Here is a 72,089-nt window from a genome sequence, read left to right on the forward strand (position 1 = left end):
CTAATGACAAGCATTAAGCATAGCAAAGTCATAGCAACATCAATCTCAAAACATAATGGGTACTAGGGATCAAGCCCTAACAAATTCACACGATTACATAAGAAATCTCATCCAATCCCGTCTACCACCAGAACCGAAAAAGCCACAGAACGGAGACATAGGAGGGAAGGGTGGCCTGACCTTGGGTTGCATCAACCCACCACATCGACCCCACAACCCGTCCCTTTGGTGGCTTATGGCCCTATGCTGGCTCTCGTGTCTTGAAACTTCACGACATGTTTTTATTTTATTTTGTAGCCCCCCAAAAAATACTATGTTTGCAGATTCCAAAAATATGTAGAAAGCAACAACTGACACTTCATAATGGATTAATAAGTTAATCCTTGGCAGTGGATTAGTAGGTTAATCCAAAAAATGTTAAAGACGTAGGAAAACAATGTAATAGCGGTATCAAAGTAGTATGAACATAGCAAAAATAGATATGTTTTAGAGGTATCAGCCCGCCTTCGTGGTGAATGCCGAGGGAGAAGAAGACGAGCCTTGGTGACATCAAGAAACTTTCGTGTTCTCTCACACCTCTCCACCGGGGACTAACTTCCCTCGAAGGAAGTGACCATTGAGATATGTCTTCGTCTTTACGTGCTTCAGTTACTTCTTATCCACACTCATTTAACTGTGTGTTCACTTTAGTAACTCAACCTTGCATTGTTCATATATGTTGTGCTCACCGTAGTTATTTTTAGGCAAACCTTTATACCCCAAAGCCTAAAATATTGAAGAAAACATGTAAAATTTGTAGAAGAGATACATCCCCTTGAGTTTCATCTCGATCCTTTCAGTTGGTGAGTTGTTGAGCCGCACGAGATGCTAGATCTGCACACTTATGACATATGAAGCCATACGCGACTGCGTGAAGCCGCGCACAACCATTGGACAGAGATGCGTCTCACATCTGGCTGCAAGTACGACAAGGCAACAAGAAGTCTGACGGCTAGAGTTAACACATTTTGTTGGGTACTTTTGTGAATGCGAGAGTTACGAAAAATTGACAACTTCGACAAAAGATGCATCTATCACGCTACAGAAGTTCAACTCGAATCGTACGTCTCTGGTACTATGCACAGGCTGATTTGAATTTACTTTTCTGAACTGTGGATCAAAATTTGAAATGGCCAGATACAGCGATTTTTAAAATAAATTGTGAGTGTCTTCCAAACAAAGCAAAGCTCCAATTCCAGGCACGACGATTCCACGGAAGCCTCTCCCTCCAGTGCCCGCCGAACACGTGACCACAGCCAATGAGACCCCTCCACGTCACCTCGCGGCCACAACTATAAACCTTCCCGTGCTCCCGACCCCATCGCCGGCGAGCAGACACCACGCCGCCGCCGCCGGCGCACGCACCCCGACCTCCCCGACAGCCGCCCGTCCGCTACCCACTTCACCTAACCCCAGGCCCTCCTCCCATGGACGTCCGCCGCAGGCCCGGGGCGGCGGCAGCCGATAGGCCGACGAAGTCGCGGCCGGCTGCTGCTGCCGCTGCTGCGCCGGCCGCGGCGCCGGGCGACCTGGTGCTCCGGCCGCCGAACCTTCGCTTGGTCCTCGCGGCGATGGCTCTCTTCCTCGCGCCCTTCTCGTACCTCGCGTTCGTGCACTACCCCCTGGCCGCCGATCTGCGGCGATCCATCCTAATCTGCGGGGCCATTAGCCTCGGCGGCTTCTTCGTCGTGCTACGACTCATCCCTGTCGCTGCCCGCTACCTCCTCCGCCGCGGGATGTTCGGCAAGGACATCAACAAGAAGGGCTTGCCCATGGGAGAGATCACAGTGTGAGTCAAGAGCACAATTTTGATAAATTGCAGTCTGCTCTGTGCTTTTATAGATAGATAGAGAGAGGGGTGGGGTAGTTGTTGCATTGGTAGCTGCTGTACAATTCATGGTGGAAACTATGGAGTACAAGAAGCGAATTCAGCTCAGTTGGAATCCATGCATTTGGTACTAGTAGACATCAATACTTCATAGTCTCATAGGCTAAACTAACTGTTTTCTTACAGCTTGAAACTAGAGGTTTTTTTGGGATAGCTGATAGCAGCTGAGCGGAATTTCCTCGAGTGACGGATACTTGCATTCATTGGTGGGTGTTGACTCTGTTTGACAGATTGTCCAGATTGGGGGTTAGGCAGTAAATAATTTCTATTTCCACCTAGTTTAATAGTTTATGTTCTTTGACTCTGATATGTTGCCAAAAGGAATGCCGTGCTTAAGTATTTCAGCCTACAGATAGAGTTCATGCACCATTCCATCCCCTTGGGTTAAGTGTGAACCAAAATGATCTTGGAACTTAGAATACAGTCTTTCTTACTGGTCAAAGTTCTTGCATACCTCTGAAGAACATATACATCAAAGAAAGGACACAAAACATGTACTCCCTCCGTAATCATAATATAAGACATTTTTTGACAACATCTTATATTAAGTTACAGAGGTAGTGTTATTTAAGGAGCTTTGTTGAATGTGCATTTTTGAATGCTTTCTTTGGGCTATATGATACTGATACATGCAGTGCATGTATATACATGCCTCAGGATTATATACAAAGTCGGCAAGAGAAACTGAAACATGGCATTATTTTAGAGAAGGGTGCACAAACTCATATCTGTACATTGAAGGAGCAATTCAAAACAAAATAACCAAAAGTACCCATTGTATGCCTTTCTATGAATTTGCTATGCGATCTGGCTTGGTAATATAAAGCTGCGAGTTGACATTCTTTATTGTCTAAACATTTTACTTGTTTTGCAGGCCTGAATCACTAGGCATTGTTGTTGGGATTGTGTACTTGGTCATTGCTATTCTATTTCAACATTTCAACTTCACAGCGGATTCCATTGTATGTTTATGACTAGAAGTTATCGTTTTTGGAATTCACAAAATATATATTATGCCCTGAATTTCATTTCCGCCCTTTTTCTTTTTGCAGTGGCTTGTTGAATATAATGCAGCATTAGCATCAGTCTGCTTTATGATTCTTCTTGGATTTATTGACGATGTTCTTGATATTCCATGGAGAGTGTATGTTCTTTTTCAGAGCGTCCTTCAGATAATTTCAATAGTGCAATTGCTATTACTTTCTTGATTCTGATAAATTGGTTTTGGAACGACCCTACATTGAACAGGAAACTGCTGCTGCCTACGATTGCAGCACTTCCTCTGCTTATGGCATATGCTGGTGGTACTTCCATCATCATTCCAAAGCCTCTAGCATCCTATGTCGGAGTAGAAGTTCTGGAGTTAGGTATATTTACAAACCCGAAATAAGTGAATTTTGACACTGTAAATATTGAGTGGTTCCAAATATTGGTGTGATGGAAGCACTTATGCCTTTTAATTTTATCAATTGTTAGAGTGACCAAGTCCATCTTGTACATATTGCTTGCTTCAAAATGTCTTTTGAAATCTCTCAGCAGATATACCACATGTAACCTCAACTGTTGAAATGAATGAACTGAGAGATCCATGTGCACCAGTACTGCTGAGATGCATCTCTTTCGGTTTACTTATTTGCCTTTTGAATGCAATTTCTGCTGTTGACCAAATTCTCTGTGGACCGAGATGCAAACACTAGATAATAGAATACCAACACCATCCTTGTTTTCTTTGGCATGCAGGTTGGATGTACAAGCTCTTCATGCTGTTGTTAGCAGTTTTCTGTACAAATTCAATCAACATACATGCTGGCCTGAATGGTCTTGAAGTTGGGCAGACAGTTGTCATATCTGCTGCGGTATGAAGTACATGGTTCTTGAATTTTGAGTACCATTCGTCAACTGATGATTATAGCATTTTCCAGGTTTTGATACATAATGTAATGCGCATTGGATCTTCTAAGGACCTTGAAACTCAGCAAGCTCATGCATTCTCTATTTATCTTGTCCTGCCTTTCCTGACCACTTCATTGGCTTTGCTGGGTTTTAACTGGTAAGGACCTTGAGAGGCATGCTACCTTGTTTTAAATAGAAGATGTTGATCTTTTTACATGCATCCCTTTGTAACTTGTCAGGTATCCTTCATCTGTTTTTGTTGGTGATACATACACCTATTTTGCTGGGATGACTTTAGCTGTGGTGGGTATTTTGGGGCATTTCAGGTAAACATCCTCAGTTATCTCCCGCAAGTTTCTCTATTATATTCCAGATTATTCTTTATTTGGCTGTTTGTCGTATGTAGTATGCAATTAGCTGTCTGCTTTCTGTAGTCAAGTATTCCTGATATCCTTGTTCTGGTGCATGCGCAGAAAAGTTCCTCCCTTCGTTTTGCATTTTTATTTACTCGAATGTACCATATTAGTAAAATGAGTAAAAAAAAATCCACAGGGAACTTTTAGGCTTTGTTCGGTTAATCCCACCCCCAGGTGGATTGGAGGGGATTTGCAGGGATTTTGGCTTGTAGGGGATTAATTCCCCCTCAATCCCCTTCAAATCCACGTCAACCGAACAAGCCCTTAGGGTGGGGCAGGAGAGTTATGCAAGGATTTGGCTGCACTCTGAGTGGAATAGTTAGTAGAGTTTTGGTAGGACTCAACATCCAGGCTTTAAACATTTTATATGTTGCTTGGCGACCTCTGGTGTTCATATCTTTGGCAATATATCTTGATATCCTAACCGTTTATCGTGGAAAATCATCTTGGCTGTGAACCCAAACTTTTGTCGTGCCATCTAATACTTTTTGTGTGGACTTGTGATATTTATACTTTAGAGTATATGCTAGCTGTCCATATAATTTGCTCTTCCCATTATTATTGATTAATAACTGCAGCTGATAAAAACTGTTTCCTGTTTGCAGTGAGACATTATTGCTCTTCTTTTTACCCCAGGTTCTTAATTTCTTGTGCTCAGTACCACAGGTTCGGAGAAACTGATTTCCATATTTACCTCCTCACTGGTACATTTAAACTTTTTAGTTGATTATTAGGTATATGGTTTGCTTACGCTTTAGTTTTGTGCATATTGTCTACAGCTCTTCCACTTTGTTCCTTGCCCAAGACATAGGTTGCCAAGGTACTATTTTTTTCTCTTGGTACAAAACTGTCAATTGAACTTATTGTAATATAGTTTTGGACTTGTAATAAATTTCTATATTGCGCTTGCTGTAGGTTTGATACTCAAACAGGACTGCTTACAGGTACCAAAGATGGTAACCTTGTTAACATATTCCTTAGGTTGTTTGGGAAGTGCTCAGAGAAGTCCCTTTGCATAAGGCTTCTTATATTTCAGGTAAACTTGAATTGCATTCTTGCTGTGAACTTCATTTTCTTGTAATTCTTTCCTTGACTTGTGAAGGTATCATGATGGACTAGTCGATTGCAAACACACTCCGATATTTTTCTAGCAGCAGTAAAAACTTAATAAAGAACGAGGCCAAGTAGTGATTCAACCAGAACCCAGCATAACCATTGAACCGTTATTGACGCCTTAAGCAATCCAAATTAGCTCACATGTCTATTAACTACTCCCTCTGTAAAGAAATATAAGAGCGTTTAGATCACTAAAGAAGGAGTACTCACTAGCTATGGTATTTGGTGTCACGCTGCTGACACTTGATAAACTTGACTTAAAATGTACCAAATGTGTATAGTGTCTATGTGGTTGGATAGTGTTGAATGGAAGCTACTCCTAACGCTCAAGTTCTTTCATGGTAGATGTCCTACCTCTTTATTTTAGTGCGTATTTTGATCCGACTTAATAAGTAACTAACTCCTCGTTTCTTCGTATGTGGCAGGCTGTGTCATGCCTATTCTGCTTTTGGCTGAGATACATGCTTACTGGATGGTACAAATGATGATCACCCGAAACACAACATCGCGTCAGTTTCCATGATACACTCGAACTCTGTTTGTATCGGATGGCTGTTGCTCTCTCAGAATATTTGTATACCAGCAGCAACCCTGAAAAAAAGGGGTCTAATTCCAACAGGAGTAACTGATCCAAGATACTGTTCAGAATGTTGCATGCATTGCTGCTCCCCCTTTCATCTAGTTTGTCTGTAGCCTTCGATTTTGTTCCACCTTTTTTCATATGCTAACAACAAATGATTTTGTTTCAAGGTTTTGCCTTTTTCGTGCCAGAGTTCTACAGATTTGTGATCGTAGAGAACTGATATATTTGTAACCATGTACAATGACTTGTATGGAAGTTCGCTTGCAATAGTTGTGTGAAGGCTTATGTGGGAGGATGATAAATGAGTTCTTGTTGTCAGCTAAGAGAAAATGTCCACTGGAAACCAAGTTTAGGATGGAAACAGGTGAACATCAAGTGAAAAATATGTTTCAGAGGTTCTAAAATTCTGGAAATTTTTGTACAATATGCTGGATAGGTCATGTTCTACAAACATGCAAAATTTCAAGTTCAAAACTAGGTTTATCTGGGAGGTATGAAAAAAAAATTCAGCGATAAATAGTGACAAAAAGCACAACATCAGTATTCACACACATTTTTATTTCTTATCTCAAATGAATATGGGTTTGAATATCATATTCCACATGTTTATATAACCGGAACAGGCACTTTGATCAGTTGATTCCCTCGAGAGGGGATAGGTTCCACCAATTTGATCAGTTGATTCGCTCGAGAGGGAATAGGTTGAGAAAGAGGACGTCGTGTACTCGTGTGTGCGAGAAAAAACGGTTGGAGGAAGAAGGCAAGGATCTGACCGCTTGTTCTCGATCCACAAGAGGTGTTCGTCCCAAATCGACTGATTTGCAACAAAAAAAACCCAGAAACTGATGAATAGATGCTCCCTTGTATAATGTCACATTTCTGACACACATTTTTGTGAGAGAAGTGTTTATTGTAACCTGGTTTCCACTTCCTGTCAGCTAAAGTGGTAATTACTAGCCTAGGCCCACAATGTATATATAGTCTACATTTTTTCCATCAACTTCATACATATACTCCACAAAGTTTTGCGGTTCCACGAATTTGGAGTAGTCCACATCTTTAATGTATACATACATAATCTATATATAGTTTACGAAACCCGTCAATGACGGGCCCAGGACGAGTGCAGTGACCCCTTTGTTACTGATTCCCATATGGTATCTCGGTGATCAAATGTAATTGGGATTTTCGACTATGACCCACCTGTGGTAGCGCAGCTTCGGTAGTGCACACCTCGCGGAGGGCGTGCTTCCGCTGTTTTTCCGAGGTTTTTTTAGAAAAGAAGGATGACCCCCGGTCTCTGCATCTGGACGATGCATACGGCCATTTTATTAATTATTCTCATAAGATCTTACAAAGCCATACAACAGCAAGATTAAGCCACCGTCTAAGCAACAACTGTCGCTACACCTATCCACTTGATGAAGGAGCGCAGATAGTCTGGGCCTAATACCAAACAGACATCGCAGCCAAACCTAAACATCTAAGACCTAAGGTCCCAACCAGGACGCCTGCCGGGTATGGGGCACCTACCAGTCCGGCGCACTCCTCAACCAGGACGCCTGCCGGGTATGAAGCCGCCGCAGCCACCTGTCACCAATTCATCTTCAGAGCTGTACTGTTACATGTACCATGCCAGGTCTCTCTGCCATCGACGCCACCACGACGCCCGACAGCGTCGTCCTCCTGCGCGAGTCCATCCTCCCACAGCGAACTCCGAATCTGCACTGCACCACGCCGTCAAGATCCGTCGCCATCAGTGTGTAGGATGAAGCACCGCTCCACCAAAGAATCCGTCCTCCGGTCCCTCGATCACGTGTGTACCTCCAAGAATGACGCCCCAAGGGAGGAACGACACCAGAGCGCCGCCGTCATCCGATCATCCGATCTGGGGTTTTCTCCGGAGGTAGCAGAGAGTGGCCTTGAACTTCTCCACGGTGATGCCTTCAAGAAGGGAAGACGCAGATAGCGCCGCCACCGCCGGCCTTAGCAGGAGCCGAAGGCAAGTTTTCACCCAGATCAGTTCGAAGGGATCCAACTCTCGTGCCCGGGCCGCCGTCACCACCAGCACCACCAGGCAGACCCTGGAGTACCGGCAGATCAGCGAGCCGCCGACACCACCGCATCCAGACCGCCGGCCACGCCGGGCCGCCGCCATCCCCCGCGCCACCCAGGAGCCTCGCGAGGGGGGATGGAGCCCCGCCGCCACCGACGCATGCGTGGGCTTTGCCCGGCGGCGTCCCCTGACGGCGACGAGGGAGAAGGAATGCGAGAAAGGGAAGCGGCGGCGGCGATCTAGGGTTCCGCCCGGGCCGCTCGCGGGAGCGGCACGGGGACGGGAGGGGGATCATTTTCCGAGGTGTGCCTCGTATATCATGTACACATCCTTGACATCGGATGAGTATGGCGGTTTTCCTCACTAGGGCGGTGCCCGCCATCGCCATCATACGGCCGAGTTTCCCGAGGCACATATTTCCTGCTTTTGCGACCTGACGGAAGACCCATCATTCAGTGTATGTGGGTGGCTGGTCATCCCGACGTTGCAAGGTGTATGGCGCATGGTTGGTTGAGGATTTTGTCTAGCCGTGACCTATGATCGCTCCCGGCGTTCCGACACCTTTTCTAGGCGCCGACAAAGGTAATGGCAGCCGTGGAAGATCTTTGTCCATAGTTAGTACGGAGTATTAGGTAGAAGATGCTAATTTTTTATAATCCCATGTCATGTGTTGATGTCGCAGTCGAACACTTTGTGTTGCATCATAGAGACAGTTTACAATGCATGTGGTTGTATGAATTTAAGGTTGCTAACTGAGGTACTTGATTACGGAACCGTAAATTTAGAAGGGCAGTGCTTCGGTACACCCCCAACAAAACGTAGAAGGGCAGAAAGGTCATACGGAAGAAACGTATACCCACCTCGTATTGTAGATGTACAATCCCAGTCATACGAATACACGTGAGTAAGAAGGGAAAAAAAACTTGAACGACCACTCCATCGATCCCGCCTGCCGCCCGACTAGAGGAAACAAAAACCGCAGACATCACGATCGCCACGCCCCGCCTCCTCCACGATCGCCACGCCCCGCCGCCAGCCGCGAGCCGCCACGCCACCCCCAGCCGCCGCCAGCAGCACAGCCAGCCGCCCCCGCCGCCCGCCGCCATCAGCCCCGCCACGCGCCGCCAGCCGCCCCGCCAGCCGCCCCCGCCGCCCGCCGCCATCAGCCCCGCCGCGCGCCGCCAGCCGCCCCCGCCGCCCGCCGCCATCAGCCCCGCCGCGCGCCGCCAGCCGCCCCGCCAGCCACCCCCGCCGCCCGCCGCCATCATCCCCGCCGTACGCCGCCAGCCGACCCGCCGGTCGCCGCCAGCAGCCACGTTGACGATCCGTCAGGTACTCGTCTTCCACGTCGCCGCCGTCTTGAATCACGCCGGAGGCCCATGCCTGAAGTTTAGTGTTACAAATTTCCTCACTGTCCATTTTCGGTTCAGTCCCCACTAGGAATTCTTGTGGTCTTCACCGTACCTGTGTTCAGATGTACAACGGTGGTGCTGTACTTGCCATTCATCACTAGATGGATGTTTGTGTTCAGTTACACTGCACGCTAGCCATTCAGGTGGTGGTTCTAGAGTGGTTTTAATTGTGTTTGGTACCAAGAAAACAAATAAATCTACATAAATCCCAATGCTCTCTCTGCTTCAGTTTTGTTTCTTGCACTGGCCAAAGATTGGATCTCTACTAAGCTTGCAGTTCCTGTTCCTGCCGTATGGTAGAATTTAACGTGGGATAATGTGTTTTTCAATTATGTGCAGTGTTGGTAGTAACGTGTGTTTAAATGGACGAAGAAACCTCATTTACGGCCTATGATAATGGTATAAATGATGTCGGTCGGACCGATAACGATCCTAGTAATGAAGAAGATGACAGCAGCGATAACGATTCATGGTCATTATATGATATCTTACCTTCAGAGGATTTTGCAAATAATGAACATGGTGCAGACAGTGAAAACGTAAGTGAAGTCTATTTGATTCTAGTTTTCAATTGGCAGAGTACCATATGTGTAATAAATTGTCTTTGTTTTTAATTTACAGGAAGATGTGGACGTTGGAAATGAGCAAAATAGTTTTGAGGAATCGTGGGCTGATAACTTGAGCCAGGTTTGTTCAAACATTTTGTACCGCGCGCGGTAGTTTGTAATAGATCATAAAAACTGACATAGTTTCATATGTAATTTTGTAGGAGGGTTCAGATGGTCCTGATGGTGGTGACGACGAAGCAGAGATGGACATTGAGGAGGCTCAATACCAGCAGCGCGTGTTGGAGACACATTGGAAGGTCATGGCTATGACTTTTCGGTCACAAGGGGATGCATATATATTCTACAACAGGCACGCCAAAGAACATGGGTTCAGCATCAGGAGAGAGAAGGTGAAACGAGGGAAGGGTGCTTCAGGAATAATACGGTTCAGATGGCCCGGAACTTTTTCGACAAGTTGGTGTCACCATTTCGATGAACTATTTTGAAATTCGATGAACTTTTTTTCTCAAAAATGATTAATTTTTCATTCAATTCAATTAACTTTTTTTCAAATTTGATGAACTTTTTTCATTTTTTTTCGAAAATCCATGAGCTCTTTTCAATTTTGATGAACTTTTTTCAAATTCGATGAACTATTTATCAATTTTTATGAACTTTTTTCAAGTTTGATGAACTTTTTCAGAATCGATGAACTTTTTTCATATGTGATGAACTTTTCCTCGAATCCCATGAACTGTTTTCAAATCCGATGAATATCTTTTTCAAATTTGTGAACTTTTTTCAAATCCGATGAAATTTTTTTCAATCAAAAATGAAAAAAGTTCATTGATTTGAAAAGAGTTCACGAGTTTGGAAAAATTCATCATATAAGGAAGAAAAAAGAAAAAACAGAAAAGAAAAATGAAAAAACGAAAAAGGAAAGAAGAACCTAAAAAGGGAATTAAGTGATGTAGCCTACTGGATGTGCCGTTGTGGCCGAGTGGTTAGCGCGGTGTAACTCGAGACAGGAGGTCGGCGGATCGAGTCTTCACGCACGCGCCAATTTTATTTAAATTTTCCTGTTGGGCGCCCTCCTTTTTTTGGGCCGGCCCGCTTCCCGTCGCTGGCTAGCGCCAGATCTCCCGGTTAGCGCGCGTGCATGCAGGCCCAGGCGGGCCAGGGGCGTGCATGCAGGCCGCGGTTAGCGCGCGTGCATGCAGGGCGCAGGCGGGGCAGGCGAGCGGGTCGTTGAGGGTGCGCGTCGTCCAGCGGAGAAAAAAACAAGACGTACGCGTATACGTACCAGCCGGGGGAGGCGAGGAAGACTTTTCTAAATATTGTCGATCGTGCCCCCTGATTATGAAAAGGTATCATAGGATCTCAGCCATCCTTATATTAGGGGTGGTGTACCGAAGCAAAAGTGAATTTAGAAATGACCGCTCACCGTACACAACGTGTTCGCAGACGTTTGAGAGGCCGTATTTGATGTATCGGGCTATAGATGCCTTACCTAGATTCTAGAATAGGGTGTCTCACGGTCTTGCAAAATATGATTGATTTGAGCATGACGGGCTGGCTACATTAGACCCTGAGTTTATTATTTAGATTATCGTTCCAAGTAATATGGGTTAAGTCGACTCGAACGTTGATTTGATGTACTGGTTTCGTCACAAGAAACCTAACCATTTACAAACCGTTCGCATGAGATCTTTAGTTTATCAGTGTTATTATGATGACAGTTTCATAAATCTTATTGTTATGAAATACTCACTCGGTTTCATAATATAAGATTGTTATATTATGTGCATATATTGTTCTGTGCAAACATTGGAGAAAACTTAACGAGCAAACATTCACGCATATATTGTTCTGTGCTACCTGACACCGAGACACGGGCGCTTAATCTGAGCTGCTTTATTCCGAGACGCTTAGGAAATGCGCACCGTTTTGGCTGTATTCTATGTTCCACGCAAGCCTGATCCCTGATCCGTCAAGTCTTGGGAACTACTGGCTGAGTGCAGCTGTCATGACGACACGTCTAATCTCCTGGCCAAAGTGCTAATGGCAGTGAGCCTAGCTAGCTCGGCACGGCCATGAACCCGTGCATGACCCGTTCAATCTGAAGCAGCTTTCTTTTCATCCACCGTGTCATGATATGCACCGAGATGGCCAATCTGCCCCCTCCCGCCCGGTTGGAATAACGAAATAGCACCTCTTCTTTTTCGCTCTTGTTTGATTTAATTTCTAGACTAGAAACTCCCTTCTTTGGAATGCAAATGCCGAAATGCCTGAGCGGGTTTCCTAGCGATGCACCAACTCGCTTCCCTTTCTTTCTCTTCTCCTAGTCTTTTTCTTTTTCCCCCCTCATCCTAGTCTTGCTTGTAATGATCTCCAACTTCGTATTTTCGTTAAGCAATTAATGAAAAGGGATGCCCGGTTGAAAAAAGAAAAAAGAAATGCATGAGCGACAAGCTCTGCAAGTACCGCGTGTTATCTTTCGCCCACGTAGGAGAACGAAACAAATCAATTTATCAAAGAGCGGCGAGAGATTCGCAAAAGGCACGGAGCGAGCCCGTACTTTGTGGACCACAGATTTGCGATTTGGGGTCGAATGAATGGTTTAGCCCTTAATTACTTTGGGTTTTGTGATGTATCAGTCCACCTTTATTTCGCACATATAGCCTCACGGAGGGATTAGAGAAGATTGAGAGAAGATTTGACTTGCAAGAGATTTAATTCTCCGTAGCCCCCACCATACCTAACAAATTTTAAAAGGGCCATATCTGGTAAAAAAAGGAATTAAAAGTAGCAGATTGCTTCGTAGAGGATGGCCAAACTGCGGTCTTTGCCAACTCTGTAAAAGGGATCCGGAATTTGCTGCTCATCTCATGTTCAAATGTCCTTACACTATTAAAGTTTGGAACATGGTCTTCGACTGGTTAGGAATACAATCGGCGACTCCGGGCTGCAGTAATCTCCGGACTATCAAGCAATGGTGGGGCTCAAATGATCGAATGCAAAAGAACTTCAGAAAGGCCAACAACTCTCTACAGATGCTCATATGCTGGGAAATTTGGAACGAAGGAACGCTAGGGTCTTCCGCTCCAAAGCATCACCTCCTTCTAGGGTGGTCGCGACGATTAAGGATGAGGCGAAGACTTGGTTTATCGCCGGGGCTAGATTGATGGGAAACTTAATTCGGGAAAAGTGACCCCAGATTTTTCAGACGTGAGTAATCCTGTAACCTTTAAAACTATGTCTTACTCCTTTTTTAATTAATAAGACGATGAGGCAAAGATTTTGCCTCCGTCTAAAGAAAAATAGATTATTTTGGCTGAACTTTAAAAATGGTTCGATTTCATTGCCGAAATGTCACGGGGGCAGATAAGTAAAAACACAAGATTCGCCTCCAAAGAGCGATGCGAACTGTGCACACCGGGGGGGCCAAAGCACTACAAAAACCCAGGCCGGCCACCGTGGCTTCTGCAGTTCTGCTTACCGACGAGGCCAAGCAGCAAGCACCATCTTGAGTAGCCCCATTGCCCCAATGGCAGCAGCAATTCCCAGCGCCACCCGGATCAGCCGAGACGACTGCTACTGCACCGAGCCCGGCTGTGGCTTCCAGGCCCCGCCGCGGGCGCTCCTCGACCACCTCGTCGCCGTGCACTCCCTACGCGCGGCCAGAATCACCTACGGAGACCAGTACGAGCTCGCCGTGCCGGCGTCGGCGCGCCGGGTCCTCCTGCTCGCGGAGAAGGACGAGCGCGTGTTCCTCCTGGCCGTGGGCGACGCCGGCGGCCTGGTAAGGAACTTGTCGGCGGCCGGCGCGGAGCAAGGCTGGGGCCCGTTCGTCAGCTCCGCTGACGGCGACGAGAACCGCGCGTTCAAGGTGATCTCCGTGCTGTGCCTCAGGGCGAACGCGGCCGCGGAGGCGGGGCCGCAGTACGTGACCGAGCTCTCCACCGCAGGTGAGACGATGTCGACGGAGTCAGCCGTGTGGAGCTCGTCGGGGCCGTGCGAGGCCCCCCTGAAGTCCATTCTGCCGGCGACCCTGCACGGGGCGTCCAAGGACGTCTATCTCCGCGTACGCCTCAGCGTCGCAAAAAAGCCTCGGTTCTGGAAAAAGTTTCCCCACTCTTGGAAGTAGGGGTTTTTGGAAGACTTTGTTCACTACTGGAATTAGGTTATTTGCCGTCTGCCAGTTCTTTGCCGTCCGCTTACGAAACTGCAAAGAACTGGCTGATGGCAAAGAAGGATTTTGCCATCAGCCAGTTCTTTACTGTCCGCTAGCTGACGACAAAGAGAGGTGGCCCCACTTACGAGCTGATTAGATAAAACTTAACGGCTTCCCTAGCGGACGTCAAAGAGAGAAAAATAGCGAACGGCAAAGCACGGCGGACGGCAAAGACCTAACTTCACTAACCTAACTAACGGCCGAGCCCCCCACCCCCTTCCTCTCTGTTTCTCTCCACGACCAGATCGACCCCCCGCCGCCCGACGCCGCCCCCTCCCCACCCGCCGCCGCCCTCGCCACCCGCCGCAGCCTGCCCCGTCGCCCCACCACCCCGCCGCTCCCCACCCGCCGACGCCCCGTCGCCCCACCATCCCGCCGCCCCGGCGCCCCACCACGTCGTCGCCCGACCGTCCCACTGCCGCGACGCCCCGCCGCCCCCACCACCCGCCCACCACCCCAGCGCCACCGCGGCCCCATCGGCCCCGCCTCCCTGCCGGCTCCCCCTGAGCTCCACCGCCCCGGAGCCCTGCCACCCCCGTCGCCACCGCCACCCTGCCGCCCGCCGCCCCCGTCGCCACCGCCACCCCCACCCCCCGAGCTCCGGTGAGTTATTTTTTCTTTTTTCTTTTTTTTGCGGTTTAATTGTTTGTGTTAGATTTAGGTCTAGATATGTGTTAGTGTTAGTGTTAGATTTAGTGCTAGATATGTGTTAGTGTTAGATTTAGTGCATGGGTTTTAGATAATTAGTTATATTATTAAAAGAAGTAGAAAAAAGATGAAAAAAGAAGAAGAAGAAAAGAAGAATATGTAGAAGGGGAAGAAGAGAAGGAAAGAAGAAGAAGAAGAAAGGAAAGAAGAAGAAGGATAGAAGGAAACACCCCGACCCCCTGACCTCGACACCCCGACCCCGACACGACACCCCGACACCCTGACCCCCTGACCCCGACATCCTGACCCCGACACCCTGACCCCGACACCACACCCCGACACCCCGACCCCCTGACCCCGACACCACACCCCGACACCCCGACCCCGACACCACACCCCGACCCCGAAACAGCACCCCGACCCCCTGACCCCCTGACCCCGACACCCTGACATCCCGACCCCCTGACCCCCTGACCCCGACACCCCGACCCCGACACGACACCCCGACCCTGAAACAGCACCCCGACCCCGACACGGCACCCCGACACCGACACGACACCCCGACCCCCGACACCTCCCGAAAAGGTGCTCTTTGGCCTTCCAGAGGCCGACGGGGTTATATATTTGTGAATTATGAGTTAGGTCATATATTTTTCGATTTTGTTATGAAAAACATCATATATATAATTGTGTTGATCGGGTAGATTTAAATGTGTAGTTGTTTCATCGCTGCGAGTTTTGGTGTTCGACGACCTCCCTGTGTGTTTGACGAGCTCTGCCCCTTCGTTCGTGGGTGAGCACAAATGACATGTCCTCCTCCCCCCTTAATTATTTGCTCTGTTCCGGTGTTCGTGCCGATGAAACTTGATAGCTAGCTATATATCTGTCTTGCATCATCAGTATGCGTAACCAATATGTGTCTCCCGTTCGAAAGCGTTATAGTTATAAATATGCATGCATTTGCATATTTATAACCGTGATTCTTTTGAATTGTCCAACGCTATCCATGGATAGCCCGAGTATGTGTAGATTGGGTTCGTTTTCCCATATGCTTTGCTCCGGATCCGACGCATAAATTTCGTCAGTGCCTCCCCTGTTGTTCTCCGGGTACACATCCTCTCTGTTTATTGCAGAGACGTGTATCAGGAGAACAGCGGGGAGGTGCTGTCGAAATTTTGCGTCGGATCCGGAGCATAGCATGGGAAAATGAACCCAATCTACACATACTCGGGTGAGATTATGACCTATCATTACCTATTAGAGTGTAGGTTGCATGGACGTAATAAAATTGACAAAGTAGATCAACTGATGAATATATACATGGTGAATTTTATATATATATATATATATATATATTTGTTGTGTGTCCAGTAGCTCTGAAAGTCAAGATGAGTGATCGTGCGTGGATGTACACCGGTCACACTGGTCAGAACAAATGGAGCACTGAATGGTTCACAAAAACCAAGGGGTTTGTGCAAGCCGCATTTGCAAATGGCCAGAGGAAAACCTGGTGCCCCTGTTTACGGTGCGGCAATTGGGAAAAGAGGACAGAGGCTGAAATGGGCAAACATCTGCAGAAGAGTGGTTTTACGCCCGATTATACGGTGTGGACATATCATGGTGAGTCTGCCCAACGTGACCGAGCTGAGGTGGATCGTCGTCGCACCGACGAGCATGGTACCGGGATGGAAAACATGGTGCAAGACTTCGATGATGCTCGGGATTCGGACGAGGAGATGGAGGAATCTGCAAAGACCTTCAATGAAATGTTGGAGTCTTCAAAACGTCCGCTCCACGAGCACACTGAGCTTTGTCAGTTGGATGCCATCTCACAACTAATGGCTCTGAAGGCTCAGTTCAACTTGGGCAGAGAATGCTACGACGCAATGATGACAGTATTTAGACGCTTTCTACCCAAAGGCCATGTAATGCCTGCAAACCTGTACCAGTCGGACAAAATCCTCCGTGCACCGAAGATGCCCTATGAGAAGATACATGCCTGTGAGAAAGGATGTTTCTTATTTAGGCTTGACTATGCGGACTTGAACTATTGTCCCATTTGCAAGTCTTCCAGGTATGTTGTGGTAGACAACGGTATGGGTGAGAAGACACAGACCAAAATCCCCGTTAGTGTTCTTCGGTATATGCCAATCGTACCAAGACTTCAACGTCTTTTCATGGTCGAAGAGACGGTCAGACAGATGACATGGCACAAAACGGGCAAAAGAACCGAACTAGATGCAGATGGGAATCTGATGATCGTACACACATCAGATGGTGTTGCGTGGAAAAAGTTTGATGAATTACATGCTGACAAAGCGGCAGATCCGAGGCATCCTCGAATCGGCATCAGCACGGATGGGTTCAGTGTGTTTGGTCTGACGGCAGCCCAATACAATTGTTGGCCCGTATTTGTCTTTTCACTCAATCTCCCCCCCCCCCGGACAGATTATGCAAAGAAAGAACATTTTCCTGACATTGATAATTCCAGGGCCCAACTATCCGGGGAAAAATATGAATGTGTACACGCAGCCGCTTAAGGATGAATTGCAAGAAGCCTGGGATAATGGGTTCAAGACATACGACGCCTATAGCAAATGGAACTTCATAATGCGTGTCTGGTACATGTACTCGACGCATGACTTGCCGGCGTATGCGCTATTCGTTGGCTGGTGTGTGCATGGAAGGTTCCCGTGCCCCACATGCAAGGGAGCTCTTGAGTTTCGTTGGCTTCAGGCTGGTCGCAAGTTTTCTTGCTTCGACATGCATAGACAGTTCCTGGATCCTCGCCATAAGTTCAGGAAAGACAAGAAGAACTTCATCAGAGGTAGAGTTGTCAAAAACTCTGTACCACCTGCGTTGACAGGCCAACAGACCCTGGATCAGTTAAACGCTCTCGAGCCAGATCCAGAGCGTCCAGGGTACTTCAATGGGTATAATTCTAAGCACGCCTGGACTCACAAGACATGCTTATGGGATCTGCCTTACTTCAAAGACCTCCTTTGCCCACACAACATCGACGTGATGCACACTGAGAAGAATATCGCCGAGGCACTTTTTGGTACATCGTTCGGCATAGATGGGAAGTCAAAGGATAATACTAAGGCTAGAGTCGATCTGGAGGCGCTATGTGATAGGCCGTTACAAAACATGAAAGAACCGAAAAGAAAGTAGAACTGGACGAAGCCAAAGGCATGGTTCAATCTTGGAAGGCCAGCTATGAGGGAAATTATCTTGTGGGTGAAAATGCAGTTGATGTTCCCCGATGGGTATGCAGCGAATCTAAATAGGGGAGCGAGTCTTGATAAATTGAAGATATTTGGTCTCAAGAGTCATGATTGGCACATATGGATTGAGCGGGTAATGCCGGTGATGTTGCGTGGCTTCATCCCTGAGGATGAATGGCTAGTACTGGCAGAACTCAGCTATGTCTTCCGTGTTCTTTGTGCGAAAGAACTATCGCCTGGCGTGCTAGAAGAAATGAAAGAGTTGGCGCCGGAGTTGATCTGCAAGTTAGAGAAGATCTTTCCACCGGGCTTCTTTAATCCAATGCAGCATTTGATTTTGCATCTCCCGACCGAGGCAAGATTGGGGGGGGGGGGCCCGTGCAAAATCGTTGGTGCTACCCAACTGAGAGGATGCAGAAGACGCTTCGACAAAAATGTAAAAATAAACGTAGAATTGAAGCATCGATGGCTGAGGCATTCATCACTGAGGAGGCGGCAAACTTCGTGACAGCACACTACGAAGCCAAAAATCGTCATTTGCATAATCCGAAGCCTAGGTACAATGCTGACGAACCTCAAAAGGGTGGATCCAACCTCAGCCTATTCAAAGGGAATCTCGCACCAGCCAGTGGTTCGAAACCAATATCTTTGGATAACGAAGAATGGCGGATCATTACGTTGTATATCTTCAACAACCTGACCGAAGTGTGGCCGTACATCGAGTAAGTTCTCGGTACATTGTTTCGCAACTTCTATTTTCTTTGAACTGCTCTTATTCCTGGATATTTCGTACAGTCGATACGTCGCCATTTTCTGGTATGGAGCGGTAATCCAAAAGGATTCCATCGAAGAGTATGAGCTTCTCGCAAAGCAAGGAGGCGGCTATCCTGGTTTCATCTCTTGGTTCAAACAAACGGTAATTTCTATTAGACCATTTCATTACATTCGCTAATTTCTGCCTAATGCAACAATCCTTTCGTATTAAACTTGTAGGCTAATTCAGAGTCTATGGACGCCGAATTGAGACAAGTCGCTAATGGTTTTGACTATAAGGTCCGTTCATTTGACAAATACGACATCAACGGGTATCGCTTTCGTACCTATGGCAAAGAGCTATCTATGGCCGACCGAAAGTCTACAAATTGTTGTGTATCTGCTATCGGCGAAGGAGGTACCGAGTATTATGGGAGAGTTGAAGCAATTTATGAACTTCTATTCTATGGTGACAACCCACCGAATGTTGTACTCTTCAAATGTTATTGGTTTCAGCCGAAGGTGACTAGAAGGACTCATGAACATATAGGGCTAGTTGAAATCAAACAAAGCACCCATTTAGATGTTCCTGATATCTATATTACGGCTCAACAGGCGACCCAAGTATTCTATCTACCGTGGGCCTGCCAAACTAATCCAAATCTGAAAGGTTGGGATGTCGTTTATGAAGTGCCGCCACGTGCTAGACTATCTCCCCCAAAGGAAGAGGATTATGAATCTCACATTAACCCAAAGACATATGAAGGAGAATTCTTCCAAGAGACACGTCTTTCCAAAAAGCGTTTCAAGAACCGCTATACTTCACCCCAAAACATTGAAGTAGAAAGTGAAAGTGAATCCGACATCAACCCAGAGGAGGAACAAGAAGAGCCGGAACAAGAAGAGGTTACTGCTGCGGATGACCTGTCAATGCTTGACCGATTACGTCAAGGTGGCCTTCCACATGTTGATGCCACTGAACCCTATGAGCCTGTCATTGATTATAGCGATGATGATGATTATGCATTTATTGATGATAGTGATCGAGATTATTAGTAGTGTCAGGTATTCAATTTTTTTATGTTGTACTTGATGATGATACACTTAAGTGATATACATATTATTATTCATGTCGGTATTTTTATACACTTAAGTGTTGAAAGATGGTGGGCACTGGTCGGGAGCGCTCCGAGGCCCCTTCTTCGTCGGCGCGTGGTGGGAGGTCTTCCATTCCACACGCACCCCTCCGCCGAGTGTTGCTGGACAGTATGGCGACACCGCCGGGCCCTTCTTCGTCGACAGTGGTGCCCAGCAGGGGACGAGGTAAGGGAGGGAAGAAGAGAGGAGTTGGAGCACGTGGTCGCGGGAGAGGAGGTAGGGTGACTGCTAGGGCGCCTTCCTCGCCGCCACCCCCAGCTGTTTCACCCGAGCACGTGACTGCTAGGGTGGACTCGTCCGAGGAGGAGGCTACACGGACTCCGGTCCACGAGCCTCGGGTCGACGGGCCTTCGGCCCACGAGCCTTGGGTCGACGGGCCTTCGGCCCACGAGACCCCGGAGGAGCACACGTCTGGATGGGGTACCTGGCCGGATGAGTCTGAGGGGCCGAGTGGCCATGCTGATGATGGCGGGGAGCCGACTGATATTGAGGAGGAGGGGGCACCGTCTACCAGCGTGGTTGTACACGGCTCCCGTCCATGCCGGCGACCCGCGAGCAGAGGTGGTTGATTTTCCCTGATGGGGAGAGGTAAGTGCATTTAATCTTTTTGTACCTTCTGCATTCACGTTTCTTCAAATATCTAATGCGTTGGCCTTGTCATGCTGTAGGGGTTGGGACCACCATCATAGTGTCTGCCGGCCCAACTCCGTCCTTGGAGTTCTTTGTCGGCAAAACTTTCCGGGGTTTGTCACGTTGCCTGGTGAGGGTCGGCTTCCAGAGCTTGGATTGAGCTGGGAGCACTACTTGGCTGCCCCGGCCCCGTCGGGTGAGATTATCGACGGTGTCTTGTGCGACACGAGGGCAGACGTGGTGATCAGAAAGTTCTGGGTAATTTCTCCTTTACACATTTAAAAATCTTCAACTAGCTAGTTATTAATTGTACTAATCAATATTGTCTCATTTGATTGCAGACATTCTACAGGTGTGAGGAGGGATACGAGGAGGAGGCGGCAAATGTTATCGAGAACGTCTGCAATCGCCTACTACAGAACTTACGGCACGAGGCTCGGGTGCAGGCTGTTCGAGACTACTACGCCTTGCGTGGTATCAAGAAGCCCAAGTTGGCGTGCCGCGATAAGTTCCTGAGTAAGGAGCAGTACATGAAGGTAATTCTTAAGGCCTTGTACTTACTTCCTTCATTTAGTAATTCATAGCCGTAGCGCTCAAGTTTCTATTTGCTAACTTAGGCGCCTCCGAGATGGTGTGCGGATCGGATGGATTGTTGGGAGGTGTTGGTCAATGAGTGGTGCTCAAAAGAATGGCTAGCCGTCCACAACGCGGCCAAGGACAAACGTGCCCAAATGGAAGGTGTGCCACACCATCAAGGCAGCTCCAACTTATATCAGTTCGGGCAGAACTGGGTATGTGGTTTGCTTCATGATTCATGCAATTCATTCATCATGCTAGCTTGAGCCCTTTAGTTACTAATTTACTTTGTTTCTCTCTTTCAGGCACGCTACAATAAGGCGGATAAGGTGCCAGAGGTGTACGACCTGTATGCCATGGCCCACACTGCCTCTTTCAAGAAAGTCAAGGCATTCTCTCCGTCTGACCTCGATGATGCAAACAACTTCACCAACATCTCCTCCCACAACAAGCTCGTGAAATATAGAGATGAGGGGAAGGCGAGGAAAGGGGAGGACTTTAACCCGAGCCAGGGTCCCATTGATCCAGAGCTGGTGATGATATCTGGTGGCGGGAGGTCCCATGGCTCCATAGCCATTGGAGATGGACTTATCCGTTGTCCTAGCACTCTCCCGGAGATCAAGGCGCGCCAGTCGAGCTCCGCTCCTGAGATAAGGCCTCATGAACGGCCAGTCCAACTCGCCATCAAGGTTAGTTATACGTACTCAGCTATCTTTCTCCATTACATTGTCTGTGCTTCCATCAATGATTACAAATGGTAACGAGGAGTGGTGTTGCAGGCTGCTATACAGAGTGAGAGAGATAGAACGGAGAAACTTCTGGCGGAGGCGGCGGAGAGGCAACGGGAGTTGGAGGAGAGGACGACAACGATGTTGGAGGAGGAGAGGGCACAGAATGACATGCAGGCAAGGGCCATGTACGAGCTCCTTGTGGTAAGTTTCTTCTTCAGATTAGCCAAAACATTCATGTAGTGTTTGTCTCATTACTAACTAGTATGAATGAGTCGTCAAAACCAAATGTGCAGTCTGTGTGCGAGAAGACCGGTCAGACCGCTCCGCCGATGCCAGTGATTGCTCCTGGGACCACGGTGAGTTTAATTTGAATGGACATTACTTGCTAGTCTTAACATTTGAGTGTCATCATGCTAACGAGACATTGGAAATGATCTTTGGTGCAGCGTAACTCCAGACAAGCATCACATGATCCTTCTCCAGCTACCGGCACGAGCCAGCCCGCTCCTACACCTCCATGATCATGGTAAGTTTCTCTAGTGTTTTGCTTAACAAATGCATAAAGACCTAGACTTAGCCTTATTTCCTCCAATATGCTTACCACAATGACCTAGAGTTAGCATCTTTTCCTCCAAAATGACTTAATAAGCTTACTGACCTCCAAAACCATCCATTTTACCTAAGTTAGCTCTAAAACGATCTATACTTAGCTTTGTTTCCTCCAAAATGACCTAAGTTAGCTCTAATATGCTTAGTTAACTAGGTTTGCTCAATAATGACATGTACTTAGCTTACTTATGTCAAAAATGACATAATTAGCTTAGTTAGCTCATAAACAATCCATTTTACCTAAGTTAGCTCTAAAATGACCCATTCTACCTTAGTTAGCTCATAAATGATCCATTTTACCCAAGTTAGCTCTAAAATGACCCATTTTACCTAAACTAGCTCCAAAATGATCCATTTTACCTATGTTAGCTCTAAAATGACCCATTTTACCTAGGTTAGCTCCAAAATGACCCATCTTACCTAGGTTAGCTCCAAAATGATGCATTTTACCCAAGTTAGCTCTAAAATGACCCATCTTACCTAGGTTAGCTCACAAACGATCCATTTTACCTAGTTTAGCTCCAAAATGACCCATCACACCCAGGTTAGCTCTAAAATGATGCATTTTACCTAAGTTAGCTCATAAACGATCTATTTCACCTATGTGAGCTCATAAACGATCCATTTCACCTAACTTAGCTCAAAAATGATCCATTTCACCTAGGTTAGCTCCAAAATGACCCATCTTACCTAGGTTAGCTCTAAAATGATGCATTATACCTAAGTTAGCTCATAAACGATCTATTTCACCTAGGTTAGCTCATAAATGATGCATTATACCTAAGTTAGCTCATAAACGATCTATTTCACCTAGGTTAGCTCATAAACGATCCATTTCAACTAAGTTAGCTCATAAATGATCCATTTCACCTAAGTTAGCTCATAAATGGCATATACTTCTTCTTCTAGTCACCTTTTTCTAACTTTCTTATTTGCCATTTTGCAGATTTCATTCACTTCACGGAAGCTAGCTTGCTATGATGGAGTGCTTGTTTTTTCTTTCATTCTCCTCTAGTATTCTTCTAGCTTGCTATGATGGAACTTGCTATCTTGATGAAACTTTGTATGGATGGAACAATGTGTATGTGCAACTTGCTATGTACGAATGGATGGAACTATATATGTATGCACAATGAAAATTACTGGATTTAAAAAAAAAAGAAAAAAAAGAGGCACCTTTGCCGTCAGCCGCTGATGGCAAAGGCTCCTTTGCCGTCTGACGCGGACGGCAAAGAAGCCACGCGGCGGCCACCTGTGCTCCCTGGGAGCTGACCCATTTGGTCAGTTTGCCTACAGCGGCGGACGGCAAAGGCTGCCTACAGTGGCAGACGGCAAAGAATGCCCACATTTGCCTACAGCAGCAGACGGCAAAGGATTGTCCCGCAGTGACGTCCAGCTGACGTCATTCGGCGGACGGCAAAGGCCGGATGCTCTTTGCCGTCAGCGGCGGACGGCAAAGGCTACCGTTAGCCGCCTAACGGACTAACAGCGCATTTATTGCCGTCGGCTTTCTTTGCCGTCAGCCGCTGATAGCAAAGGCCCCTTTGCCGTCCGCTTCAAAAAGCAGACGACAAAGAAGCTCTTTACCGATGCCTACTTTGCCGGAGCCTTTTGCCGTCCGCGGCAAACGGCAAAGGCCTTTGCCGTCGGCCATCCTTGCCTTTGCCGTCTGCCGTGGCAGACGGCAACGTTGTTGTGTCAAGGTATATCGGACGGGTAACTCGGTGACATATGTCAGCTGCATCTGAACCAACACCTCTGGTTAGCAGCCGACTATAGTATGTTGCGTGCGTGGCATTATATGCTTGCATATGTATGGCTGTTAAATCTGTTACTAAATGCCTTAAGTAGTTAAGTCGCCCTGGATGGGCTTATGGGAAATGCTGATTAGGATTATGTGAGCTTCGTCTTGTATGCTGTTGCATTGCGTTGTTTTCTTTTCTAACCGGGCTAAACCACTTTCCATTGCAAATGAACGAAAATATATCAGCTCTAGAAACGAATGAGATTGCGTTGCGTTGTGGATGGGTCATGGGTTTGATGTATCCTAGCAGCTACAATAGTCCAAGTCAGTGTTAATCAAGCTTACCAATCTTTTTGTAGCCGAATTAAACTTACTCTTGGCTTCCAAGGATAAACCCTAGATAAGCTACAGGTGAATCTAAATACACAACTCATATGGATGATCTTAAAAAAGTCAAATGATAAGTGTCACACGTGTGGCACGAAGCACTCCGACCCAACTCATATGGATGATCTTAAAAAAGTCAAATGATAAGTGCCACACGTGTGGCACGAAGCACTCCGACCGGAAAAGCCTAAAGTGCACACATGAGCATATGTAGCTTAGGATTGATAGGGACATCTATTATATCCTCTCTCTCAACAGAAATAAAAACATCAGCAATCTCCATCACCAGTTCACCACAATGTAAAAGATCCGACATTGGTCAGGCCCGACCATAGTAGACATGTCAACCATGTGAATATTACTCATCAATAAAAAGAAAATGGCTGTGCATCACTACGATGTAGAGGCCGGGGATTTAAACTTTTTTTACTCAAATCAGCCTCAGAAGCGCAGCAACATATTACCCTGCGTTGCAAATCTTATCAAATTAGCATTCAGAGTAACAGGATATACAGCCTAGCAACTACCGGATATAACAATGCGTTCTATGAAATGTGTTCAGAGCATCTGTATACCAGATTAGCACTCCACCGATTGTTCGTCTATGCCGCTGTTGTGTATTCAAATGCACGCGATCCATCGAGCCTATTTGGACTCCGTGTGCTTCCGTTAACAAACAACCAAACAGAACAACTGTTCTGGTTCAGGAAAAAGGAAATACTGAACCGCCCTCTCGTCCAAATAACTGAATCACGGTGCGTCACTGTACATATTTCCCTCTACTAAATGAAAAGGCAGCGCTCCTTCCAGTTCTTAAAAAAAAAAATCACGGTGCATCATTTGATCCGGCAGGAGGCACACACCGTACATGAGTTTTTTCTTAACATGGTACATGAGATTTCTATTCTATCCATCTCCTCCTCCTGATCTACTCGGGAAACACATAGTCACATGCCAATACACTGGAGAGCAAGGGTGCCGATGGGGCCTAACTCGTGAGCCTCTCCGCCGCCGCACGCTCAAACACCGCCCTCAGTGACTTCTTCACCTCGTCGTCAGCGAACACAAACTCCACAGCTCCCTGGGCTAGACGAAATAGCTCGGTCTTGCTAAGACCTGACGAAGTACACACCGAATTCAATGTTTAGAGTCGGTGTAAGCAAGTATATGTTGTTGGAATTAATGAGGAATAACCTCTGATTGATTTTCTGGGCACTGTTTCTAAGAGAAATGAGCGCGTACCAAAGGTAGACGCGGCGAGGTAATACTCATTTGAGAGGCTTGTTGAAAAGAGGCCAGAATCGTCGGTGCATATCGACAGGGGGTGTTTCGTGTTGTAGAGGTCAGCTGCACAAGTTCAGAAACTCGGAATGTTAAGATGCTTGCTGGGGTTAGTTTTATTTGTCAAGGATTTTGGGTTCTGCATTGTCAGATACAGACCAAAGTGATGAAGCTCAAGAGAAGGGGTGCCTCCGGTCATGACATTGGAGGTTAAACATATCTCCACCTGCAGACTTTCGTCTTGGAAGTTAGGTAAGCATGCCTAACATAGAATAGCTACAGATAATGAAAGGCGAGGAATAGAAATGAGGTCACCGGGATCACTGATGACTTGAGCTTCTTCCACTCTTCGTCGTCGAGGCAGCAGACATGACCCAGCCTTTGAGGGCAGAAGTCCAGCATTGCTTGGATCTCCTTCCTGTTTGGTACCTGTTGTTCACTAGTAATATTTAATTTCATCGGCCAAATAATGTATGTAAAGATTTGCAAACGGTACTTCGAGAAAATAATGTTAATAAGAAAACAGTGTGTTTTGAATTGTCTAAATGTATTTTCATACCTCGCCACAGTGAATTGTGGTAGGGATTCCCAGCTCTTTAGCATGTTCTAGAGCAGGCAGATATGTCTCCCTTCACAAATTTTGGAAACATCATGCAATATTAGCACATAAATAGTTAACATGTTTTCATTTAGTTGGAGCCAGATATAAAATATTTCTTACCATTCCCCTACAACTGGATTGCCAGAGAGATCAATGCCAATTACACCCTGGTCCTTCATTTCCATGGCTAAATTAACCTGACAAAAGGAAGTAAACTATTAAATATGTTCAGAGATTTGTTCAGAGTATATGCTGAAACGGAAGATCAACATACAGTATCCAATGCAGCAGAAGTTGTCTCATGACGGTCAATACTCAGAAGGAGCCTAACATATATCTTCTTTCTCTTTGTGTCGCCACCCAAAACACTCATTGGCGTACAACTTAATTTTTCATCATTTATAACAACATCAACGTCTTCAACAGACTTGAGACCTTTTACAACAGCATTCATGTAGGATCGCTTGGTTATCCCCTTGGCTTCATTATTCTAGGCGGTGAGAGCAAAAGAGAGACAAAACTAGTCACGTTGCGCACAGACTTGTAGAATTGTGAACTAATATGGAAAAGAATCCAAAAGTAGAACCTTAGGTGTTGTCCTTATTTCTAAATACACAACATTCTCAGCAGCAAAATCTCCCACAACCTGCTAGTTTTGTCTGAACAATTAACTAAAGAAATGTTGGTGTAGAACAATGTGAAATAACGCAAATAACGATTAACATGCCTCCTTGGCGATTCTTGTTACTGTATCATGGTCAGTCGTAAGTGTATGAAACAAATCAAAGAGCCTAACACACTCTGGGAGAGATCTGTCATCTGTTGAAAATTTAAAACCAGAGTTAATAAGCAGACATGCAATTCAAGCCATACAAATAGTACAATTGCAAACAGAGAAATATAAGTACACAATTTCAAAGATGTTCACATTTGGTTCATAGCATGTTTTGATATGACTTATGGGTAGGTAGCATTGGAAAACGGCATGGAAATGGTCCACTTACTCTTCATAATCACACCCTTAACATCTTCAAAGACAATGACTCCTTTGTCACCTAGTTCTTTTGCTAGTTCTCTATTCAAGAAATGGCAACAAAAGGATATCACTTTCTAGAAATAGAAATATCAACTCCAATGGACAATCATGTTTTCCATCTCGATAGAAATACTAGCATTGTTAGAAGACAAGAAAGTAGAATACTGACAACCGAATGGTACCGAACAAAATCAGAGATGTTGTATATATGATACTAATGTACACAGTGAAGAAAATGCTGCGCGTTTTGGTGCGTATTTGAGAACAGAGAGGTACGTGTCGAAGACAATGCAGTTATTGCGCCCTAAAATCACCATGGTAGTAAAATTGGCAGGTGATTTAAGTAGCTAGGGAGCATCCATGAGACTATGAGACTATCACAGAACAGTTTCAGTACGCTCATGGCACCTACTTCCTCTGGCCAAAATTATAAGACGTTTTTGGTAGGCCATATTTTCCAAAATCTTAGGTGGTCAGTACAGTATCAGATGATGAATCGTTCAGCAAAACGATCTGGGAGAGCGGTAGCAGACGCTGTTGGCCCCCAGGATGCAGACGATCAAGCAGGCCTTAGCTACCGGATGGAAAGCACGAAGGGCAGGGGCCGGGGAGGAGGGGAGGGGAGAGGGAGCGGTACTGACAGGAGGGTGGAGTTGCGGATGGAGCCGTTGAGGTGGGCGTGGAGCTCCACCTTGGGGAGCGCGACGCACCACTCCCTCATCTCCTTCTCCGCCTCCGAAGTCTGAGTCTCCATGGCCGCCGGCTTCGTCTTGCTCCGGCGTCTCCCCGGCGCTCGCCTCGCCTTGTATGATTGATTTTGTCTCGCTCCAGTCTTTGTGGGGCCAGAGCACGGAGGCAAAAGTCCGCAGCCGCCTGGCAAAATTGTAAAAACATCCGCCAGTGATAACAGCAGCAATCGCCATACCACAATGTAAAAGATCCAACCTTGGTCGAGTGAATTACAAAAGCCATCGACATTGAAGTCCACGTTTGCAGGAAGCACATTTCTATAGGTTTGTGCTAAAAACGACTAATTTTGTATCTAAGTTTTGCAAGAAACACTAGTCGGCAGCTTAGGTCGTTTTAAACACGATTATGATAGGTGGGTCCCCTGGACAGGGTGACGTGGTAAGAAAAAAAAGGCAATTACATCCCGATACAATTTTGTTTTGCAAAATTACCCCTAAAAAAGTAATCAGGTCCTCTGTGACCTTAATCTCCCACCGGTCCGGTGGTGGACACCAGCGGCCACTCCCTCCCCATGCGCAGCGGGGCACAAGGGAGGTTCGGCGTGGTCGGGGACGGGCAGGACGCCCTGGATCCGGCGGCAGTGTAGGTTAGGATGGCAGGGCAACAAAGCTCCGGCGGCGGCGGTTGAGTATCAACGGTGTTGTTCCTGTAGGAGAACGACGACGACGACATACATCAAAGAGAGGTGGGAGAGATAAGGGAGGGCACCGGCGGCGGAGGAGCTCACTGTCGAGGGTCGCCAGGCTGCACGGCAGCAAGGTGCAAGAGCAAGCAGTGAAGTCATTGAGGAAAAAGAGAGAGGGGGAGGAAGGGGAGGCGCGGTGGAGCTGCTCCTCGTGGCCTGATGGCCTTAGCCCGCACGCCTGCGAGCTCGAGCGCGCCGGCTGCAGAGCTCGCTGCTGCTCCTAAGCTAGCTTTATCCTCTTAGGCTCTTCTGTAATTTAATCTATGTTATTCTGTCTATTTGTGATCCATTATGTCGTGCCACGTCATCCTGTCTAGTGTTCCTGCCTGTCATAAATGCTATTAAAATGGCCTGCCTGTCATGAATGCTATTAAAATGAGCGAAGCGTTCTGCAAAAAAAATAGGCTTCAAATTAGTGGTTTTTGGTACAAACCTATAGAAGTGCGTTTCTTGCAAACCTAGCCTTTAATGTCAATGGTTTTTGGAATTCACTCAACGTTGGTCAGGCCCGACCATAATAGACATGTCAACCATGTGACTATTACGCGATTAATAAAAATGGTTGTACATCAATTAATAATAGACATGTCAACGTTGGCTAGGGGTTTATCACTTTATCCTCCCTTTTGATTATTATTTTTACTCAAATCAGCATCAAGAACCAAGAAAGACACGCAGCAATATATTACCCTGCGCTGCAAATGTTATCAAATTAGCATTCGGAGTAACAGGATATACAGCCTAGCAACTACCAGGCCTATAACAATGGGTTCCATAAAATGTGTTCAGAGCATCTGTATACCAGATTGGCACTCCACCGACTGTTCGTCCCTATGCCGCTGCTGTGTATTGTGCAATTGGAGTGTATTCAAATGCACGCGATTGATCGATCCTACGTGGACCCCGTGTGCCTCCGTTGACAACAACCAGACCGAACAACTGTTCTGGTTCAGGGAAAAAGAAATACTGAATCGCCGTCCTGTCCAGGTAACTGAATCACGGTGCGTCATTTGATCCGGCACGGGCGCACACCGTACATGAGATTTCTATTCTATTCATCTCCTCCTGATCTACTCCGGAAACACATAGTCACATACCACTAAATTACTAATACACTGGAGAGCAAGGCCGATGGAGGAGGCCTAACTCGTGAGCCTCTCCGCCGCCACACGCTCAAACACCGCCCTCAGTGACTTCTTCACCTCGTCGTCAGCGAACACGAACTCCGCAGCGCCCTGCGCTAGCCGAAATAGCTCGGTCTTGCTAAGGCCTGACAAATCACAGACCGAATTCAAAGCTCAGAAGGTATATGTTGGGATTAATGAGGAATAACTCTGATTGATTTTAAAGGTACTGTTTCTAAGAGAAATGGGCGTACCAAAGGTAGACGCGACGAGGTAATACTCATTTGAGAGGCTCGTCGAAAAGAGGCCAGAATCGTCGGTGCATATCGACAGAGGGTGTTTCGCGTTGTAGAGGTCAGCTGCACAAGTTCAGAAACTCGGAGCGTTAAGATGCTTGCTGGGGTTAGATTTCTTTTTGTCAAGGATTTTGGGTTCTGCATTGTCAGGTACAGACCAAAGTGATGAAGCTCTAGAGAAGGGGCGCCTCCGGTCATTACATTTGAGGTTAAACATATCTACACCTGCAGAATTTCGTCTCCGAAGTTAGGTATGCAAGGGTGACATAGAATAGCTACAGACAATGAAAGCCAAGGAGCAGAAATAAGGTCACCGGGATCATTGATGACTTGAGCTTCTTCCACTCTTCGTCATCGAGGCAGCAGACATGACCTAGCCTTTGAGGGCAGAAATCCAGCATTGCTTGGATCTCCTTCCTGTTTGGTACCTGTTGTTCACTAAGCTCTAATTTCATTGGCCAAATAATATATTACATATGTAAAGATTTGCAAATGGTACTTCGAGAAAATAATGATAATAAGGAAACGGCGTGTTTGGGACTTGTCTGAATGTGTTTTCATACCTCACCGCAGTGAATTGTGGTGGGGATTCCCAGCTCTTTAGCATGTTCTAGAGCAGGCAGGTACGTCTCCCTTCACAAATTTTGAAAATATTAGCACATAAATAGTTAACATGTTTTCATTTAGTTCAAGCCAGATATAAAATATTCCGTACCATTCCCCTACAACTGGATTGCCAGAGAGATCAATGCCAATTACACCCTGGTCCTTCATTTCCATGGCTAAATTAACCTGATGAAAGGAAGTAAATTATTCAATATGTTCCAAGATTTGTTCAGAGTATATAGGCTAAAGTGGAAGATCAACATACAGTATCCAATGCAGCAGAAGTTGTCTCACGACAATCAATACTCAGAAGGAGCCTAACATATATCCTTTTTCTCTTTGTGTCGTCACCCAAATCAGTCATAGGTGTACAACTTAATTTTTCATCGTTTCTTAAGTTAGAATCAAATAGAACGACATCAACGTCTTCAACAGACTTAAGACCTTTAACAACAGCATTCATGTAGGATCGCTTGGTCATCCCCTTGGCTTCATTATTCTAGGCGGCGAGAGCAAAAGAGGCAAAAAAAAAAAAAAAACTAGTCACGTTGCGCACGGACTTGTGAAATTGTGAACTAATATGAAAAGAAATTCAAAAGGTAGTACCTTAGGTGTCGTCCTTATTTCCAAATACACAACATTCTCAGCAGCAAAATCTCCCACAACCTGTTAGTTTTGTCTGAACAATTAACTGAAGAAATGTTGTGTAGAACAATGTGAAACAACGCAAATAATGATTAACATGCCTCCTTGGCGATCCTTGTCACTGTATCATGGTCAGTCGTAAGTATATGAAACAAATCAAAGAGCCTAAAACACTCTGGGAGGGATCTGTCATCTGTTGAAAATGAGTCAATAAGCAGACATGGAATTTGAGCCTATCGCAACAGAGAAACATAAGTACAAATTTCAAAGATATGGATGTTTGGTTCATACTATGCTTTCATGACTTATGGGTAGGTAACAGCATTAGAAAATGACACAAAAATGATCCACTTACTCTTCATGATCACATCCTTAACATCTTCAAAGACGATCACTCCTTTGTCACCTAGTTCTTTTGCGAGTTCTCTATTCAAGACAACAAAAATAGAAATATTATATCTGCAATGGAGACAATCCAGTTTTCCATCTGGATAGAAATTCTAGCATGTCAAGGTAGTATTGTTTTTATTTGCGGGGAGTCAAGGCAGTATTGTTACAAGACAACAAAACAGAATACTGACAAATGAATGGCACGAACAAAATTACAGATGTTTTTATATACTACTCCCTTTGGAAAATGATGCGCACTTTGGTGCGCATTCGTAAAAAAAGAAGTACATGTTGAAGACAATGGCGTTATTGCGCCTTGAAATCCTCATGGTAATGAAATTGGTACTACTAGTAGATGCTATAAATCTCAGGTGAGCAAAACAATCTGGGAGAGAGGGAGCAGGCGCTGTTGCCGCCGAGGATGCAGAAGAACTGAAGCAAAAAATGACTACGACTCCAATTGCACCGCTCTAGCCTCGGATAAGCAGACCTTGGCTACCGAACGGAAGATGCGAAGAAGAAGCCGGGGCCTGGGGTTGGGGTTGGGGGAGGGGGAGCGGTACTGACAGGAGTGTGGAGTTGCGGACGGAGCCGTTGAGGTGGGCGTGGAGCTCCACCTTGGGGAGCGCGACGCACCACTCCCTCATCTCCTTCTCCGCCTCCGAGGTGTGAGTCCCCATGGCCGCCGGCTTCGTCTTGCTCCGGCGTCTCCCCGGCGCTCGCCTCGCCTTGTATGATTGGTTTTGTCTCGCTCCAGTCTTTGTGGGGCCAGAGCACGGACGCAAAGTCGCGCAGCCGCCTGGCAAAATTGTAAATGCTGGTCGATTTTTTTTTAACACTGCTGGTCGATTTCTGGACCACCCGATTCTGCGCTGAGATCAGTGATGGGCTTTACACGGCTCGTCCAACACGGAAAAGTTTCATGTGATACCGAAGGTTTAGGTGATACCGTGTGTTCATGAAAGAAAATTTAGGTGATACCCTGATTGGCTCCTAGGCTGTTTGATCTTAGATCCAACGACATCTCAATAGTTGTTCTATTTGCGCATAATTTTGTGACCTTTGGATTTTTTTTTCCAAAATGTTAAAAACTCCTTAGAGCCATTAGGTTTGAGATCCAACGTTACCCAAGAGCCCGTATCACAGTATCACCTAAATCTCATAAGCACCTAAGAGCATCTCCAGCCGCGCCCCCAACAGGCCCTCCCCAGACGTATTTGCCGCGCCGGCGTCCAAAAATCGGCCTAGTCGCGCCCCCAGTAGCCCGGTTTTCGCCGGCTCGGGCCGAAACTGGTGCCGGCGGACCCAGGCCGAACCCGGCGCGTAGGGGGGCGCCGGCACAAGCGAAAAGGGGGCGTGGGGCCGCTCTGTCGGCGAGTCGACAGCCTCTTCCCGCCGTTTCTTCCCGCTTTGCCCCCACTCTCCTCCCATTCTCTCCATTCCTCCCGCCAATCTCCCTCCCGCTCGTCGTTCCTTCCCTCCCGCTCGCCGCCCGGCTTGGCCGCCATGCCGCCGAAGAAGTATGTGATCCCCCGCGCCGCGACAACCGCGACAGCCTCCGTCGCCCAGCCGAAGCAGAGGAAGCAGAGGGCGCCACCGTCCAATCCACCGGGCATGACGAACGCCGAGTGGAGGGTGGAAGTTCAGCGACGGGAGGCTGTCACCGCCGACCGGCGGAACAGGGCAATCGCCAAGAAGGCCCGTGACAACGCAGCGCGTGCGGCGGCGGAACAAGCCGACGCCGAGGCGGATCGCGTGGGGGTGATGAATCCACCCGGCGGCCACGCCCAGTACGCGCCCTGGAGCCAGCAAAGCGTTGATCCATTATGTCGTGCCACATCATCCTATCCAGTGGGTCCCGCCTGTCATAAATGCTATTAAAATGAGCGAAGCGTTCTGAAAAAAATTGGCTTCAAATTAGTGGTTTTTGGCACAAACCTATAGAAGTGTGTTTCTTGCAAACCTAGCCTTCAATGTCAATGGTTATTGCAATTCACTCAACGTTGGTAGTGCCACTCCTTCCCCGTGCGCAGCGGGGCACAAGGGAGGTTCGGCGTGGTCGGGGACGGGCATGACGCCCTGGATCCGGCGGCAATGTCGGTTAGGACGGCAGGGCAACAGAGCTCCGGCGGCGGTGGCTGAGTATCAATGCTGTTGTTTCTGTAGGAGAACGATGACGACGTCACACATCAAAGAGAGATGGGAGAGATAGGGGAGGGCAACGGCGGCGGAGGAGCTCACCGTCGAGGGTCGTCGGGTTGCACGACGGCAAGGTGCAACGGCAAGCAGTGAAGCCGTTGAGGAAAAAGAGAGGGAGGGGACGAAGGGGAGGCGTGGTGGAGCTGTTGCTCGTGGCCTGATGGCCTCAGCCCGCACACCTGCGAGCTCGAGCGCGCCGGCTGAGGAGCTCGCTGCTGCTCCTGACCCTCTATCACAACCTTATCCTCTTTCTTTTTTTACAGAAAAGATAAGCTTATCCTCTTAGGCTCTTTTATAATTTAATGTAGAATGAGACTAGGGAGCGCCGCTGCGCTCGTTTGTTGATTTGAGCGCATTGCCGTATATAGTAAGTGCATGTCGTTATGTCTAGCTGTCCAGTGTAGAAAAGGAAATTGTTTGGTCATATCCCGTAGTGCACGTGGCTACCGATTGAATCAGCCTAGATCATCTCCCATGTGCATTTATTTAGGGTTTAAAAAGTTGTAAAAGCCATAACTTTTGATTCAAGCAACAAAATCAAGTTCCGTTTTCACAGTCAGGTTTCTGACGATGAGTTCTTCAAAACGAGATCTCATATGAGTTGTTTCGTCAAACTTTTTTTTGAGGGCAACTTTGGGTGCAATGGAGGCAACTATAGTGCTATTGAGGAGCAACTTCTTCTTTTTGGCCTAGTTGGACTCACTATTAAGTTGGTTTGCATAAAAACAAGAAAAATCACACAAAACATAAGGCATCTTTAGTGTACATACAAAGCAACTTCACTTCACTATGTATATTTGTCAGTTTTGCTAACATTATTTCAACTTGTGTATCATGGCCGTTCAATTGCTCATTATTGATGGTTAGTTGCAAACGGTTGATGTTCAATTGCCTATAAATGCTATAAATTGCCTATAATTGATGCCGTGTGTTCATGAAAGAAAATTTAGGTGATACCCTGATTGGCTCCTAGGCTATTTGATCTTAGATCCAACGACATCTCAGTAGTTGTTCTATTTGCGCATAATTTTAAGACCTTTGGATCTTTGTAAATGCTGGTTGATTTCTGGACCACCCGATTCTGCGCTTTATGCGGCTCGTCCAACATGTCCTCGCCTCCCCATCGTTCAGAAGTTTTTTTTCTTGAACCGTCGTTCAGAAGGGTTGGAGTGTGCCAGCAGCATATCACAAAAATCGCATCAGTGTGCCGGTGCGTAGGGTTCCCAACCCTAGCCGTAGCCGCGGTGCCAAAGCTTTCCTACATGTCGCTACCTCAGTTTTTCTCATCTTTCCTGTCCAGCAACCTTGTCGGCGGTAAGAGATATCAACAACGTCAACATGATGCAAACCAGAGGATTTCCCGACCTAACGACGAGCATTGCCACATTCTCTGGTCTCTCGGGGGCGATGATGACCTATGTTTGTGTTGTTTAATATAATTCTGATTTATTAACGTGTACTTGCATCCGAAGAACCGGTGGTGTATGCTATATATGAGTGTTTTTTGCTAGCAATCAAGTGACCCGATCAGATGTATAAGCCCTCTGTTGTGACATGATTTGGTTATTTTCACTAGGGTCTTGGTTTGCACTTTTGTGACACTCAGAAGCTTTTTGCTAGCACAGTGTGACATTCAAGAGTCAAGACCTACTTTCACTATCTCATGCTAGAAATTTCTTCGCCTTATTATACTTTCAGCCTGACACCTGTGGCCTAGCCCATATTGCTCTCACTAAGAGATTATATTACTTATATGGGCCGGGCTCTAAGCCTAGAAATATAACAAATCTAGTCCAAGGGCCTCTGGCACAGGAGTTCCTATGCGCCGCTCGTTGCGGTGAATTGCCGAGCGGACGCACAGGCGCAACTCCAACTGGGCTGGCCCATTAGGGGGCACAGTGAAAAATCCCAAAAGAGAAGGCTCGAGGGAGGGATCGAACAAGGGAATCTGTTGCTTACACGCAAGCCTATCCACCGGGATAGACAAGCTTTCTCAGTTTACTATGGCGCGCGAAGCTAAAGGTAATGTAAATCCGAACATTTTGTCAAATTCCGAACGCGAACATTATTTTGAAAAAGTGTTTTTTAAAGCGAACACTTTTCAAATTTGGCAAGAAAAATTAAAAGCTCGAACATTTTTTGAATGTGTGATCAAATGAACACGTTTCTGAATCGTGAACATTTTTGAATATGTGAACAAATTTTTGTTAAAGGGAACATTTTATGAAACTCTGAACAAAAATTTGGAAATGTGAATATTTTTCAAATCTGTGAACAATTTTTGAAACAAGAACATTTTTTAATACTCAAAACAAAATATGAAAATGAAAACATTGGTTAATATTTCGAACATTTTTTGAAAAACATGAACATTTTTTATGACATCAAGAACAATTTTTAAAACTGTGAAATATTCATAAAAAACGAAAAAAGAAGATGAACATTTTTCAAATTCCAAAACAAATTTTGGATATGTGAACATTTTTTAAAAATTGGAAAAAATGGAAACTCCTGAACAAAATTGGAAAATGTAAACATTTTTTAAAATTAGCGAACACTTTTTTGAAACTCCCAAACAAAATTAGAAATAGACACATTTTTGAAAATTGTGAACAATTTTGAAAAGGAAACAAAATTTGAAACTGCCGAACAAAGTTGGAAAACACAAACATTTTTCTTAAATTTGCGAATGAATTTTGAAAGAGAAACATTTTTTCAAACTCCTGAATTTTTTTTTGAAAACGTGATTTTTTTTGAAATGATGAACAATATTTGAAAGGTGAACCTTTTTTTCTAAATATGTGAACATTTTTATAAAAAATGGAGAATTGTTTTTTGAATTTGTGAACAAAAGATAATAACAGGAACATTTTTTGAACTTCTGAACATTTTCTGAATTTTTGATTTTTTTTTGAAATTCTCAAGAACAAGAAAGAGAAGAAAAAGGAATTACAACGAAATAGGAAAAATGAAGTAAAGAAACAGAAATACGGAAAAAGAAAAAGTTTTTCTTTGAAACGCAAACATTTTCTAAAACTACAGAAGAAATTTGAAAACGTGAACAAATTTTGGAAAAACAAGATTTTTTTGAAACTCCAAAATTTTTATAAATGCAAACTTTTTTATAAATATGTGAAGAATTTTCAAGAAACATGAATATTTTTTGGAATAAAAACGAAAAAGGAAAAGGAAAGAAAAAGAAACAAAAAAGGAGAGAAAAGGAAAAATGGAAAAGGAAAAAAAAGAAATTGAGACAGCAAAAAACCGGTTCAGGAACCTCCTAGAAAGTTCCCAAAATCGGAAAAAACCGGTTCAGGAACCTCTTGGAAGGTTCCCAAAACCGGATGGCAGAAGCGGTGGGCGGGCCGGCCCAGATCATGCCTCGCTCGTGAACCTGAGTGGTAAAGCTCAAGAACTTCGCAACGTGCGTCACGTAAGATTTTCCCTCCGGCACAGCTGCCCTGCGGGCACGCGCCCTACCGCGAATGCGAACAAGTTGTCATAGTTGCTCCTCGGCAACGGGTGTCGGCTCATGTTCCTCACTCGGTGTTCACGAACATGTGCAGGCGGACCAGCTCGTCCGGGTCGTACCATAGCGCGGTGGCGCAACAATGCCACATAAAGGCGCTGATCAGGTCAAACCGTGAGGCGGCAGAACGCAGCGCCGGCCGCGGGACCTGAGGCCGGCCGCGGGCGAACTCTGTCAGTGCTTCAGGAACTGCATGATTCCATAGCCGTCGGTGATGCAGTGATGAAGCCGCGTTACTTGAAAAAGGAGTAAATGACGGTACAAATTTGTCGCAGAATCTAAGGGCATGAATAATGGTGCCATATGGATACAGATGCCCCATGAGAAAAAGTAGTTTGAGGCATTGATCTTTTTCTCCATAATGCATGCTACTACTAGTGGCCTCATAGAAACTTTAATACATAGGCATCTCTACTCTCTACTTCAACTTTTTCAGCTTTTTACATCGTACCACACTTCGTCTCTCCAAGCACTCGCCTCTTGCAGAGGATCCTGCCTCCCTATCCAAACCTACTTTCCCTAACATTCGATCCTAAATAGCACACGGGACATCACCATGAGGCCATGCATTGGCCATGCCCTAATACTCCCTCCGATCCATATTAATTGTCACAGACTTAGTATAAAGTTAGTATAACTTTGTACGAAATCCGTGTCAACTAATTTGGTCCGGAGGGAGTAAATTTAATGAGGGCACGTCTGTGTGCAGATAAGTGGGCGGCAACAATAAGTAGTTAAAAAATATTTTTCTTTGTTTCTAAAAATGTCTCGTATCTATTACTCCCTTCGTCCGGATTAGTTGCCGTTTAAATGGGTGTATAAGCACTGAAATATGATACATCAGTTTGAGTGATAACTAATTTCAGATGGAGAAAGTATAAAGATTTATCATAAGTACAAAGCACCCCAAACATCATAAAAATTACATTAAGTTCTTTGGACACCAAATGACCACTGATGCCGCCAGAACGAGCTGTCGACGCGTTGTTGTCGCCACTCCCATACTGGAGCCGTCCTAACCTTGTTGATGGCAGTCTGGAAGTCTTCGTGCACGTGCCCTAAGAATCAGCGCCCTGAAGCAACAGTCGTGGTCGTTGAACCCTTGAATCGATTCGAAGAACTTGGCACCAAATCTCATTGTCGCATACACACGACGAGAAACCCTAATGTCATCGCCTCGAGGAGCTGGCAGGAATGTAGGTCGGAGCTCCGTTTAATCCATCTCGATGAATGAACTTGAGGAGGATAGGAGCCCAGAAGACTGACTCGAAGAAGAAGCGTCGCCCTGGAAGGACTAAAATCTCTAACCTATCTACTAGCCGAAGTCGAGACACCAGGATTCCCCTTCGCGTCATCAGTTGCCAGAACGGCAACGACCGAGAGAATCCATGGGCTCACCGACAAAGATCGAGAGAAGGAAGGCTTTGCCCTAGTCGCCTTACGAGAGAGAACATGAAGATGTGCAGTTCCGCATCCATCCTACTCATTTCCCTCTTCCATTTTTCCACTATGTGGGCACTCCTTTCCCTTCTTCCTTATTAGCTTACATAGAGATAAGATTGTCATGGAGAGAGCGGATCACATGCAGAGAGACGGGCTTCCCTAAATAGAAAAAACACATGCTAGTACATGTGTGCTGGCATGTTTTTTTCCAAGAAATGTGTATAGTGAACGTTTGCTGCAGTGTGTCATAGCACAAGGCTACTCTATGTTGTGCGGTCGACAGTGATGCAACAATGCTAGGTAAGGTTGAAGAAAGGACGAGCTGACCACGTAACCTTATGTCTTTTTTAAGTATACTAGAACAATGCCCGTGCGTTGCAACGGGATATAAATATTCTAGACGTTAGCTTTTGATTTACCTGTCCATAATATGCAATTGTGTAAATAAATGTTCATCAAATTCTGCCTGTGATTTACCTTATATTTTGATCAAAAGTGATTTACCTGCCCGTAGTATGCGACTGTGTAAATAAATATTCATCAAATTCTGCCCGTGATTAATCTTGTATTTTGATCAGAAGTTTGGTAAGTAAATTAAAATGACATTGGTTCAGAAAATAAGTAAATTAAGGTGATTGATTATTATAAGAAGAAGGTTGGATGAAGGGGTGGTGGAAAGAAAGGTGAAATGAAAATCTTACGTTCTTTTTAAGTGGTAGAGAGATCAGAAGTAATTTACCTGTCCATAGTATGCGACTATGTAAATGAATATTCATCAAATTATGCCCGTGATTAATCTTATATTTTGATCAGAAGTTTGGTAAGTAAATTAAAATGACATTGGTTCAGGAAGTAAGTAAATTAAGGTGATTGGTTATTATACGGGAAAGATTGGACGAATGGGTGGTGGAAAAAAAAGTGAAATGAAACCTTACCAAAAAAGGCTTTCACCGCGTTTTATATATAAAGCAAAGATCAACCGAAAAAGTGAAATGGAACCTTACGTTGTTTTTAAGTAGTAGAGATAGAAATATACCATATGCATACTTGATAATGATTCACAGAATTGATATTTCGAGAACTGTGATTACAACTGGTAGTTCTACATAGAAATGATTAGCAGAATCCAATAAATTAATCGGGGCACATGGGCGCCACTAAGCTGCTCAATCTACCCTACTCATTTCGCTTCATCGCTTCTCCCCTTCCACTAAGTGGGCACAAAAACAATAATGGATGACGGCTGGGAGAAAGATATGATCGACTGCGAGAGAGCGGATCACACATGAGATCAAGTGAGATATGTGCTTCCCTAAAATAAAGAGATACACCCTCCATTCTTAAATATTTGTCTTTCTAGAGATTTCAACAAGTGACTACATATGGAGTAAAATGAGTGAATCTATACTTTAAAATATGTCTATATACATTCATATGTGGTAGTTCATTTGAAATCTCTAAAAAGACAAATATTTAAAAACGGAGAGAGTACATGCCAGTACATGTGTGTTGGCATGGTTTTTTTCTGACAAATGTGTAGCGTGAACGTTCCCTGCAATGTGTAACCGCCCAATGGTACCAGATGCCGTGTGGTCGAGCGGTGATGAAACGATGCTACGTAAGGTTGGAGAAAGGGTGAGAGGACCCAGAACCTAACGTCTTTTTAAGTACACATTTATATTAGATTCTAGATAATTTCCTGTGTCACGCAAGGGGGAATAAATGGTCTATTATGAGCCCGTGACTAAGCGTCCATCATTTGTTCATTGATGCGTTAGAACTTTATTGAGTTTTTATACGATGATGATGGTTTGCATAACTTTTTTTTTGCGGGGCGCATAACATTTTGTCTTTGATGTGATTGTTTATAAAAATGGATTATATTTGATAATCACTTATTGGCTTCCGAAAGGAAATATGACCTTATATGGTAAGTCCACCTTTAGGATCCTCATCTGATGATATCGTTGATTATTATTTTTACCGTTAAATCACTTTCTTCTTGTTTCACCCAAATTATTGAATATGGGAAATGCCATGTTTCTGTTGCACTTGGTCACGTGAGTTGCACAAAATAATATATGTACATCGGCCATTAGCTTCAGGTCAAAAGAATCAGTTCAACTGGCACAACTATGAGTTTGGAAACAACTTGAAACTTTTGCCCAAAACACAAAGAAATGATTGAATCTTTGCCACCAGTAGCATAAATAGTTGAGGCTCCAGGACACTGAATCTTTATCGCTGCACTTTGATGGTGCCTGGAAGTACATGTGTAGTCTCAAGCTGCATCGGTGTTCCCCTCACTTAACAAATCCATGCACATCAAAGGTGCACAGGTGGGTGCTTACAAATGCAAGAAACATCAACAATTGTTAATCCAGAACATTCATGGGAGCCCTGTCAACATGGTATTCAAACATCAAGTATTTGTTGGTTCGTAATCCTGAACTGAGATTACAGATAGTTCTTCATAGCAAATGATTCATACACTAATAAATCTAACCAGGGCAGAACTGTGTGTAGGCACGCGGGCGCCAACATAAGCAGTTAAAACAAATCATTTTTTTCTTTGTGAAAAGTATTCAGATCTATTATAAAGATTCGACGGAAGTACAAAGCACCCCAAACACAATAAAAATTATATTGGGGTCTCTATACACCGAACAACCACCGTCGCCAACAGAACAAGCCGCCAACACATTGTTGTCACCTCTCCCATATATACTGGACCCGTCATAACCTTATCGATGATAATTGGAAAGTCTTCGTGCGCATGACCCTAAGGACAGTGCCATGGAGCCGCAGTAGTTGCCGTTGAACCCTTGAAACAATATGAAGAACCTGACACCAAATCTCGTTGTCGCGTACGCACGATGAGAAACCCTAACGTCGCACCCCGTGGAGCTGGCAGTGAGGGAGTCCTGGATTAAGGGGTCCTCGGGCGTCCGGGCTATGTGATGTGGGCCGGACTAATGGACTGTGAAGATACAAGACAGAAGACTTCCTCCCGTGTCCGGATGGGGCTCTCCTTGGCGTTCGGATATGATGATTCCTTTCTCTGTAAACCAACTCTGTACAACCCTAGACCCCTCACGTGTTTATATAAACCGGAGGGTTTAGTCCGTAGTAAGAATCACAATCATACAGGCTAGATATCTAGGGTTTAGCCATTACGATCTCGTGGTAGATCGACTCTTGTAATCCTCATATTCATCAAGATCAATCAAGCAGGAAGTAGGGTATTACCTCCATCAAGAGGGCCCGAACCTGTGTAAACACCGTGTCCCCCGTCTCCTGTTACCATCGGCCTTAGACGCACAGTTCGGAACCCCCTACCCGAGATCCACCGGTTTTGACACCAACATTGGTGCTTTCATTGAGAGTTCCACTGTGACATCGAAGACGGGATTGATGGCTCGCCTTGTTATCAAGGACAGTATCACCTCCGGAGGAGCCCTGGCCTCAGGCCAAACCCTCCGGCTAGACGACTTTACCATGACCGCCCGTTCGGCCGTTAAGCCGATGATGACTTCTCAGGTCATCGAAAATCGCCTCCGTGTTGACTCCGAATACTCCAAACGGATGGATCCGGCGGAGTTGTCGTCTTTAAACGAACTCCTGGATCGCATCGCCGCCATGGGGGTCGCTACAGACTATGATCATATTGGGCTTAAACCCGATCAGAGAGAAATCAAATCTCCACCAGTCACCCATCAGATAGCGGTCGTAGAGGAGCAAAACAACAACTCTTCCTGTATGTTGAAGACGAGCTATGTTCGGATTTCCGAGCTCGAAGAGCCGGATACCTGTTTGCAGAACGACACTCCCAGTCCTCCGAACCTGGAATCGGGCTTTGGGCCTGGAAAATCATTTGACATCCCGGAGCCCGAACTAATAAGCTTGGGAGTTTTTCAAACTCCGGACTACGAATTGGGTCAAGGTTCGGATTTAAAGCCACCCACCCACCACAAGCAATATCCACCAAGCAATTCCGGTCCTCCGGATATATGCGACCTCATGTACGTACGACAGCAGTCTCAGGAAACAGTCCATCATTTTTGGGCCAGATTCCTCCTTGTTAAAAACAAGATTAAAGATTGCCGCGACGAGGACGTGATTTCAGTATTCTGCAATAATTTCACGGACGAAGGAATCCTCAACGCCATCAACCGCCGTCGCGTATTACACTTTGCTGACTTGGCAACCATAGTATAGAAGTACTGCGCAATGGAAAGCGCCTGGAAAACTCAGACAGCCCGCTGGGAACCACTGATGTCTACTACACAACCTTCTTCTTGTAGACGTTGTTGGGCCTCCAAGTGCAGAGGTTTGTAGGACAGTAGCAAATTTTCCTCAAGTGGATGACCTAAGGTTTATCAATCCGTGGGAGGCGTAGGATGAAGATGGTCTCTCTCAAACAACCCTGCAACCAAATAACAAAGAGTCTCTTGTGTCCCCAACACACCCAATACAATGGTAAATTGTATAGGTGCACTAGTTCGGCGAAGAGATGGTGATACAAGTGCAATATGGATGGTAGATATAGGTTTTTGTAATCTGAAAATATAAAAACAGCAAGGTAACTAATAATAAAAGTGAGCGTAAACGGTATTGCAATGCGTTGAAACAAGGCCTAGGGTCCATACTTTCACTAGTGCAAGTTCTCTCAACAATAATAACATAATTGGATCATATAACTATCCCTCAACATGCAACAAAGAGTCACTCCAAAGTCACTAATAGCGGAGACCAAACGAAGAGATTATGGTAGGGTACGAAACCACCTCAAAGTTATCCTTTCTGATGGATCTATTCAAGAGTCCGTAGTGAAATAACATGAAGCTATTCTTTCCGTTCGATCTATCATAGAGTTCGTACTAGAATAACACCTTAAGACACAAATCAACCAAAAACCCTAATGTCACCTAGATACTCCAATGTCACCTCAAGTATCCGTGGGTATGATTATACGATATGCATCACACAATCTCAGATTCATCTATTCAAACCAACACAAAGTACTTCAAAGAGTGCCCCAAAGTTTCTACCGGAGAGTCAAGACGAAAACGTGTGCCAACGCCTATGCATAGGTTCATGGGAGGAACCCGCAAGTTGATCACCAAAACATACATCAAGTGGATCACGTGATATCCCATTGTCACCACAGATAAGCACAGCAAGACATACATCAAGTGTTCTCAAATCCTTAAAGACTCAATCCGATAAGATAACTTCAAAGGAAAAACTCAATCCATTACAAGAGAGTAGAGGGGGAGAAACATCATAAGATCCAACTATAATAGCAAAGCTCACGATACATCAAGATCGTACCACCTCAAGAACACGAGAGACAGAGAGATCAAACACATAGCTACTGGTACATACCCTCAGCCCCGAGGGTGAACTACTCCCTCCTTGTCATGGAGAGCGCCGGGATGATGAAGATGGCCACCGGTGAGGGTTCCCCCCTCCGGCAGGGTGCCGGAACAGGGTCCCGATTGGTTTTTGGTCGCTACAGAGGCTTGGGGCGGCGGAACTCCCGATCTATTCTGTTCCTCGATGGTTTTAGGGTATATGGATATATATATAGGCGAAAGAAGTTGGTAAGGGAAGCCACGAGGGGCCCACGAGGGTGGGAGGCGCGCCCAGGGGGGCAGGCGCGCCTCCCTGCCTCGTGGCCACCTCGAAGTTTCCCTGACTTCAACTCCAAGTCTCCTGGATCACGTTCGTTCCAAAAATCACGCTCCCAAAGGTTTCATTCCGTTTGGACTCCATTTGATATTCCTTTTCTGTGAAACACTGAAACAAGGGAAAAAACAGAAACTGGCACTGGGCTCTGGGTTAATAGATTAGTCCCAAAAATAATATAAAAGTGTTTAATAACCCATAAACATCCAAAACAGATAATATAATCGCATGAATACTTTATAAATTATAGATACGTTGGAGACGTATCAACCACCGGTCTCCACTCAACCCCTCTGGCGGGCAAAAATGATGCATCCTCGCGGGGCACCCGACCCCATAGTGAAGAAAACTAAGCCCACTACGGGGCGCCGAACCGTTCTGGAGGGATGGCTCGATAGGCCATGCAAAATACACACAACACCGGATAACGTACCAACCCACAGCCTTAGAGCATGTTGGATACTCTGGCAAGTGGCCAAGAGCGGCGAGGGTATCCTCAACCAAAACACCTCAGAGCAATGCCCCCCGGAAGACGACGACCTCAGAGTATTGACGGTCTTCGAGACTTTCGCTTCAAACAATCGGTGCAAGAGGGCACTCCGCGACCTCGCCGAAGTCTGCCAAGTCGCAGCAATAAACCCCTGGAACGACACGGCCATAACTTTCAATGCCAGTGATGAACCAAAATTCCGGTCAGTCCGGGCACCAGCCGCCTTGGTCCTCAATCCAATTGTGGATGGCTTTTGGCTCACTAAAGTACTCATGGACGGCGGCAGCGGACTAAACCTCATCTACGAGGACACACTCAATAAAATGGAAATAGACAGGAGCCGCATCGAGCAAAGTAATACGACCTTCCGAGGAATCATTCCCAGCTGGGAGGCGCGATGCACAAGGAAAATTACACTCGACGTGGTATTCGGCACGCCGGAGAACTATTGGTCCGAAGAGATAACCTTCCAAGTGGCCCCTTTCAATAGTGGATATCACGCCCTGTTGGGGCGAGATGCATTCACACGCTTCCAAGCTATACCTCATTACGGGTACATGAAGCTCAAGTGCCCGGGCCCAACGGTATTATCACTCTCGCTAGTGATCCGAACATAGCACTCCGCGCCGAAAACAAAACCGCATCCCTGGCCCTCGAGGCACTATCCGAGGCCCTCGCGGCCGAAGAGTTAACCGTACTACGCTCCACGGTGGATAGGGACGACGTAATCCTTGATAAGCGGCCCAAATCCACCTCCTTCAAACCAACCGACGAAATAGTAAAATTTCAAGTCCACCCGATGGACCCCAAGAAGACAGCTTCCATCGGGGCACAGCTGGACCCAACGGTCGACGCCGCACTACGAGGGTTCCTGCACGAGAAGTGGGACATATTCGCCTGGCACCCTTCTGATATGCCAGGAATCCCACACAGGTTGGACGAACACAACCTCAATATATTGAAGGGATATAAGCCGGTCAAGCAAACACTGCGGCGCTTTTCCGAACCCAAACGACAAGCTATAGGGGAGGAGCTAGCCAAGTTAATCGAGGCCGGATTCATCAGAGAAATAAAACACCCGGATTGGCTAGCAAACCTAGTGATGGTGCCAAAGAAGGATAAATCCTGGCGCCTGTGCGTCGATTTCAAGGACCTCAACAAGGCCTGCCCTAAGGATCCCTTCCCCCTCCCCCGCATCGATCAGATTATTGATGCTACTGCAGGACACGACTCACTGTGTTTCCTCGACGCATGCTCCGGATACCATCAAATCAAAACGAAGGAGTCCGATCAAGCTGCAACGGCATTCATTACCCCATACGGGCCTTTCTGTTTCAACACTATGCCCTTTGGGCATAAAAACGTACCAACGCATGATTCAAACATGCCTGGAGAAACAAATCGGCAAGATAGTTGAAGCATATGTGGATGACGTCGTCATCAAGACTAGGCACACCGAGTCATTAATAGACGACCTGCGTCTCACATTCAACAACCTCCGTACATATGACATCAAGCTCAATCCGGAAAAGTGTGTTTTCGGCGTTCCCGCTGGAAAACTTCTGGGCTTCATCATTTCCAATAGAGGAATTGGGGGCAAATGCAGCCAAAATCCGAGCTTTGTCACAATTGGCTACACCAACAGACCTTAAACAGGTCCAAAAACTAGCCGGATGCGTGGCAGCTTTAAGCCGCTTTATCTCCAGACTAGGAGAAAAAACATTGCCACTTTATCGCCTTCTCCGACGCACCGACCACTTCGAGTGAACGGATGCGGCAACGGCCGGACTGGAAGAAATAAAGGCTCTTTTAGCAAGCAACCCAATCCTGGCTGCACCGAACGTCGGCAAACCGATGTTATTATACATCTCTGTAGCACACCAGGTGGTGAGCGCGGTGCTCGTCGTTGAGCGAGAGGAGGACGGACACAAATTCCCACTTCAAAAACCGGTATAGTACGTATCCACTGTCCTCACACCATGCAAATCCCGGTACCCTCATTACCAAAAGGTAGCGTATGCGGTCTTCATGGCATCCCGGAAGCTACGACACTACTTCCAAGAGTGCTCGATAACGGTGGCTTCCGAAGTACCACTCAATGACATAATAAACAACCGCGACGCTACGGGCCGGATTGCCAAGTGGGCCATTGAGCTCCTGCCATTCGACATAACATACAAACCGCGCCGAGCCATTAAATCCCAAGTATTGGCCGACTTCGTCGCCGAATGGACAGAGGCCGAACTCCCTAAAGAGTACGGTACATATTCCAACTGGGTCATGCACTTTGATGGCTCTAAAATGCTGGCCAGCTTAGAAGCGAGCGTTGTCTTAACGTCCCCCACTGGAGACACAGTCCAGTACGTACTCCAAATATTATACATAGACTCCAACAATGCAGCCGAATACGAGGCCTTATTGCACGGCTTTCGGATGGCTGCCTCCATGGGCATACAACGACTGGAGGTGCGCGGGGACTCAAATCTCGCAATATCTCAAATAAACGGAGACTTCGACGCCAAAGATCCGAAGATGGCAGCCTATCGTAATGCCATACTCAAAATATCAGCTCGGTTCGAGGGACTCGAGTTTCATCATCTGGCCCGAGAAAGTAATCAAGCGGCGGATGTCCTTGCTCGCATTGGCACCAAGCGTGACCCCGTCCCGCCTAACATCTTTCTGGAAAGGCTCTTCAAGCCATCCGTGGTGTGGCAGGGGGAGAGCAGCAACACTAGTCCGGATCCGATTATACCTCCAGATTCCGAGCACAATACCAATATCATCGGGGGCTCAGCCACCGAAATAACACCACCGGCCCATCTAATAATGGCAGTAATTGCCCCATGGACCGAACCCTTCTTGGCCTACCTTAATAGGCGAGAGCTCCCTGAGGATCAGAATGAGGCTCGCTGCATTGTCCGGCGCTCGAAAGCCTACAAGGTCCATGACAGAGAGCTCTACAAGAAAAGCGCTACCGAAGTGTTGGGGAACGTAGCAGAAATTCAAAATTTTCTACGCATCACCAAGATCAATCTATGGATTAACTAGCAACGAGAGAGAGGGGAGTGCATCTTCATACCCTTGAAGATCGCGATGCGGAAGCGTTGCAAGAACGCGGATGAAGGAGTCGTACTCGTAGCGATTCAGATCGCGGTTGATTCCGATCTAAGCGCCGAACCACGGCGCCTCCGCGTTCAACACACGTGCAGCCCGGTGACGTCTCCCACGCCTTGATCCAGCAAGGAGAGAGGGAGAGGTTGGGGAAGATTCCGTCCAGCAGCAGCACAACGGCGTGGTGGTGGTGGAGGAGCGTGGCACTCCAGCAGGGCTTCGCCAAGCACCGCAAGAGACGAGGAGGGAGAGGGGTAGGGCTGCGCCATGAGGGAGATGTTCTCGTGTCTATGGCAGCCCCAACCCCCCACTATATATAGGGGAAAGGGAGGGGCTGCGCCCCCACCTAGGTTTCCACCTCTAGGGGTGGCGGCCAGCCCTAGATGGGACTTGGAGGGGCGGCCAAGGGGGGGAGAGAGGGGGGCGCACCACTAGGTGGGCCTTAGGCCCATCTGAGCCTAGGGTTTCCCCTTTTCCCTTCTCTCTTCGCCTTGGGCCCTGGTGGGGGGGGGCGCACCAGCTCACCTGGGGCTGGTCCCCTCCCACACTTGGCCCACGCAGCCCTCTGGGGCCGGTGGCCCCACCTGGTGGACCCCCGGGACCCTCCCGGTGGTCCCGGTACGTTACCGATAGCACCCGAAACTTTTCCGGTGACCAAAACAGGACTTCCCATATATAAATCTTTACCTCCGGACCATTCCGGAACTCCTCGTGACGTCCGGGATCTCATCCGGGACTCCGAACAACATTCGGTAACCACGTATATCTATTCCCTATAACCCTAGCGTCATCGAACCTTAAGTGTGTAGACCCTACGGGTTCGGGAACCATGCAGACATGACCGAGACGTTCTCCGGTCAATAACCAACAGCGGGATCTGGATACCCATGTTGGCTCCCACATGTTCCACGATGATCTCATCGGATGAACCACGATGTCAAGGATTCAATCAATCCCGTATACAATTCCCTTTGTCTACCGGTATAGTACTTGCCCGAGATTCGATCGTCGGTATCCCGATACCTTGTTCAATCTCGTTACCGGCAAGTCTCTTTACTCGTTCCGTAACACATCATCCCGTGATCAACTCCTTGGTCACATTGTGCACATTATGATGATGTCCTACCGAGTGGGCCCAGAGATACCTCTCCGTTTACACGGAGTGACAAATCCCAGTATCGATTCGTGCCAACCCAACAGACACTTTCGGAGATACCTGTAGTGCACCTTTATAGCCACCCAGTTACGTTGTGTCGTTTGGTACACCCAAAGCATTCCTACGGTATTCGGGAGTTGCACAATCTCATGGTCTAAGGAAATGATACTTGACATTAGAAAAGCTCTTAGCAAACGAACTACACGATCTTGTGCTAGGCTTAGGATTGGGTCTTGTCCATCACATCATTCTCCTAATGACGTGATCCCGTTATCAACGACATCCAATGTCCATGGTCAGGAAACTGTAACCATCTATTGATCAATGAGCTAGTCAACTAGAGGCTTACTAGGGACATGGTGTTGTCTATGTATCCACACATGTATCTGAGTTTCCTATCAATACAATTTTAGCATGGATAATAAACGATTATCATGAACAAGGAAATATAATAATAACCAATTTATTATTGCCTCTAGGGCATATTTCTAACAGTCTCCCACTTGCACTAGAGTCAATAATCTAGTTCACATCGCCATGTGATTAATACCCAAGAGTTTACTAGAGTCAATAATCTAGTTCACATCACCATGTGAATGTAATGAATCCAACACCCATGGGGTTTGTTCATATCTCGCTTGTGAGAGAGGTTATTAGTCAACGGGTCTGAACCTTTCAGATCCCTCTGTGCTTTACGAATATCTATGTCATCTTGTAGATGCAGCTACCACGCGCTACTTGGAGCTATTTAAAATAACTGCTCTACTATACGAATCCGGTTTACTACTCAGAGTCATCCGGATTAGTGTCAAAGTTTGCATCGACGTAACCCTTTACGACGAACTCCTTTTCACCTCCATAATCGAGAAAATTCCTTAGTCCACTAGATACTAAGGATAAGTTCGACCGTTGTCATGTGATCCATTCCCGGATCACTATTGTACCCCTTGACTAACTCATGGCAAGGCACACTTCATGTGCGGTACATAGCATAGCATACTGTAGAGCCTACGTCTAAAGCATAGGGGACGACCTTCGTCCTTTCTCTCTCTTCTGCTGTGGTCAGGTCTTGAGTCTTACTCAATACTCACACCTTGTAACACAGCCAAGAACTCCTTCTTTGCTGATCTATTTTGAACTCCTTCAAAAACTTGTCACGGTATGTATTCATTTGAAAGTACTATTAAGCGTTTTTGATATATCCTTATAGATCTTGATGCTCAATGTTCAAGTAGCTTAATCCAGGTTTTCCATTAAAAAACACTTTTCAAATAACCCTGTATGCTTTCCAGAAATTCTACATCATCTCTGATCAACAATATGTCAACAACATATACTCATCAGAAATTCTATAGTGCTCCCACTCACTTCTTTGGAAATACAAGTTTCTCATAAACTTTGTATAAACCCAAAATCTTTGATCATCTCATCAAAGCGTACATTCCAACTCCGAGATGCTTACTCCAGTCCTTAGAAGGATTGCTGGAGCTTTGCATACTTGTTAGCATCTTTCAGGATTGACAAAAACCTTCTGGTTGTATCACATACAACCTTTCCTCAAGAAAATCGTCGAGGAAACAATGTTTTGATATCCTATCTGCAAGATTTCATAAATAATGCAGTAACTGCTAATACAATTCCAACAGACTCTTAGCATCGCTACGAGTGAGAAAGTCTCATCGTAGTCAACTCCTTGAACTTGTCGGAAAACATCTTAATGACAAGCCGAGCTTTCTTAATGGTGACACTTACCATCATTGTCTGTCTTCCTTTTAAAATCCATCTGCACCCAACAGCCTTACGACCATCAAGTATTTCTTCCAAAGTCTATACTTTGCTTTTATACATGGATCCTCTCTCGGATTTCATGGCCTCGAGCCATTCATCGGAATCCGGGCCCACCATCGCTTCTCCATAGCTCGTAGGTTCATTGTTGTCTAGCAACATGACTTCCAAGACAGGATTACGTACCACTCTGAAGTAGTACGCATCCTTATCGACCTACGAGGTTTGGTAGTGACTTGATCCGAAGTTTCATGATCACTATCACAAGCTTCCACTTCAATTGGTGTAGGTGCCACAGGAACAACTTCCTGTGCCCTGCTACACACTAGTTGAAGTTATGGTTCAATAACCTCATCAAGTCTCCACCATCCTCCCACTCAATTCTTTCGAGAGAAACTTTTTCTCGAGAAAGGACCTGTTTACTTCCAGATCTGAAACAGGAGGTATACCCAACTGTTTTGGGTATTCTATGAAGATGCATTTATCCACTTTGGGTTCGAGCTTATCAGCCTGAAACTTTTTCACATAAGCATCGCAGCCCCAAACTTTTAAGAAACGTCAACTTAGGTTTCTCTAAATGGTGTCGTCTCAACGGAATTGCGTGGTGCCCTATTTAAAGTGAATGCGGTTGTCTCTAATGCCTAACCCATAAACGATAGTGGTAAAGAGACATCATGGTATGCACCATATCCAATAGGGTGCAATTATGATGTTCGGACACACCATCATTGTGGTGTTCCAGGCGGTATTAATTGTGAAACACTTTGCACAATGTCTTAATTGTGTGCCAAACTCGTAACTCAGATATCTCTATGATCATATCATAGACATTTTATCCTCTTGTCACAACGATCTTCAACTTCACTCTGAAATTACTTGAACCTTTCAATAATTCAGACTTGTGTTTCATCAAGTAAATATTCTCAGCATCTACTCAAATCATCTGTGAAGTAAGAACATATCGATATCCACTGCGTGCCTCAGCACTCATTGGACTGCACACATCAAATGTATTACTTCCAACAAGTTGCTCTCTTGTTCCATCTTACTGAAAACGAGGCCTTTCAGTCATCTTGCCCATGTGGTATGATTTGCATGTCTCAAGTGATTCAAAATCAACTGAGTCCAAACGATCCATCTGCATGGAGTTTCTTCATGCATATATACCAATAGACATGGTTCGCATGTCTCAATCTTTTCAAAAACGAGTGAGTCCAAAGATCCATCTACATGGAGCTTCTTCATGCGTTCTATACCAATATGACTCAAATGGCAGTGCCACAAGTATGTGGTACTATCATTACTATTTTATATCTTTTGGCACGAACATGTGTATCACTGCGATCGAGATTCATTTTAGGTGCAAGACCATTGAAGGTATTATTCAAATAAACAGAGTAACCATTATTCTCCTTAAATGAATAACCGTATTGCGATAAACATAATCCAATCATGTTTATGCTCAACGCAAACACCAAATAACAATTATTTAGGTTTAACACCAATCTCGATGGTAGAGGGAGCATGCGATGCTTGATCACATCAACCTTGGAAACACTTCCAACACATGTTGTCATCTCACCTTTAGCTAGTCTCCGTTTATTCCGCAGCTTTTATTTCGAGTTACTAACACTTAGCAACCGAACCGGTATCTAATACCCTGGTGCTGCTAGGAGTACTAGTAAAGTACACATTCATATAATGTATATCCAATATACTTCTGTCGACCTTGCCTGCCTTCTCATCTACCAAGTATCTAGGGTAGTTCTGCTTCAGTGACCGTTCCCCTCATTACAGAAGCACTGAGTCTCGGGTTTGGGTTCAACCTTGGGATTCTTCACTAGAGCAGCAAATGATTTACTGTTTCATGAAGTATCCCTTTTGCCCTTGCCCTTCTAGAAACTAGTGGTTTTACTAACCATCAACAATTGATGCTCCTTCTTGATTTCTACTTTCGCGGTGTCAAACATCGCGAGTTGCTCAAGGATCATCATGTCTATCCCTGATATGTTATAGTTCATCATGAAGCTCTAATAGCTTGGTGGCAGTGACTATGGAGAACCATCACTATCTCATCTGGAAGATTAACTCCCACTCGATTCAAGTGATTGTAGTACTCAGACAATCTGAGCACATGCTCAACGATTGAGCTTTTCTCCCTTAGTTTGCAGGCTTAAGAAACTTGTCAGAGGTCTTATACCTCTTGACGTGGGCATTAGTCTGAAATCCCAATTTCAGTCTTTGGAACATCTCATATGTTCTGCGACGTTTCAAAACCGTCTTGTCGCCACAATTTTAAACTGTTAGCATCACACACTGAACTATCACGTAGTCATCAAAACGTGTATGTCAGATGTTTTGTAACATCTACAGACGACGCTCGAGGTTCAGCACACCGAGCGGTGCCTTAAGGACATAAGCCTTCTGTGCAGCAATGAGGACAATCCTCAGTTTACGGACCCAGTCCGCATAATTGCTACTATCAACTTTCAACTAAATTTTCTCTAGGAACATATCTTAAACAGTAGAACTAAAGCGTAAGCTATGACATAATTTGCAAAGACCTTTTGACTATGTTCATGATAATTAAGTTCATCTAATTATTTAATGAACTCCCACTTAGATAGACATCCCTCTAGTCACCTAAGTGATACATGATCCGAGTCAAACTAGGCCGTGTCCGATCATCACGTGAGACGGACTAGTCATCATCGGTGAACATCTCCATGTTGATCGCATCTACTATACGACTCATGTTCGACCTTTCGATCTCTTGTGTTCCGAGGCCATGTCTGTACATGCTAGGGTCAAGTCAACCTAAGTGTTTCGCATGTGTTCCGAGGCCATGTCTGTACATGCTAGGCTCGTCAACACCCGTTGTATGCGAACGTTAGAATCTATAACACCCGATCATCACGTGGTGCTTCGAAACAGCGAACCTTCGCAACGGTGCACAGTTAGGGGGAACACGTCTCTTGAAATTTTAGTGAGGGATCATCTTATTTATGCTACCATCGTTCTAAGCAAATAAGATGTAAACATGACAAACATCACATGCAAATCATAAAGTGACATGATATGGCCAATATCATCTTGCGCCTTTTGATCTCCATCTTCGAGGCGCGGCATGATCACCTTCGGCACCGGCATGACACCATGATCTCCATCATCGTGTCTTCATGAAGTTGTCTCGCCAACTATTACTTCTACTACTATGGCTAACGGTTAGCAACAAAGTAAAGTAATTACATGGCGTTTTTCATTGACACGCAGGTCATACAATAAATTAAGACAACTCCTATGGCTCCTGCCGGTTGTCATACTCATCGACATGCAAGTCGTGATTCCTATTACAAGAACATGATCAATCTCATACATCAGATATATCATTCATCATATCCTTTTGGCCATATCACATCACATAGCATACCCTGCAAAAACAAGTTAGACGTCCTCTAATTGTTGTTGCATGTTTTACGTGGCTGCTATAGGTTTCTAGCAAGAACGTTTCTTACCTACGCAAAAACCACAACGTGATATGCCAATTTCTATTTACCCTTCATAAGGACCCTTTTCATCGAATCCGATCCGACTAAAGTGGGAGAGACAGACACCCGCTAGCCACCTTATGCAACTAGTGCATGTCAGTCGGTGGAACCTGTCTCACGTAAGTGTACGTGTAAGGTCGGTCCGGGCCGCTTCATCCCACGATGCCGCTGAATCAAGATAAGACTAGTAACGGCAAGTAAATTGACAAAATCGACGCCCACAACTACTTTGTGTTCTACTCGTGCATAGAAACTATGCATAGACCTAGCTCATGATGCCACTGTTGGGGAACGTAGAAGAAATTCAAAATTTTCTACGCATCACCAAGATCAATCTATGGATTAACTAGCAACGAGAGAGAGGGGAGTGCATCTTCATACCCTTGAAGATCGCGATGCGGAAGCGTTGCAAGAACGCGGATGAAGGAGTCGTACTCGTAGCGATTCAGATCGCGGTTGATTCCGATCTAAGCGCCGAACCACGGCGCCTCCGCGTTCAACACACGTGCAGCCCGGTGACGTCTCCCACGCCTTGATCCAGCAAGGAGAGAGGGAGAGGTTGGGGAAGACTCCGTACAGCAGGAACACAATGGCGTGGTGGTGGTGGAGGAGTGTGGCACTCTAGCAGGGCTTCGCCAAGCACCTCAAGAGACGAGGAGGGAGAGGGGTAGGGCTGCGCCATGAGGGAGATGTTCTTGTGTCTATGGCAGCCCCAAACCCCCACTATATATAGGGGAAAGGGAGGGGCTGTGCCCCCACCTAGGTTTCCACCTCTAGGGGTGGCGGCCAGCCCTAGATGGGACTTGGAGGGGCAGCCAAGGGGGGAGAGAGGGGGCGCACCACTAGGTGGGCCTTAGGCCCATCTGAGCCTAGGGTTTCCCCTTTTCCCTTCTCTCTTCGCCTTGGGCCCTGGTGGGGGGGGCGCACCAGCTCACCTAGGGCTGGTCCCCTCCCACACTTGGCCCACGCAGCCCTCTGGGGCCGGTGGCCCCACCTGGTGGACCCCCGGGACCCTCCCGGTGGTCCCGGTACGTTACCGATAGCACCCGAAACTTTTCCGGTGACCAAAACAGGAATTCCCATATATAAATCTTTACCTCCGGACCATTCCGGAACTCCTCGTGACGTCCGGGATCTCATCCGGGACTCCAAACAACATTCGGTAACCACGTATATCTATTCCCTATAACCCTAGCGTCATCGAACCTTAAGTGTGTAGACCCTACGGGTTCGGGAACCATGCAGACATGACCGAGACGTTCTCCGGTCAATAACCAACAGCGGGATCTGGATACCCATGTTGGCTCCCACATGTTCCATGATGATCTCATCGGATGAACCACGATGTCGAGGATTCAATCAATCTCGTATACAATTCCCTTTGTCTACCGGTATAGTACTTGCCCGAGATTCGATCGTCGGTATCCCGATACCTTGTTCAATCTCGTTACCGGCAAGTCTCTTTACTCGTTCCGTAACACATCATCCCGTGATCAACTCCTTGGTCACATTGTGCACATTATGATGATGTCCTACCGAGTGGGCCCAGAGATGCCTCTCTGTTTACACGGAGTGACAAATCCCAGTCTCGATTCGTGCCAACCCAACAGACACTTTCGGAGATACCTGTAGTGCACCTTTATAGCCACCCAGTTACGTTGTGACGTTTTGTACACCCAAAGCATTCCTACGGTATCCGGGATTTGCACAATCTCATGGTCTAAGGAAATGATACTTGACATTAGAAAAGCTCTTAGCAAACGAACTACACGATCTTGTGCTAGGCTTAGGATTGGGTCTTGTCCATCACATCATTCTCCTAATGATGTGATCCCGTTATCAACGACATCCAATGTCCATGGTCAGGAAACCGTAACCATCTATTGATCAACGAGCTAGTCAACTAGAGGCTTACTAGGGACATGGTGTTGTCTATGTATCCACACATGTATCTGAGTTTCCTATCAATACAATTTTAGCATGGATAATAAACGATTATCATGAACAAGGAAATATAATAATAACCAATTTATTATTGCCTCTAGGGCATATTTCTAACACGAAGTCCTTCAAAGATGTATCTCCGAAGAAGAGGGACGGCAGCTCCTGGCCGAAATCCATGCTGGTCTCGGCGGTCACCACGCCGCGGCTTGGGCCCTTGTAAGTAAAGCCTTTCGTACAGGTTTCTTTTGGCCAATGCTACCTCTTGAGCACTGCGTTGGTTTTCCCTTGAAGAGGAAAGGGTGATGCAACAAAGTAGCGTAAGTATTTCCGTCAGTTTTTGAGAACCAAGGTATCAATCCAGTAGGAGGCCACGCACGAGTCCCTCGCACTTACACAAACAAATAAATCCTCGCAACCAACGCAATAAAGGGTTTGTCAATCCCTTCACGGTCACTTACGAGAGTGAGATCTGATAGATATGATAGGATAATATTTTTGGTATTTTTATGATAAAGATGCAAAGTAAAGGAAGTAAAATAAAAGGCAACGGAAATAGCTAAGTGTTGGAAGATTAATCTGATGGAAAATGGACACGGGGGCCATAGGTTTCACTAGTGGCTTCTCTCAAGAGCATAAGTATTTATGGTGGGTGAACAAATTACTGTTGAGCAAGACAGAATTGAGCATAGTTATGAGAATATCTAGGTATGATCATGTGTATAGGCATCACGTCCGAGACAAGTAGACCGACTCCTGCCTGCATCTACTACTATTACTCCACACATCGACCGCTATCCAGCATGCATCGACAGTATTAAGTTCATAAGAACAGAGTAACGCTTTAAGCAAGATGACATGATGTAGAGGGATAAATTCATGCAATATGATATAAACCCCATCTTGTTATCCCCGATGGCAACAATACAATACGTGCCTTGCTGCCCCTACTGTCACTGGGAAAGGACACCGCAAGATTGAACCCAAAGCTAAGCACTTCTCCCATTGCAAGAAAGATCAATCTAGTAGGCCAAACCAAACTGATAATTCGAAGAGACTTGCAAAGATAACCAATCATACATATAAGAATTCAGAAGATTCAAATATTGTTCATAGATAAACTTGATCATAAACCCACAATTCATCGGTCTCAACAAACACACCGCAAAAGAAGATTACATCGAATAGATCTCCACGAGAGAGGGGGAGAACATTGTATTGAGATCCAAAAAGAGAGAAGAAGCCATCTAGCTAATAACTATGGACCCGAAGGTCTGAGGTAAACTACTCACACATCATCGGAGAGGCTATGGTGTTGATGTAGAAGCCCTCCGCGATTGATGCCCCCTCCGGCGGAGCTCCGAAACAGGCCCCAAGATGGGATCTCACGGGTACAGAAGGTTGCGGCGGTGGAATTAGGTTTTTGGCTCCGTATCTGGTAGTTTGGGCGTATGTAGGTACATATAGGAGGAAGGAGTACGTCGGTGGAGCAACATGGGGCCCACGAGGGTGGAGGGCGCGCCTGGGGGGGTAGGCGCGCCCCCCTACCTCGTGTCCTCCTGGTTGAAGTCTTGACGTAGGGTCCAAGTCCTCTGGATCACGTTCGTTCCAAAAATCACGTCCCTGAAGGTTTCGTTCCGTTTGGACTCCGTTTGATATTCTTTTTCTGCGAATCTCTGAAATAGGCAAAAAATAGCAATTCTGGGCTGGGCCTCCGGTTAATAGGTTAGTCCCAAAAATAATATAAAAGTGTATAATAAAGCCCAATAATGTCCAAAACAGAATATAATATAGCATGGAACAATCAAAAATTATAGATACGTTGGAGACGTATCAAGCATCCCCAAGCTTAATTCCTGCTCGTCCTCGAGTAGGTAAATGATAAAAACAGATTTTTTTGATGTGGAATGCTACTTAGCATAATTTCAATAATAAAAGTTTAATGTTGACATAAAAACAATAATACTTCAAGCATACGCTAAGCAATTATGTCTTATCAAAATAACATAGCCAAAGCAAGTTATCTCTACAAAATCATATAGTCTGGCTATGCTCCATCTTCCCCACACAAAATATTCATATCATGTACGACCCCTGTTTTGGCCAAGCATTTGGTTCATACTTTTAACGCGCTTCAAACTTTTCAACTCTTACACAATACATGAGCGCAAGCCATGGATATAGCACTATGGTGGAATAAGGTATAATGGTAGGGGTTATGTGGGAAGACAAAAAAGGAGAAAGTCTCACATCAACGAGGCTAATCAACGGGCTACGGAGATGCCCATAAATTGATGTTAATGCGAGGAGTAGGGATTGCCATGCAACGGATGCACTAGAGCTATAAGTGTATGAAAGCTCAAAAAGGAAACTAAGTGGGTGTGCATCCAACTTGCTTGCTCACGAAGACCTCGGGCATTTGAGGAAGCCCATCATTGGAATATACAAGCCAAGTTCTGTAATGAAATTTCCCACTAGTATATGAAAGTGACAAAATGAGAGACTCTCTATTATGAAGATCACGGTGCTACTTTGAAGCACAAGTGTGGTAAAAGGATAGTAACATTGTCCTTTCTCTCTTTTTCTCTTTTTTTTTATTTGGGCCTTTTCTCTTTTTTATGGCCTCTTTTTTTTAGTCCGGAGTCTCATCCCGACTTGTGGGGGAATCATAGTCTCCATCATCCTTTCCTCACTTGGGACAATGCTCTAATAATGATGATCATCACACTTTTATTTACTTACAACTCATGAATTACAACTCAATACTTAGAACAAAATATGACTCTATATGAATGCCTCCGGCGGTGTACCGGGATATGCAATGAATCAAGAGCGACATGTATGAAAGAATTATGAACGGTGGCTTTGCCACAAATAGAATGTCAACTACATGATCATGCAAAGCAATATGACAATAATGGAGCATGTCATGATAAACCAAACGGTGGAAAGTTGCATGGCATTATATCTCGGAATGGCTATGGAAATGCCATGATAGGTAGGTATGGTGGCTGTTTTGAGGAAGATATAAGGAGGTTTATGTGTGATAGAGCATCGCATATCATGGGGTTTGGATGCACCGGCGAAGTTTGCACCAACTCTCAAGGTGAGAAAGGGCAATGCGCGGTACCGAAGAGGCTAGAAAATTGCGGAAAGGTAAGTGTGCGTATAATCCATGGACTCACATTAGTCATAAAGAACTCATATACTTATTGCAAAAATTTGTTAGCCCTCGAAGCAAAGTACTACTACACATGCTCCTAGGGGAAGGGTTGGTAGGAGTTAACCATCGCGCGATCCCGACCGCCACACAAAGGAAGACAATCAACAAATACTTCATGCTCCGACTTCGTTACATAACGGTTCACCATACGTGCATGCTACGGGAATCACAAACTTCAAGACATGTATTTTTCAATTCCACAATTACTCAACTAACACAACTATGATATTACCACCTTTATATCTCAAAACAATTATCAAGCATCAAATTTCTCATGATATTAATTAAAGCAAATTGCCATGATATTTTAAGACTCTCAAAATAATATAAGCGAAGCATGAGAGATCAATAGTTTCTATAAAACAAATCCACCACCGTGCTCTTAAAGATATAAGTGAAGCACTAGAGCAAAACTATATAGCTAAAAAAATATAAGTGAAGCACATAGAGTATTCTAATAAATTCCGAATCAAGTGTGACTCTCTCAAAAGGTGTGTACAGCAAGGATGATTGTGGTAAACTAACAAATAAAGACTCAAATAATACAAGACGCTCCAAGCAAAACACATATCATGTGGTGAATAAAAATATAGCTCCAAGTAAAGTTACCGATGGAAGTAGACGAAAGAGGGGATGCCTTCCGGGGCATCCCCAAGCTTTGGCTTTTAGGTGTCCTTAGATTATCTTGGGGTGCCATGGGCATCCCCAAGCTCAGGCTCTTGCCACTCCTTGTTCCATAATCCATCAAATCTTTCACCCAAAACTTGAAAACTTCACAACACAAAACTCAGCAGAAAATCTCGTAAGCTCCGTTAGGGAAAGAAAACAAAAGACCACTTCAAGGTACTGTAATGAACTCATTCTTTATTAATATTGGTCTTAAACCTACTGTATTCCAACTTCTCTATGGTTTATAAACTATTTTACTAGCCATAGATTCATCAAAATAAGCAAACAACACACGAAAAACAGAATCTGTCAAAAACAGAACAGTCTGTAGTAATCTGTAACTAACGCAAACTTCTGGAACTCCAAAACTTCAGACAAAATAGGAAGACCTAGACAATTTGTTTATTGATCAGCAGCAATTGGAATCAATATTTTATCACGTTCTGGTGATTTTTAACAATTATTTTCATGAACAGAAAGTTTCTGGAATTTTCTGCAAGATCAAATAACTATCATCCAAGAAGATCCTATAGGTTTAACTTGGCACAAACACTAATTAAAACATAAAAACACATCTAACCAGAGGCTAGATCAAATATTTATTCCGAAACAGCAAGTAAAAATATTGGGTTGTCTCCCAACAAGCGCTTTTCTTTATCAAGGCAAGCAAAAGCTAGCATATGCAAGGAAGCAGAAAGGAACAATAGCAATCTCAACATGACGAGAGGTAATTTAGTAACATAAAAATTTCTACAACCATATTTTCCTCTCTCATAATAATTACATGTAGGATCATAAGCAAATTCAACAATATAGCTATCACAAAATATATGCTTAACACGATCCACATGTATGCAAAGTTGACACTCTTCCAAAATAGTGGGATCAACATTAGCTAAAGTCATGACCTCTCCAAACCCACTTTAAATACTATTTCAAACATTATTATCAATCTCATATTCAACATGGGGCTTAAATAATTTTCAAGATCATAAGAAGAATCACCCCAATCATGATCATTGCAACAAGTAGTAGACATAGCAAAACTAGCATCCCCAAGCTTAGGGTTTTGCATATTATTAGCACGATTGACATCAAGAGAATTTATAGTAAAATCATTGCAATCATGCTTTTTATTCAAGGAGCTATCGTGAATCTCTTCATAAATTTCTTCATCGCAATTTTTAGATTCACGAATTTCAAGCAAAACTTCATAAAGATAATCTAGTGCACTCAAATCACTAGAAATTGGTTCATCATAATTGGATCTCTTAAAGAGATTAGCAAGTGGATGAAGATCCATAAACTTTTAGCAAGCGAAGATGCAAGCAAAAAAGAAGGTACATGGTAACACAAGCAAACAAAAGATCGAAAGGAAGAAGGGCGAATAAAACGACAAAGGTGAAGTGGGGGAGAGGAAAACGAGAGGCAAATGGGAAATAATGTAATGCGGGAGATAAGGGTTTGTGATGGGTACTTGGTATGTTGACTTTTGCGTAGACTCCCCGGCAACGGCGCCAGAAATCCTTCTTGGTACCTCTTGAGCACTGCATTGGTTTTCCCTTGAAGAGGAAAGGGTGATGCAGCAAAGTAGCGTAAGTATTTCCCTCAGTTTTTGAGAACCAAAGTATCAATCCAGTAGGAGGCCACGCACGAGTCCCTCGCACCTACACAAACAAATAAATCCTCGCAACCAACGCAATAAAGGGTTTGTCAATCCCTTCACGGTCACTTACGAGAGTGAGATCTGATAGATATGATAGGATAATATTTTTGGTATTTTTATGATAAAGATGCAAAGTAAAGGAAGTAAAATAAAAGGCAACGGAAATAGCTGAGTGTTGGAAGATTAATATGATGGAAAATAGACCCGGGGGCCATAGGTTTCACTAGTGGCTTCTCTCAAGAGCATAAGTATTTATGGTGGGTGAACAAATTACTGTTGAGCAATTGACAGAATTGAGCATAGTTATGAGAATATCTAGGTATGATCATGTATATAGGCATCACGTCCGAGACAAGTAGACCGACTCCTGCCTGCATCTACTACTATTACTCCACACATCGACCGCTATCCAGCATGCATCTAGAGTATTAAGTTCATAAGAACAGAGTAACGCTTTAAGCAAGATGACATGCTGTAGAGGGATAAATTCATGCAATATGATATAAACCCCATCTTGTTATCCCCGATGGCAACAATACAATACGTGCCTTGCTGCCCCTACTGTCACTGGGAAAGGACACCGCAAGATTGAACCCAAAGCTAAGCACTTCTCCCATTGCAAGAAAGATCAATCTAGTAGGCCAAACCAAACTGATAATTCGAAGAGACTTGCAAAGATAACCAATCATACATAAAAGAATTCAGAAGATTCAAATATTGTTCATAGATAAACTTCATCATAAACCCACAATTCATCGGTCTCAACAAACACACCGCAAAAGAAGATTACATCGAATAGATCTCCACGAGAGAGGGGGAGAACATTGTATTGAGATCCAAAAAGAGAGAAGAAGCCATCTAGCTAATAACTATGGACCCGAAGGTCTGAGGTAAACTACTCACACATCATCGGAGAGGCTATGGTGTTGATGTAGAAGCCCTCCGTGATCGATGCCTTCTCCGGCGAAGCTCCGGAACAGGCCCCAAGATGGGATCTCACGGGTACAGAAGCTTGCGGCGGTGGAATTAGGTTTTTGGCTCCGTATCTGCTAGTTTGGGCGTACGTAGGTATATATAGGAGGAAGGAGTACGTCGGTGGAGCAACATGGGGCCCGTGAGGGTGGAGGGTGCTCCTGGGGGGGTAGGCGCGCCCCCTACCTCGTGCCCTCCTGGTTGAACTCTTGACGTAGGGTCCAAGTCCTCTGGATCATGTTCGTTCCGAAAATCACGTTCCCTAAGGTTTCATTCCGTTTGGACTCCGTTTGATATTCTTTTTCTGCGAAACTCTGAAATAGGCAAAAACAACAATTCTGGGCTGGGCCTCCGGTTAATAGGTTAGTCCCAAAAATAATATAAAAGTGTATAATAAAGCCCAATAATGTCCAAAACAGAATATAATATAGCATGGAACAATCAAAAGTTATAGATACGTTGGAGACGTATCAGCCGACGACCCGAGCAGATGCACAGGACCTTGTCCAACGTTGTGTCGGATGCCAGCTTTTCGCCAATCAAAGCCATATGCCACCTACCGCTCTACAAACAATCCCCATTAATTGGCCTTTCGCGGTCTGGGGGCTTGATATGGTCGGACCCCTTAAAGGAGGAATCCATAAGAAAAAAATATCTGCTGGTCATGGTAGATAAATTCACCAAGTGGATAGAGGCCAAACTAGATAAAACGGTCAAAGCCGGACCAGTGATAGACTTTATATCCGGTGTCGTGCACCGTTATGGTGTCCCACATAGCATCATCACTGATAACAGCTTCAATTTTACAGCCGATGAAGTGAAAACCTGGTGTGCTAACCTGGGCATTAAGCTCGATTACGCCTCCATCTATCACCCACAAACAAACGGTCAAGTCGAACGAGCTAACGGTCTTATCATGAGCGGCATTAAGCCTAGACTAGTGCGGTCTTTGAAAGAATCAGACAAGCACTGGGGTTGAGGAGCTCGACTCCGTACTCTGGGTGCTGCGGACCACGCCCAATCGCACTACCGGATACACACCATTCTTCATGGTGTACGACACAGAGGCCGTTTTGCCCTGCAACATCATTCATGACTCACCTCAAGTGCGCATGTATGAAGAGAGAGAGGCCGAGCTGGATCGGCAGGACAGTCTAGATGCCCTGGAGGAGGAGCGCGACGTTGCAAAAGCCCGTTCTGCATTCTATCAACAACAGGCTTGCGGATACCAAAGCAGAGACGTGCGGGCCAAGACTTATAATGTTGGTGAACTCGTTCTACGCTTGCCAGCAAAGAAAAAGGACAAACTCAAGCCCAAGTGGGAGGGTCCCTTCATCATAGATGAAGTTCTCACTGGAGGAGCGTATCGCCTGCGTGATGCATCGGACAATCGCTTAGAGTCGAACCCGTGGAATGCCGCCAGACTCCGAAGATTCTACGCCTAGAGCCACACTCTTTGTTTATCTTCTTCTCCCTTTGTTTCCAGTTTTTTCTCTCTTTAACTTTTTCTCTATCTCTATAGCTCTTGTGATGCCAAACCGCACACCTATGGCGTACACATCATTATATGTATACGCCCATAATACCTGGGGGCTTCTTTTACGGAAGCTTATTATTATTTTCCGAGCATCAAGCTCACCACATATGTGTCCTTTCCTCATATGTACCTTTTTTCGCCATTATATGCACCGTTATGAATTAAGTTTTTGCCAAGCTGGGTTGCCTGGCTCGTGTGCTTATGCCCTACGTTCCCGTTTGTTCGGCTAGGGCATAAAGGGAGCACCTCTGCGATTGTTACAGCCGGGTCATCCGGACTTGTACCTCAGACTGGGTGAAGCCGAAAGCTAGCATTCTTAAGGGAATATTCGGTCGGCGGACTAAAGACATTATACCCTAATTACACTGTGAACCCCAGATGTTACGTATATTGCGATTTTTCAATCACAGTTCGGTCATGCATACTAACGCATGTTCACCCAGGGAAAGGAACCCTTAACGGAACTATACTCCCTGGAAGATGTTTCTTACAATCAACAAGTAATATAACATAGCTAGTGATACATCTCCGTCGTATCTACTTTTCCAAACACTTTTGCCCTTGTTTTGGACACCAACTTGCATGATTTGAATGGAACTAACCCGGACTGATGATGTTTTCAGCAGAATTGCCATGGTGTTATTTATGTGCAGAAACAAAAGTTCTCGGAATGACCTGAAACTTCACGGAGATTATTTTTGGAAATAATAAAAAATACTGGCGAAAGAATCAAGGCCAGGGGGGCCACACCCTTGCCACGAGGGTGGGGGCGCGCCTGCCCCCTGCGTCGTGGGCCTCCTGGAGCTCCATCGACCTCAACTCCAACTCCATATATTCGTGTTCGGGGAGAAAAAATCAGAGAGAAAGATTCATCACGTTTTACGATACGGAGCCACCGCCAAGCCCTAAACTCACTCGGGAGGGCTGATCTAGAGTCCGTTCGGGGCTCCGGAGAGGGGAATCTGTTGCCATCGTCATCATGAACCATCCTCCATCACCAATTTCATGATGCTCACCGCCGTGCGTGAGTAATTCCATCGTAGGCTTGCTGGACGGTGATGGGTTGGATGAGATTTATCATGTAATCGAGTTAGTTTTGTTAGGGTTTGATCCCTAGTATCCACTATGTTCCGAGATTGATGTTGCTATGACTTTGCTATGCTTAATGCTTGTCACTAGGGCCCGAGTGCCATGATTTCAGATCTGAACCTATTATGTTTTCATGAATATATGTGAGTTCTTGATCCTATCTTTCAAGTCTATAGTCACCTACTATGTGTTATGATCCGGCAACCCCGAAGTGACAATAATCGGGACCACTCCCGGTGATGACCGTAGTTTGAGGAGTTCATGTATTCACTATGTGTTAATGCTTTGGTCCGGTACTCTATTAAAAGGAGGCCTTAATATCCCTTAGTTTCCGCTAGGACCCCGCTGCCACGGGAGGGTAGGACAAAAGATGTCATGCAAGTCCTTTTCCATAAGCACGTATGACTATATTCGGAATACATGCCTACATTACATTGATGAATTGGAGCTAGTTCTGTGTCACCCTATGTTATGATTGTTACATGATGAACCGCATCCGGCATAATTCTCCATCACTGATCCAATGCCTACGAGCTTTTCACATATTGTTCTTCGCTTATTTACTTTTTCGTTGCTACTGTTACAATCACTACAAAACCCAAAAATATTACTTTTGCTACCGTTACCGTTACTTCCATACTACTTTGCTACTAAATATTTTGCTGCAGATACTAAGTTATCCAGGTGTGGTTGAATTGACAACTCAACTGCAAATACTCAAGAATATTCTTTGGCTCCCCTTGTGTCGAATCAATAAATTTGGGTTGAATACTCTACCCTCGAAAACTGTTGCGATCCCCTATACTTGTGGGTTATCAAGACTATTTTCTGGCGCCGTTGCCGGGGAGCATAGCTCTATTCTTTGAGTCACTTGGGATTTATATCTGCTGGTCACTATGAGGAACTTGAAAGACGAGAAAACAAAATTTTATCCCTCAACTACGAGGGGAGGTAAGGAACTGCCATCTAGCTCTGCACTTGATTCACCTTATGTTTTGAGTAAGCTTGCGACACCTAAACCTGCTTCTGCTATTAATTCTGAAATGTCACATGTTATTGATGATGCCACTTCTGCTATGCATGATACTTATGATGAAACTACTTCTATGCTTGATACTACTGTGCCACTTGGTGAATTTCTTGATGAACAACTTGCTAGCGCTAGAGAGAATGAAATTATTGAAACTGATAATATTGATGAAAGTGATGATGAAGGCTCTCCCAATAAATATGAATTGCCTGTTGTGCCTGAGGGCTATGTTATGGATGAAGAAACTACTAGAGACTTTCTTGCTTGCAATGATAGAAGTGATCTTAAGAAATTATTAGCTAAGCTTAAACAAAAAACTCTGAATGCTAGAATGAAATATGATCCTGCTTATGCTACTTCACCTATCTTTGTTACTGATAAGGATTATGAATTCTCTATTTATCCTGATATAATTACTTTGGTTGAATCTGATCCGTTCTATGGCTATGAATCTGAAACTGTTGTGGCACATCTTACTAAATTAAATGATATAGCCACCCTGTTCACCAATGATGAGAGAACTCGCTACTTTTATATCTTTAAAATATTTCCGTTCTCATTAAAGGGTGATGCTAAGATATGGTTTAATTCTCTTGATCCTGGTTGTGTGCGTATTCCCCAGGATATGATTTATTACTTCTCTGCTAAATATTTCCCTGCTCATAAGAAACAAACTGCTTTAAGGGAAATATATAATTTTGTGCAAATTGAAGAAGAGAGTCTCCCACAAGCTTGGGGGAGGCTTCTCCAATTACTTAATGCTTTGCCTGATCATCCTCTTAAGAAAAATGAAATACTTCATATCTTTTATAATGGACTAACTGATGCATCTAGAGACCACCTGGATAGTTGTGTTGGTTTTGTTTTCAGGGAAAGAACACCAGATGAAGCTGAAATTCTATTGAATAATATGTTGACTAATGAAAATAATTGGACACTTCTTGAGCCAGCTCCTAGGCCTATTCCTAAGCCAACTCCGAAGAAGAGGGGTGTTCTATTTATCAGTACTGAAGATATGCAAGAGGCAAAGAAATCTATGAAAGAAAAAGGTATAAAAGCTGAAGATGTTAAGAATTTACCTGCTATTGAAGAAATACATGGTCTTAATTTACCGCCTGTTGAAGAAATATATGATCTTAATTCATCACCTACTGAAGAAGCACATGGTCTTGATAACCCGACACAGGTAGTAAAGGTAAATTCCCTCTATAGATATGATAAAGCTGAAATCCCTCCTACCAAAATTGCTAGCCAATGCTTAGATGAGTTCGATGATTTTATGGTTAAGCAAGAAGACTTCAATGCTTATTTTGGTAGACAATTAAAACAAAATGCTTATATGACTGAACACTTGGGTGATTGTATGTCTAGAGTTAAAGGTGAACTTAAACTCATTTGTAAACATGCTTCTATGGTTACCACTCAAGTAGAACAAGTACTTACGGCTCAAAATGACTTGCTCAATGAATTGAATAGCAAGAATAATGATTATGCTGTTAGAGTGGCTACTAGAACTGGTAAAATGACTCAGGAACCTTTGTATCCTGAAGGCCATCCTAAGAGAATTGAGCAGGATTCTCAGAGAAATAATATTGATGCACCTAGTCCTTCTAAAAAGAAGAAAAAGAAAAATGACAGGACTTTGCATGCTTCTAGTGAACCTGTTGTTGGCACACCTGAGAATCCAAATGATATTTCTATTTCTGATGCTGAAACACAATCTGGTAATGAACATGAACCTAGTGATAATGTTAATGAAGATGTTCATGTTGATGCTCAACCTAGTAATGACAATGATGTAGAGATTGAACCTGCTGTTGATCTTGATAACCCACAATCAAAGAATCAACGTTATGATAAGAGAGATTTTGTTGCTAGGAAGCACGGTAAAAAAGAGAACCATGGGTTCAAAAACCCAAGCCTTTTCCTCCCAAACCATCCAAGAAAAAGGATGATGAGGATTTTGAGCGCTTTGCTAAAATGATTAGACCTATCTTCTTGCGTACGCGTTTGACTGATATGCTCAAAATGAATCCTTATGCTAAGTATATGAAATATATTGTTACAAATAAAAGAAAGATACCGGAAGCTGAAATTTCCACCATGCTTGCTAATTACGCTTTCAAGGGTGGAATACCTAAGAAACTAGGAGATCTAGGAGTACCAACTATACCATGTTCCATTAAAAGAAACTATGTTAAAACTGCTTTATGTGATCTTGGAGCCGGTGTTAGTGTTATGCCTCTCTCTTTATATCGTAGACTTGACTTGAATAAGTTGACACCTACTGAAATATCTCTGCAAATGGCTGATAAATCAACTGCTATACCTGTCGGTATTTGTGAGGATGTGCCTGTTGTGGTTGCAAACGTTACTATTTTAACAGACTTTGTTATTCTTGATATTCCCGAGGACGATAGTATGTCTATTATTCTTGGAAGACCCTTTTTCAATACTGCAGGGGCTGTTATTGATTGCAACAAAGGCAATGTCACTTCTCATGTTAATGGCAATGAGCATACGGTACACTTTCCGAGGAAACAACCTCAAGTTCATAGTATCAATTCTATTGGAAAAGTTCCATCGATTATTTTTGGAGGTTTTGAATTTCCTCTTCCTACTGTCAGAAAGAGATATGATATTCTTATTATTGGGGATGTGCATATCCCCGTTGAGGTAACATAGTATTATTCGAAATTTCTCCGGTTCCATGTTATTCGGAATGAGTTTGTTAACAAGACTTGATCAACCTTGTTAGTGGATTCCTTTTGATGAGCATGAGATGGATGAAGTTAGAAAGCACGACCTTCTGTACCCTCCGTCTACTTTCTGTTATTTAGTTGAAATAAAGTAAAATTAGTATTTTCTGTCAGTTTTCTGAATTATCCGTGCAATATAAAAATACCCTGAAAATAAAAGTTCTCCAAATGCCCCGAAATTGAAATATGATTTTTTCTAGAATATTTGAGAATATCTGGCACTGAGAACACATCAGGGGGAGCAAGCACCTGGGTACGAGGGTCCAGGGCGCGCCCCTGCCTCGTGGGCCCACGGTGGCTCCCCTCCACTTATTCATGCACCCACACACTTCTTCTTCCTCCCAAAAAAATCACCATCCGGCTCAAGCACGAGTTCTAGCTCATTTTGCTGCGATTTTCGATCTCCTTGCTCAAAGCACCTCTCACAAAACTGCTTTGGGGGATTGTTCCTTGGTATGTGACTCCTCCATTGGTCCAATTAGTTTTTGTTCTAGTGCTTTATTCATTGCAAATTTGTGCTGCCTAGGTGACCATGTTCTTGAGCTTGCATGTCAAATTTATATGGTTCCAAGTAGTTCTAATGCTTGATATAGGCTCTAGGCACTTGTAGGAGTAGTTGCTATCAATTTTGTTGAGCTTGGTTCCCTTTTATTTGAAGTTACTAAAAAATTTAGAAATTTTTAGAAAATGATGAAGAGATTTTTGAGGGGCTCATCGAGCCGAAGCTCGAAGGAAAAGCAAAGTGAAGAAGAAGAGAGACCCAAATATAATCTGCCTCGCACCGCGGAGGTTCGGCCGCGTGAATGGCCTTGTGATGATTTCTTGAGAGTAGCCGGGATTTATGATATTTTTATGAGTTGGCTGAGAATGCAGGCCTCACCGACTTCCTCCGCGACCAACGCGAACAGTATCTCTTACTCACCAATACCTTTGTGCAAAATTTTCATTTCCATTCTAGGAGGTCACCACCTACGGTGAATTTTTATTTATATGATGAGTATAAGGAGATGACCCTTCGTGAATTCTGTAGAGTTTGCAAGTTACCTTTTCCTGGTATCATAGAGGAACCCCATAGTAACGATGTGGAGGGGTTTATTGATAATATTGCAGTAGGGGAAACGAGGAAGGTCGCATACACTTTCCTGTTTTACGTTACTTTGCTATATTTGCTAGTAGATGCTTAATTGGTCGCGGAAACTGTGGAAACTTGAGTGTCCCTGATATTATTATTTTGTTCCATGCCTTGTTTCGTGATGAAACATTTAGTATGGATGCTATTGTTGCAAAGCAGTTAAATCTTAACCGTACTAAGGGCCCCATCTTGGGAGGTATCTTCGCCTCGCGCCTCGCTGCACATTATAACATACCTATTAGGCACTATGAGAAAGAAGAAAAATTGCTGCCTACGGTTTATTTAGATTATAAGAGTATGGTAGCACATGATTTTATTGTTAAGAATAGGGAAAGGGCACTTAAATACAAACTGATATTTGATAAGAGTCACCCTGAGACTATTACCTTGCCTGTTCCTTCCTTGTTTGATTTATCTGCAGGCAAGTATCTCATTCCGCTGGCGGACATCCACGCCTACCGGAACCTACATCAGCTACAGAGCTAGACCCGGAACCACAATTTGATCCTCCATGACAGTCTAATTACCAGTGGGATCCAGAGGCGATTGCCAAACAGTGGAAATTCGAGGCTTCTTCTCAGTACGACCCCAACTACAACTTTGGATATCCGCCAGGCCATCCGTGGCAATAGACCAACTTAGGCCAAAAGCCTAAGCTTGGGGGAGTACGTATTTCTCACCGACATTACATTCATGTTCATACACTCATTGCTAGATGTCGGTGCTCATACTTTTTCATTGTATTATCCATGCTAGTTTATTTTCCTTTTTATGCTTTCTTCTTGTGTGTTTGAAGAACTTTAAGAAAAACTAAAAAAATAGTAGTAGCTTTTAGCTAGTTTACTTTTCTTGCTTGTAGTAGTAATTAAGAAAAAAAACCCAAAAAATATTTCCTATTCTTCTTTTGCTTGTTGGGAGCTTTCCCATGTAAATAGTTTTATTTCTTTTCTTTTCTTTGGGGGTCGATAGGAGAAGACCATGATGAAATTGTTGAAGTGGCTCTTATATGCATTATTGTTGATTTAACCAAGAGCCCATATTGCCTTGTCTTCTCCTG

General features: G+C 44.9%; 2 protein-coding genes and 1 pseudogene across 6 annotated transcripts; 1 reads left to right on the top strand and 2 right to left on the bottom strand.

The window, feature by feature from the left end:
* Positions 1-1,222: 1,222 nt before the first annotated feature.
* Positions 1,223-6,237, top strand: LOC109758837 (uncharacterized). 2 transcript variants are annotated; one of them, XR_012201862.1, is made up of 11 exons: positions 1,223-1,828; positions 2,802-2,889; positions 2,980-3,071; positions 3,176-3,294; positions 3,668-3,783; positions 3,850-3,977; positions 4,060-4,146; positions 4,842-4,902; positions 5,016-5,056; positions 5,152-5,515; positions 5,566-6,237. XR_012201862.1 is itself a non-coding variant. In XM_020317701.4 (11 exons), exons 1-11 carry the CDS (start codon positions 1,467-1,469, stop codon positions 5,835-5,837), a joined length of 1,275 nt encoding a protein of 424 aa, XP_020173290.1. In that variant the 5' UTR covers positions 1,223-1,466; the 3' UTR covers positions 5,838-6,237. The 2 variants fall into 2 exon arrangements, 1 of the variants encoding a protein (XP_020173290.1); XM_020317701.4 differs by having other exon boundaries at positions 5,152-5,272; positions 5,778-6,237.
* A 19,129-nt stretch (positions 6,238-25,366) lies between these two features.
* Positions 25,367-29,254, bottom strand: LOC109758826 (N6-mAMP deaminase). 4 transcript variants are annotated; one of them, XM_073508024.1, is made up of 13 exons: positions 29,044-29,242; positions 28,778-28,962; positions 28,208-28,439; positions 27,535-27,605; positions 27,258-27,349; positions 27,117-27,176; positions 26,805-27,020; positions 26,651-26,727; positions 26,489-26,558; positions 26,245-26,358; positions 26,089-26,155; positions 25,891-25,995; positions 25,367-25,764 (listed from the first exon to the last, which is right to left on the bottom strand). In XM_073508024.1, the coding sequence occupies exons 3-13, from the start codon at positions 28,318-28,320 to the stop codon at positions 25,637-25,639; spliced, it is 1,113 nt and encodes a 370-aa protein (XP_073364125.1). In that variant the 5' UTR covers positions 28,321-28,439; positions 28,778-28,962; positions 29,044-29,242; the 3' UTR covers positions 25,367-25,636. The 4 variants fall into 4 exon arrangements, with proteins under 4 accessions (XP_073364125.1, XP_020173282.1, XP_073364126.1 ...); XM_020317693.4 differs by lacking the exon at positions 28,778-28,962 and having other exon boundaries at positions 29,025-29,254; XM_073508025.1 differs by lacking the exon at positions 28,778-28,962 and having other exon boundaries at positions 26,089-26,191; positions 29,025-29,240.
* Positions 29,255-29,946: 692 nt separating this feature from the next.
* Positions 29,947-32,862, bottom strand: LOC109758827 (N6-mAMP deaminase-like; annotated as a pseudogene).
* Between the last annotated feature and the right edge of the window lie 39,227 nt (positions 32,863-72,089).

This window comes from Aegilops tauschii, chromosome 2 (genome assembly GCF_002575655.3).
Source record: "Aegilops tauschii subsp. strangulata cultivar AL8/78 chromosome 2, Aet v6.0, whole genome shotgun sequence".
NCBI classification, from domain to species: domain Eukaryota; kingdom Viridiplantae; phylum Streptophyta; class Magnoliopsida; order Poales; family Poaceae; genus Aegilops; species Aegilops tauschii.

Excerpts from the sequence above, each read along its gene's own strand:
- LOC109758837 (XM_020317701.4), top strand. The coding sequence starts at position 1,467 with ATGGACGTCCGCCGCAGGCCCGGGGCGGCGGCAGCCGATAGGCCGACG. Across the intron at positions 3,295-3,667 it reads AGTAGAAGTTCTGGAGTTAG|GTTGGATGTACAAGCTCTTC; the intron begins GTATATTTACAA and ends TTTGGCATGCAG. Across the intron at positions 3,978-4,059 it reads GCTTTGCTGGGTTTTAACTG|GTATCCTTCATCTGTTTTTG; the intron begins GTAAGGACCTTG and ends GTAACTTGTCAG.
- LOC109758826 (XM_073508025.1), bottom strand. The coding sequence starts at position 29,100 with ATGACTTCACTGCTTGCTCTTGCACCTTGCTGCCGTGCAGCCTGGCGA. Across the intron at positions 27,606-28,207 it reads ATCCGCAACTCCACCCTCCT|AGAACTAGCAAAAGAACTAG; the intron begins GTCAGTACCGCT and ends TTTCTTGAATAG. Across the intron at positions 25,765-25,890 it reads CCTCGCCGCGTCTACCTTTG|GTCTTAGCAAGACCGAGCTA; the intron begins GTACGCGCTCAT and ends GTACTTCGTCAG.